The sequence below is a fragment of the Lygodium microphyllum genome, chromosome 8 (assembly GCF_053477565.2).
Source record: "Lygodium microphyllum isolate KBCC chromosome 8, Lygodium_microphyllum_v1.1.10, whole genome shotgun sequence".
NCBI classification, from domain to species: Eukaryota; Viridiplantae; Streptophyta; class Polypodiopsida; order Schizaeales; family Lygodiaceae; genus Lygodium; species Lygodium microphyllum.
The window spans coordinates 102,679,079-102,751,167 of NC_141142.1; the positions used below are offsets into that span (position 1 = coordinate 102,679,079).

The window sequence follows — 72,089 nt, forward strand, 5'->3', positions numbered from 1 at the left end:
ATTCTCAGATGTCCGATTTTCAGGAGTCCGATTATCAGAATCGGACATCCGATTTTGGGTTGGTCCGATCGGCCTAGTGGTCCGATTCTGGCAGGTCCGATTATGGATTGGTCCGAGTGTCCAAGTATCCGAGTCGGATAGGTTGGTCCGAGCGTCTGATTCTCAAAATCGGACGGGTTGGTCCAAGTGTCTGAGTTGGACGGGTTGGTCCGAGTGCCACGTGGCACGTCCGATCGGGCTAGTCCGATTCTGGGAATCGGACCAGATTGGTCCGACTCACTCTCAATCGGGCGGTCCGATTCTGAAAATCGGACGGTCCGACTCCAGAATTTGGGTGGTCCGATTTTGGGAATCAAACCACTGCGAGTTGGTGCGACTGCGTTGGCGGCGGGCGCGATTCCCGCGCGTTTGACCCCTCCTTACTATCTGCTGCACGCAATCCCCACAGACTTTCTAGATCTGACTAGAGCACTTGTTGGAAAACATCAGACTCACCTGGAGTAGCACGAATCGCCGGCACCTAGAAATCGGGGTAGCGCTCCCTCATCCTGTGAACCAGAAGTTCTCTCTCTCTCTCTCTCTCTCACAAGGCAAACTAAGGAATTGAGGTCTGTCCTGGCCTCCCAAGCCTCTTAAGGCCCTTTCCCAGCACTGCAGAACCTTACAGCTAGTTCCTTGTCCCTGTTTCACCCAGAAACTTGAATCTGGTCCCCTGTTTCCCTGTTTTTGCCAGTTATACAGCAACAGGGAACCCTACTGTTTGCTTGTTTTCTTCTTTGTTTTTTCCTATCCTAAATGCATCCAAATCACAAACTAAATACCTATACTACTCCATTCCACAACATAAATCTCAAGAAAGCAAAAAACCTACTTGCCAAGGAGATCAAATACCCTCTTCAACCCCCTCGCTTCCTACCTATCTACCCCAAGCACCGGTTCGGGGAAAACCCTACTCCAACGCTTGATTTGAAGCGTGCAAGCGCTCAAGGCTTGAATCCGTTGGTCCCGGCAATGGAACCAAAATGTGGGAGCTTTCGGTCAACCGCCAAGACCCACGGACCGCTTATTGTTTCAAGCGTTCCAAGCCGAGCACTAATGGCTACCTCTCACATAGTCGACGCGCAATGCATACCTTATGGGTGTAGTGAGCTTACCTTGATGCCGTTCGAGTTACCTCCTCTCCCGCGCACTCCGGTAGCTCCACGATCCAAGTGCAAGCTTCAAGCAAGCTCCATCCTCAAGCTCCACACTCCAAGCTCCATGTCCACGAGCAAGAGAAGAGAAGAGAAGAGAAGAGAAGAAGAGAGGAGAAGCTGGAGAGCTTCTCCTCCTCGGTCCCTCACCCTCACACACTCACTCCCTCACACTCTCACACTCCCTCTCTCAAGCACAAGCTCAAGCAAGCAAGAAGAAGGAGAAGAAGAAGAAGAGGAGAGCCACTTTTGGCCACACACAAGAATGAGCTTCTCATTCACTTTTCAACTTTATATACAAAACCCTAAATCCCTTTTGGGCGGTCATCCCATTTTCCCTTTTTTACATGGCCATAGCCTAGGCCCTTTTTCCCATTGTCCTCCTATCTTCCTAGCTTCTTGTCCACCGCCCGTCTACATTTACAAATTGCACGGGTGAGAGCCCGGCGCTCTTTTACAAGATTTCAGGGTGCGCCTTTTATTTTAAAATGCGCCTTTCCCCTTTTGCATTTGCCTTGGACTTTTAAGGTTGCCCTTGCGCTTTTGGCCTTTTCTCATTTTCTTTCTTCAGTCGGGCTACCTTTTTTCCGCCTTTGCCCTGTGTTTTTTCCACTTCCTTTTGCTTTCCTCGTGTTGGGGTTAACACCGGTCAAGACGCCGTTCTCGCTATTTCCTTTTTTCCGTTTTCCGCTCCTCTGTGCTGCGGGAAACACAGTAACACTAGTTGATTTTGCATTATCAAGGTCCATGATAGTCAACAACTAATGTTATTGTTGAGCTAGTGCATGACCCATTCTAAGTAAGAAGTTCATGAGTACATTTTGTTTATGAACCACATGGGTAATAGTTATTTGATCCTTCAAGCCAAGGCTTTGGAGAGGAGGTTATAAATCACATTTAGCATTGTAAAAGAAGACCATTCATCAAGCTTCAAAATTTTTGGAGATTTAGGGATTAGCTTAGTGAGACCTTTGTTAAAGGAATGAGAGACTTCTTTGGAGGCTTTGACATGGTTTAAAAGCTTTCATACATCCACCCCACAAATCTTTTAGAAGACTTGGAAGAAATTTACTGGAAAGTTGTCAAGGCGTCGAGAGACTTGCCCCCCTTAATGCTATCACTACTCCTTCAAGCTCTTCAATGGAGAATGGTCTAGCCAAGAGAAGGTCTTATCCACTAGCAACGTGCCATGTAGTGCCCCAAGAACAAAGTAGTTTGCTACTCCCAATCACTATCTCTAGGAGGTCTAGTTCCTACAATCATTAGTAAATATTGTACTTGTTGATTCTTCATCATAGTGAAAACGGCCATCGCATCCATAATGACTAACATGTTATCTTTTGATACTTTGCCTTGAAAGCTTTAAGATAGAAGGTTGATGATGCTTCTCAATCTACTTCTCATCTAGCCGTCAATTGTATTTTTCATAATCCCTTTGTCTCCCATGTAGCCTTCAATGGTATTTTGGCAACCTACATACAACATTTCTTGCAACAACAAAGGAAGGTTCAATTTCTTACAAGGTCCTTAGCATAAGTTCATCATGATGATAAAAAACAACATCAGACAAGATATTATTGCAATCGGCATCTTGCACTCATAGCAACATCAACCATCCTACTTGCATCTGCATTTCTCCCCAATAATCGACAACCGTCCTACTTATCTCATCATGATTATTAAGATTAGACAAGATATTATTACAATTGGTATCTTACACTCATAGCAACATCAACCTTCCTAGTTGCATTTGCATTTCTCCCTAATAATCCAATAACCTTAATGATAGAGTCAATGCAATTATTCCAATTGAGGAAGGGTTCTTACTTTCCACTAGAAGTTGAATCCCAAATTGCAATAGTCTCCCTAATAAAGCTTGAGTTAGAGTAGTCAAATTGATCCTCTTGAAAAGCCCCACGGTGATGCGATCATAATGTTCAAAGGATATAGAATTCCTTAGACTAATCCTTGATTTGAGCCCCCATCCTCCAAGTGGGATCCTTGCTAAGTTCTATCCATGTGGTGGTTATGCCTAGTAGCGGCACCATTAACATTTCCTTGTGGCAACACAACATCAACAAGGTTATGGGACTTAATGAGATCATCCTAGTCTCTTCAATCAATGATTTTACATGAGGCAACATGCAATTTGTCATGCAAGGAGATTGTCATGTTCCAATCATTAAGAATAATGGTATTCTCACTCTTAAGAGAGAAACTAAGAATCTTCCAAATGCTTTATCTTGTTGGCAAAAATGTTGGGAGTGAACATTGACATGACATCCAACACATCATTGTCTATCATGGCTCTAACAACCACGAGATGCCCAGTACCATCCACCCAAAGAAATGAGGGCCTCAAATCCCCTTTCATTTAGTAGAAGTGTACCTCCAGTCCCATGAGACAAACATCCTAGAAAATAGTGTAATCCTTAAACATGTCTTAAGAAAAATCATCAGGTCCCCCTCTTAATTACAGAAGTGTACCTCCCCTCCCACAAGAGTCTATCCTAGAAAATAGTGTAATCCTTAAAATATGTCTTGAGAAACATCATCAAGTCCCTCTCTTAATTTCTTATAAACCTTAGAAGCATTGATTACATTTATAAATTAAACTAAAGCATAATAATTTCCTTTTACGAAGTTAGATCCATGTTACATTCCATGTGACAAACTTAAGCTTTCTAGTGCTCAATACCATACTATTTTCTTCTTCCTCTTTCTCTAGAATTGCAAAAATGTTATTGTGCCAATTTCTTGAGGGAGGCTTTTTGCTTTTGCCCTTCTAACCTCGTTGTCCACCTTCTACATTAGGACGACTATGGCTTGTAAGCTATAGTAAGAGATTGATTAGTGAATTTTAAATTTATCCCTCTAATGTATCTTCTTTATAAGCAAATATTGGATACTATGGTACATCTCTTTTGGATAGCCATAAAGTTTGGCCACTTTGGAACAAGACACTTTTGTTTGGGACCTTGGGGTATTTTCCTTATGTGGAAGCTAAAAATAAGATATTTCCATATCTATGTCTATACTTCTATACTATATTATAATTTTTTAATTTGTTAAAATTGTTATATATCTTTCATACACCTATTGCACAAGTGTTTTTTCCCTCTTTTTGAGAGAAACATCTCTCTCTCCCTCTCTCCCTGTGTGCGTGTGCGTGTGTGCACGTGCGCATGCATGCGGGAAGAGTACGATGGGCACCAAGGGGTATCTTAGAATCAGTCTAGCATTACTATAGGAGTGAAATAGGAATTTCCCCACTCTCAACCACCTTGTTTGGGGTTTATATAGATGAGGTCCCAAATTATATTGATAGAGAAGAAGGGGTTGGAATTAGATTAGATGGAGCACTCGTCTCCATATTTCTTTATGCAAGTGACATATTGTGCATATATTGAACTCACTTGAGGGACTGCAAAGACATTTGGATGCATTATTGGCCTTTTGCAAAAATAGAGACCTTAAGGTGAACCTTAAGAGAACCAAGCTTATGATATTCAACATCTCAACCACTTGGGTAATGAGATGAAGAAACCTTTGTAGGAGAAAGTTGGAATTAAAAAGGAACAAATTGTAGGAAGCCCAATCATAGTATAAACATCAGACAGTTTGAAAATATATGTTGCATGAGAGCTCAAGAGGACATACATATAAGAAATCATCTGTGTACCATGCGTTTAAAGGATATTAAGAGATACCCTTTCTTTACATGTTATAAGGCCATAAAATGACCCCTTTTACTTTACTAAACTTACATTTTTTTAAATTGTAATTAAAAAATCATTTTTGTAAATGTAAATTTTATTACATAAAATATCATTTCTTTTGAAATCATGTGGTATCTTACATGTTCTATAAGGTGCACCCGCAAGACATGCGAGCTTTCTTTTTTTGATTTTTAATGTGTCACTTCAGGTCTTGCATGGGACCTTTTCATTCTCTGCTTTGCTCAGAACCAATGTCTTTTTTCAGCTTAGTGAGGACTCTTATGTCCATGCTTTGTTTCCTAACATCTCTTATGTTAACTAAAGGCATGAAGCTAAATGCTTTCAGAGTTCCATTTGCCCTAATTGAGACATATAAGGACACCAATGCACAAATGCACACTAAGGGCAAGCTCTAGAGCCATTGCCAAGAAACGGTCCAAGACAAAGGGGCCCAAAACTGCCACCAATGCACAAATGCACATTAAGGGCAAGCCCTATAGCCATTGCTAAGAAGCAGTCCAAGACAAAGGGGCCCAAAACTGCCACCAGTAAAAAGTAAAAGGATGCATGCATCACCAAGGAGTGATGTAGCAACATGGGGTTTGGAGCATCGACACATGGCATGGGTTGATCGTTAGAGATGACAAATGTTCTCTTCAATGAGACCATAGAAAAAGGCTAGGTTGTGGAGGAGGATAGATTGGCAATGAAGAAGAGGCGTAGACAATTGCATGATCAAATATAGACATTGCATGAATTTTTAGTGCTATGTAGTAACTAATTAAGTATTTATGCATTGTAAGGAATAACAAATGGATGATTATCCCATACTCAACAAATTTTTATTTATGACAAAGGAACTACACAAGGAGTATGGCCTAAGCCTTGAGGGAAAATTTATTTGAGACTTAATTGATGCTAATCTTCTTGATGATCAATGTCTCATAGTGTTCAAGCTATGGCATCAAAAGAATACCAAGATATACTTAGACCATCTATAGCCTAGATTTTTGGGGGACTGTATACTACTTTTTCACAAGGTGTGCCATGCCCCCCCCATCATGTCAAGAGATCACAACAAAGTTTGCTAGGTGCTATGCATTTGAGAGGTGTAATGCTACAAAAAAGATCCATCAATACATAAGATTGCATGGCTAAAGTTCATAATGAATATGCTAAACATATGTAAAATCAAGCATGGAGAGCTAAAAAGAAAGTTGGAAAATTGGAGGTGGGCAAATGATGTATTTCAAGGTGGCCATGCCTGGTTTGAACAAAAAGATCAACAGCATATCGGATGCAAGCAACATTTGCACTGAAGATGATAATGTTGTGAAGTTTGGACCTTCTTAAACATATTGACTTTTTGAATTGCAGGGCATTGTCAATAGGGTTTCAATAGGTCGCACGCAAAAGTTGGTGAATCTCCAGAAGACAGTGAGCAAAAAGCGGTGAACGAACGAGTGAATGACAAGCTAGGATTGTCATAGTAAACATCTTCCACACTTAAAGTTTTGTTGAGAAACCACAAAGTATGCCTAAAACATCTAACATATATACACATGTAAATGGAGGGAATGTGCAAAATTTATTGACAAATAGAGTCCAACAAATGGCATCTAAAAAAAGAGACAAAATGCTTTTTTAAACAAAAACAAAAGCATTCACAATGAGTCCATACAAATGCACCTTGTTCGATCAATCTAGGGGCCTCGATTTTTGTAAAAGCAAAAAAGAGAGTAATTACGCAGTGAATGATAGGAAGAGGTTTCATGAACTCTAGAGACAAAAAATATATTGATGACCTTTTTCAAGTTTCTTTGAACCAAAAAGAGAGCAACCAAGATGTTCATGGTCCAATGGATTGAGAGTTAAGAGGTGCATCAAAGGCATGGAGATAGCTACTTAAGAGCTTGATGTAGTTTTTGTGTGGTGAATGTAGCTAGATGTATGAACTTATTTACTCATGCATCAAGTTCGAATACCCTTGTGAATATATAGTATTGCTATTTGCATGGCGTGTACTTTTTTCCTTGCTCTAGTTGAATTTTAAAGTCCATGCAATCACTTGATGGGAACCTTGATATAACAACTCTATAGGTCTCTCCCCTTCTTTGGCTATTGAAGGGAGTTCTCTAGCTCAACCCCCGAGACCTATGGGTTGCTTATTGGTCAAGCTTTTCAAGCAAAGCGGCCATGGATACCTTTCAAATAGGCAATGCACTATCCCTACCTATGGGGTGTAGTGAGATTACCTTGATGCTCGATCAAGTACCTTTCTCTCTCTTGCACTCCGGTAGCTCCACAATCCTTGAGGCAAAGCTCAAGCAACCTCAATCCCTCTCCATCAAGCTCCATCCTCCATGATCGCATGAGACAAGAGAAGAGAAGTGAAGAGAAGAAGATGAAGAGAGGAGATGGGGAGCTTCTTCTCCTCAATCTCTCGCTCTCACACACTCACTCCCTCGCTCTCTCACACTACCTCCCTCAAGCGCTCACAAGAAGACTAGAGAAAAGAAGAAGAAGAGGAAGCTTTTTGCCACACACCCAAGAATGAGCTCTCATTCATCTTTTGAACTTCATATACAAAGCCCTCAATCCCGTTTGAGTGGTCATTCCCTTTTTACATGGCCGGAAGGCCCTTTTTTCCATTGTCCTCCTATCTTCCTAGCTTCCTTCCTACTGTCAATCTACCTTTGCAATTTGCATGGGTGGGAGCCCAACACTCTTAAAATAAATCATGGTGTGCCTTGCACATTTTTACAAAAGTATTGGCTTGCACTTTTTCTTGGCACGCCTTCGTCTTCTGTTTCACTTTTTCATTAGCCTTGTCCTTTGTTTTAGAGTTTCTCGATGTTCCACCTTGTTTGTCTGAGGGTTAACATTACCCCCCTCTGAGATGAGTGCCAGTCCCATGGGACTTGCTGGTGGTGAGAGGGATGGTGGTGCAGGGTGGTTAGGGGCGCCTTGAGGTTGTGGGCATACCGTGTTGAGGGTGTGTTGGAGGGATTTTTGGAACTAGGAGAGGCTCTTGACATTGGAATAAGCTCGGGTATTGGAGGGATTTATGGAGCTGTTGGAGAGATTTATGGAACTGAAAGGCCATGGCGTTGGGTATGATCCCTGGTGTTGGAGGGATGTTGAGGGGCGGGTCCATCTTTGAAATTCAAAATGGTGTTAGATGGGTCCGCGCTTTGAGGGTGGCGTGTGGACAGATCCTTGGTTGAAATCTAAGATGGTGTTAGATGGATATGTCATTTAACGCACCATGGCTGAGTGCCTGCGATGTTCCAAATGAGCTTCTTCATTCACTTTCAGATCGGGGCTATCGCATCCGCCCCTTGCTTGGGTGTGCTTTGCCGGATGGCATGGGGCATGGGATGGGGAGTGCATTGTATGGATGATGGGGTCTCTGGAGCCGGTGGTGGGGCCTTTGCTTGTACCTAGAAAGAAAAGAAGGTGCACCACATGGGGTGTGTTTGCCTGACCATGGAGTATGTGGAGTTGATGCTTGTGGAATTGGGAGACGGGTCTACCTTGGGCAAGCCCTTGGTGGTGTCCCATACTTGAGGACCTAGTGGGTGTAGACAGAGGGTGCAGTGTGTGTAGCTTAGGGTGACAGGTCTAACCATAAGTGAGTGGTACCTCCCCAGGTGTGTCCTGCCCTTGTTGTGCCCTAAGCATAAGTCATGGGGAGTGAGACTAGGTATGAAAACTCTAGGTGCAGTGATTTGTGGCATGCAATGAAGTTTTTTTTTTTTTTGGCCACACGGGGTGCTCTCAGACTCTACCCTAATCTTCCTCAAGTGAGGTCTTAGGGATTTAGTCATGAAGGTGTGGCTTTGCACATATTCCTTGATGTTAGCCCTCGCATTGAGAGGTGTGGTTGACAAAAAGGGGTGGTTGCACCTGGTAAAGTGGCTATCATTCATGTCTTCAAGGATCCTCATGCAAAACGAGGGAAGCAGGGTTGCCCTCATCATGAGCCCAACAGCCATAACACAACTATCTATTCCTAGGTTAATGTAAAAAAAGAGTGGGGGAAGGTGGGCTTCCTCAGCTACCAACTTTTGTTTAAGCAGAAACCTAATGATCCTAAGGTAATTACAAGTGGTTATGAAGGCTGGGTCTGGGTAGGAAAAGAAGTTCTCGAGGAAGTGATTAATAGAAGGGCGCAAGTCCCCTATTCTAAAGGTCATGCATTCCTTTGGAGTTGTTGCATTGACATTGTAGATCTTCAGAAAGTCATACCTGCCATGCACCCCCCTATCGTAATCCACTCCGCATTTGCAAGGGCAGGGCATGTAGACATGATCATTATGTTCTTCCTGTACTATGCCGCAGAAGGCCATACATGCTTCAAAATCGGTGTTCCAAATCTTCCTCCACCACTTTGGCTATGCCTTGTAGCCTTAGATGGTTTTGGGAACTTGATAGAACTTGTCCTGCCAGTAGTCTGTGGGCTTCTGCCTCCATTGCGTGATGATGATGCTCCACTCCTCGACCTATCGGTTCATTAGAGTATTGCCCAATCGAATGATTCCTTCCACTACTTCCAGGGGGTAAGACTCGGTTTAAGGCCCATGGGTAGAGGAAGGAGAACTCGAAGGGTCGGGATTGGAGCTCTTGCTGTTGCCAGATAGTCATCTCCTCTGGCCAGGTAACAGGGTGGAGATCCTCGCGTGGCAGCATAGGCTCGTCAAGAAGCTGCTATAGCCGTGCCTGCACCCTCTACTGAGCTTGCTCCACAAGTTCCTGTCTTCTTCTTCTTGTAGCAATAACGCGCTCGACAACCTAGGTACCCTCCGGCTCTTTTGGGGGTAGATTAGGTAAGGGCGGACTGGCCTCCCTGATTTGTAGTTCTTCTTCGATTGCTTGCTTGAGGTCAGGCCTTCCTCGGCATCTTGTTGCATAGAGAGTGGGGCTACTCTTGTTCCTCGAATTCAAGTTCCCTAAGCTCATTGGTGGAGAGGTTGGCTTGTCACAAGTAGCTACATTGCTGCTCCTTGGTTATGCCCGTGCCGATTGGAAGTGTGCGCTCTTATAGGCCATATCTTAAAGCTCTAGTTGTCAGTTCCATCTTCCTCCTCATTCTCTCCACTGAGTCCTCACCTTCAACTTGTGTGACATGAAGCACAATGCTCAAAAATGCTTGCCTCTGCGTGTTGGAGCATGCTTCAGCAGCCTCAGTTCTAGACTCTACAAGCACCCTCTCACATTCTGATACTGTTAGGCACTCTGCCAGTCCTTGTTCTCTTTCAAGGTTGCATTCCTCCCACTACTGTGCCTTTTCTTCCATGTCATCCTTACCCCGCTCCATCTCCTGAGATAGCATCATTACCAGATGTTGTTGCTCGCTCCAGATTTCCATCATTTGGGTCTTCTCTTTATCCCGGTGGTTCAACTGCTCTTCGGCTATCCTCCTACCTTGCTCAGTTGCATAGTATTGTTGGTAGACTTGTGCGATCCATTTTGATAGATCTTCAATGTCTTGCACACAACTTTCAAGCTTTGCTCAGTGCAACTTTCTTTTGGTCCCATGGCCATGGCCATTAGCGCCTCCACCTCCTCCCTTGGGCATTCTTCAGGTCTTCTTGTAGGCTTCTTGTGGCTTTATCAATGGCCTCGGTCCTCATTTCTGACATGGCTTCTATTTCTCTCTGTAGCCTTCCTCAATCTTCCATTGCCATGCACAGCTGGAATACCAAGGCATCCTCCTGTTCTTGGTGTTGTTCTTTTGGTGCCTGGTCTCCTTCTTGCAGGCTTCCTTGTACTTTTGCATGCATAGCTTCCACCCGTGCCATTTGTTGCTGGAGCTTAGTATATTGCTAGATGAGCCACTTGTGGCCCCGCTGCTCTGCCACCAAGTCTTGGGCTTCATCCTCTAGTCTTTGTCTTAGGCGATCTTCATTTTCTTAAGCCTTCTTTTCTTGGGCACTGAGTTGCTCTTTCAAGCTCTGAATTTCTTTCTGATGCTCAGAGGCTTGCCATGTCATCTCTAGTCGTAGGGCTGCTACAACCTCTCTTTCAGCCTCCAGCTCCACATCAGTGGCCTTCTTCTCTTCCTTGGCCCTCTCTAGTTGGGTTAGGAGTTCAGTCACATAGGCATCATAGTCTGCGACGACTGGGTGCATAATTGGCAGTGTTGTGGTGGATGCTTTCAACCTCCTTCCAGCTTTTGCCACTTTGGGTCCTACTTGGACTCAACGTCCACCGCCACAAGCAACCTTTTGGCTCTCGTCCCTAGCGCCATCTCTCGTAGTTTTGTGACTAGGAACTGCATCATGGACATGAGCTGAGTAGTGTCCATGGTAGATGCTAGCTCCAGTGTGGTGGAGGTGGTGGTGGTGGTTTGAGGTGTGAGAGTCAAAGGGAAGGGGTGCAATGGGGCCTTGCCCTTTCTCGCAACAACTGGGGCTACTTCAGTACTGCTGCTTGGTTTGCCTTCATGCCATGGGCTCTGTTGAGAATCAGCAATCACACTCAAACAGCCTCTTTGTATGGAGTCTCAGGGTCAAGGACATGCAGGGTACATTATCCCATATGCACAATGGTGCCTACTGCAGTTTCCTACTTTCCTATAAAGCATTGTACTTGCTTCCTTTCTTAATGCAATGATAGTACTCTTTTCATTTCAGTAGAGTGTCAATGTCATTGTCCACATACACAAGATTGTGTTTATGAGTCCAAGTCTCAATCTTGGAACCTAATTCACTTGTGTAACAAACAGTGTCCATTCCATCATGAGTCTACACTTCTCCTTCCATCCTCCATAGCTTCCGGTTATGTCATGCTCTAGATCCCGCATTTCTAACAGGCTCAAGGTGGCCATTCCTGTGGAACTGTAGGCCTCCTCTACAGACTTGTGCATGGCCTCCACCATGTCTTCATCTCCTTTCTTTTTTGCTCTTCTGTCTCTCTCTCGACTCTTCTCTTTCTCTCATCTTTGGTCCTCTTGGACTCTTTTTGGGCCTTTCTCAACACGGCCTATTCCTCCCTTGTCATCATTTCTTTTGCCATTCCCTTTGTCTGTACCTTTGACTCTTCTTGGCCAAACTGTGTCTCCTACTCTTCCTTATCACTTATAGTCCTTTCACTTGACTACACCTGTTCATGGTGAGGTAGTCGGTCAGGGGTTTCCCCTACTCCCTCTCCACCTTCCTCTGTGTCCTTCAAGGCCTCTTGGATGATGGCTGTTAGGATCTCACCAAACTTGATGGTGGATGCTTTGGAGGGGGACTTCTTTTGAACTGATCTTGCTGTGGAGGTCGGGGATTCTCCTCCTGCTACCATTCTACCAGTGGTCAAAGCTTTCGCTGAGCTCTCAATAGTTTTGTGCACAAAGGCATTCCAATCTATTTCCTCTAGGGATCTTGCTGCAATGTTCTCCAACAATGGCACCCCAATTCTGTTCATAAGGGCATCGTACCTTTGGCCAGAGAAGAGAGTATGGACCATCTTTGCCTACAGCTTGATCTCAAGATTTGGAATATCCGCTAAGCTTACCCCATCCATTGTGTGCACAATAGCCTTGTTCATCCCTAGAATGCTATATATGTCTCTTTTTAGGTGTCGCTTGGTCTTGCTAGTTAAGCCTGGGGCCTTCTCCACCACTTCGGGGCTCAATACCACCTCTAATTGGTGGGGTTCTTCCCCTTTCCTGATTGTCACCATGCCATAGTTCCTTTCAGAATTGAAGCTCCTCAAAACTCTGCGCATTTTTTGTAGTTGACCACTTGCCCACCAACCTTTTCTACATGCTTCTGTAGGTTGCACTAGTCCACGAGTTGCTTTATGGGTGGCTCTTCCATGACTATATCCTCTAGTTTCACAGCGTGCTTGAATGTGAACTGGCTGTAGCCCCTCATTTCTACTATCAAGCCATACCTAGCTTGCTCTTCCTCTGTGAATGGAAGCTTGATGCCTTTATCTTGCCCTGCTATTTTAGGTTCCTATCATACATCATGGTTCATCATTAGTATTCCTAAGAAATTTTCTTGTTGGAAAATAAATAGAAATTGACCATGCTTTTATGCAAAGAAGAACATGCTTTAGGCAAAAAAAAGAATTTCCCTTTGGGCAGTTCTATTCATTTCCAAGATCTTATGACACTTTTCCTTGATTTAATCTTTCTTCATGTTTACCCCCTCCCCCCTTGGGAATGAGAAGAATCCTTCCTAGGATTGGACATGGGAGAGGCAATAAATTTGGGCATTGTAGGGTGCTATCTACTTTGGCATAAGCCAATCGTAGAAATCAGGGTTGTATTCCAAGTGGGCATGATGATCGAGATTACAAGGACTAACGCATACTTGGGTAATGTAAGTTAGGACATCGGTTAGAAAATCACCTGAGTTGATGCAACTAGCCACATGTAGGTCTTCTTCCGTAAGGATACGATCAATGTAAGGATGGGCCAAGACTTGGTCATTTAAGTGTTTGGAGCGAGTTGTGGCCAAGACCCTAGACGAGGTTGGTGCTACGTAAGTCGGGTCATCCTCAATTGTTTTGATGGCATGTTGCTGCTCAACATTAGTCATTATTTGGCAACCCAGTTTCTCCCATTGGAGATGTAGGTTACACCATTTTTGTAAGAACGATGAGTCAGAGTCAGCGAGGCGAGCGAGTTCCTCCAGCTCAATGGGTGATGCAGGCCTTTGGGGCTTGCGGTATGAGGTTATTAGTCGTTTGATGAATGCGTGCTCTTTTGAGATTTCACCATTATCAATCAACTCCTTTGAGACCTTGGGGGATGTTATGGTCATGAACTCGTATTCTTCCCAAGTGCAGGATAAGGAACAAACCTTAGAGGCAAGGGGTTCATCAAGCAAGCCGAGGTCAAGTCTTTCGTAGCTCCTAGCAGATGTGGTGAAGGTGTTATCCAAGAGCTTGATGCAAGTCTCCAAGTCATCCCCCGTATTCTCAACAAGGTCCTTCACGACTGATAGATATGAATGTTGCTCATAGGAAGGCCTAAGACCTGCTTGTGGTTGGGGTGGAATTGGGCTAGACAATTGATGGTTCTAGTGGCAACGGACTTGACAATGGTGTGTCTAAGGGTAGCTCTATAGTCTGATCCGTGTGACTAGTGCTGCTTTGGTGTACTAAGGGTGGTTCTAGTGGCATGGACAGTGCATTGTTTCCCTCTTGCGCAGCCACTAGGGTGCCAAGTTCTCTAGACTTAGATGATTTTGGGATATTGAGCTGTTGTTTCGGTCGATATATTGGTTGGTTTCTTTTATTGCGGCCATCACGAGTTCTATAGGATTTGCAGCTCGGGTTTCTTGGGTGTTCCTTGCCTTAGCAGGAGTGGGGCTTCTTGGAGATGGGGTGGCAGTTGATGGTCGTGGTTGGGCTATGCTTCTAGGATCTCTTGTCTTGGTTACCCATATCGAGGTGTTGCCTTGGTAGTATCATTGGGCTTGTAATAGATCTTTGGAAATCCATCATGGCTTGATTGTGCATCTATGTCGATAGCGTCGGATCGGTTGTTTAGGTTTCAAATGATAGCTGTTGGCCCTATGGGGCCGTGTTTGCTTGATGTGCGTAGGCCATTTTTGGTGCCTTAGCACCAGTTGGATATAGTTGTACACGTGTGTGAGTTAGTGACTTAACCACAGTTAGTCTTGGTTAGTCATACATATGTGTGTAAGTCTCTCTCAGTTAGTATGATGGAAGAATAATGGAAGAATAACAACAATGAACTGAGGCTCATCTTCTACTCCACTCTGTCTCTCTTCCTCTCTTCCAACATGGTATCAGAGACTAAATGCATGAATCCTGGAGGCTTGGCAATGACCATTTGACATCACGACATCAGATCTGAAGAAAACATCAACAAAGGAGACTGTGCCTGCAACCCATTTCTTTGCAGAAGCTATAAAGTTTTGAGATATCCAAAGTTTTGCAGAAGCTATTTACTGCAATAAACAACAAGTGCAGACTGGCTGTTTACTACAATAAACAACAGGTGATAGCATCATTTCTTGACTGAGGGCTTGACTAAGAGCTCATGTACTGAAGAACTGATTATAGATCTAAAATAACAATGGCGTGTTGTATATAGACAACCTACATCATGTATGCACCTTTGACATGAGCTTGGAACTCTCAAACTTGTTCAGGAATACCATTGAAGCATAGGTATATGTTGGGAAGTCATATGGACTTGATGTCTTGCATTGGAGCTGGGATTTAATGTTGAAAAATTAATGACTGAAAGCTATCACTGAATGTAGGTAACAATCATTGTCTCTTACTGAAGTATTACATGTCATTTTGGAGCTCCTGTCATGTGTATGACTTGACATATGTATGTTGAATGCTTGGAAAACTAAAGAGAGCATTGGATGCAACTGAGGATTGAAATCTGGAGAGGAAACAAATGCCTTGACATCTTGTTAACCCCAACATGAAGGAAGCAAAAGAAAATAAAAAAGATGCAGGGCAAAGGCGGAAAAAAGGTAGCTCAACTAAAGAAAGAAGAGGAGAAAAGGCCAAAAGCGCAAGGGCAACCTTAAAGCACTACATGGCTGACCATATGTCACGCATTCCCATGGGAGAAGCCACTGGACAAGGCATCGTTGATGAATTACCCGACGCCCATCTATTCCACTTGTCCAGTGAGAGAGATTTATTTAAGGCTAATCTAACGCCATATTGGGCGGATGACACAGTCCAAGTGCTTGAGCACGGATTCCTTGAGCGACCAATAGAAAAAGCCCGACGTAGGCGCTTAATCCTTAAGATCCAGCCCTATCAGCTGATTGCAAGCCAAATCTATAGGTTAGGGCAAGACGGATTGCTATGTAGATGCATATGTGAGCATGAGATGCATGATGTGCTCTCGAAGGCACACAGTGGCATTGCGGGAGGACACTTTAGCAGAGACACGACATCACGGAAAGTGCTGCAGTCTCAACTATGGTGGCCCATGCTTTTCTGTGATGCCATGCGATTCGTCAAGCATTGTGACGAGTGCCAACGGGGACAAAAGTCCCAATTCGCAAGGATCAGATGGAGTTGACCCCAATTATTGCTCGACAACCCTTCAAAAAATGGGGAATTGACTTCATAGGACCCATCAATCCTGCGGCACAGTACTCACAAGCCAAGTGGCCATGGATTACCTCACAAAATGGGCAGAGCCAAGAGCCACACGTAAAAACGACGCTAGGAAGATGGTCAAGTTCTTATGGGAGCAAGTGATCTCGCGATTCGGCTGCCCCATCGAACTGGTCAGTGACCAAGGCACACACTTCATCAACGAAGTGATAGCACATCTCCTGTCCACCTTTCTCATTATCCATCGCAAATCATCGCCATACTACCCTTAGGCAAACGGTCAGGAAAAATCCACGAATAAGATTCTCGTCAATGTCCTGACCAAAGTAGTCTCAGCCTCACGTAGTGACTGGGACAACAAGCTTATGGTAGCTTTGTGGGCTTATCGTGCATCTTATAAAACAATTGTCGGTCAAACCCTATTCAGGCTGACCTATGGAACAGAAGCAATCCTACCCTTAGAATTCCTTGTTCCTAGCTTGAGAATAGCCCTTTAAGAACGATGGGAAGGGAAGGAGGCATGGACGCAACGCTTGGTCGAGCTTGAAGGTCTATCAGAGACCCGTCTTCTAGCCACCCATGCACTTATATGTGAGAAGGCCCGTCGCAAGAGTTGGTTTGACAAGCATGTCAAGCAGCGCGACTTTGAACAGGGCGACTTAGTGCTCCTCTACTCTGTTAGGGGACATAAACAGAAAATGAAATTTCGAGGCCTTGGACCCTTCAAAGTTCGTGCGATTAGCCTCACAGGAAATGTCGAACTCGAAACCTTAGATGGTCAGGGAATAGGCTTCTTCAATGGCAGTTGTGTCAAGAAGTACTACCTCCCACCCATCCTTGGCACGAGCCCCCGATGTTAGAACTGCCTGTCAAAGTACGAGTGGCCACAATCACTGAGATGGATGACGAGGATGAGGAAGCCGTAGAGCCCGCATACCTCCATATAATAGTCATTGCAAAACAAACCTGCGCTTTCAACGCTTTGATCGATGAGGGAGCAGACTTCAATGTCCTAACTCACAATAATTGGACCAAACTGGGCAGACCACCACTTCAGCCCATGAATGCTAAGTTAAGCCCATATGGAGCCCATTCCTACACACTCCTCAGCAAGTGCAAAGTAGCCGTTTCTATCGATTCTAAGACTGTCGCAATGATTTTTTATGTGTTGCCAAATGCTAAAGACGTAGGCACGGAGTTGCTACTAGGGCGCACTTTCAAAAAGCAGACTCACTGCAATGTTGATTATGAGTCACATCACATCTACCTCGCAATAGGCAACATTTGCATTGTCACAGCTTTTAGCAAGGGCTGCACGACTTCATCACCGTCCGCAAAGCCACCGATAGAATTCTTCATAACCAAATCTAAGGAGGGGGGTAGTGCGCGGCTGCCACCTCCCCGAATTCAGGAATCCCAGCCCACAGTAGCAAAACATAAGGCTCAACAGCCTAGATTTAAATGGAAGCCTAAGCAGCCTGCGACCGCTGCCTAGGAGTCAACACTCCTATCCTCATAAGACCAAAAGCTCTAAACCTAGGAGGCCAAGATGCAGTCACAGAAAGCGCTGCATGATCACGCAAAGATGGGTCCCTAAAGCCCTCTTACGTGCGCAAGGCTACTATGAGGGAAATAACTAGCTGTGGATCCCTAAGGCCCACACGGCCAAAGGCACCATTCATACACCGCCCTCAAGCTTGATCAAACCGCGTTCCATAAACCCTCAAAACCACAAGCCGCAGTGCTCTCCTGAACCGCAACCATCCGCCTCATCCACGCCTAGGCCCAAGAGAGTCCCACAAGCCTACCGGCCTAAACCGCACGCTTTGTCATAAGAGTCATCACCCACCAAAGTCAGTCCGTGTCCCCAACTCCAACCGGAATGCAATAGGCTGTCTGTCGTGGCTGCTTCTAATCCACTCAACATCCCAGCGGCCCAACCACAAAACTCACGAACCCTCCCAACCACCCATCTTCATTGCCAAAAGCTCTTGCTCTGTCAAACCTCAACCACCTATCGGCCTTACGCCCTCCTATGAACGAAAATCCTTTTTAGCGCTAGCCGCTGACCTCGCTAAGGACACCGAGGATGACGTGGTGGATTGTGTTAAAAGACTAGATGACACTTTTGAGTCACTCGCTCTAAGCTACGACCGCTTGGACTTAGGTCTATTAGAAGAACCCTTTGCAACTGATGTGCAAAATATGCCTTGCTCTTGGGAAACCTTTGAATTCGCGTTCACAAAAGTTTCTCGCTCCGCTACTGAGTTGCTTAGCAGCAAAATCTCCAAGGAGCAAGCCATCAAACAGTGCCTTATCACATCATACGATCCACGAACCACTTCTGCTATTGCTCACCAAGAAATCATAGAGTTATCACAACTCGCTAATGCTGGATCACCTTTCTTGAGGCAGCGGTACGCTCTTAGGTTGCAATGGGAAGTTGAAGGATGTTGCATCATGACCAACGCTGAGCAACGCTGCGCCATCAAAACAGCAGAGTATGATCCCACTTACGTCGCGCCCACCTCGTATAGAGTGTTAACCACTCTTCGAGGCCACCCCATGGAAAAACACATCAAAGGACACCCCTACCTCGATCGCTTGTTGACTGAGGAAGAGTTACACATTGCTAGCCATGTCGACTCTGGTGACTTCCTCACAGATGTTCTCACATACATCACGCACGTGGGACTTTGACCCTTTGATTTGGATCGCGAAGCTCAATTGGAATACAATCCAAATTTCTATACTTGGTTCCTTCACAAGTAACTCCTACACCAACATGCCGAAAGCCCTTGACCTTTTGACCCTCAATCCTAGGAAGGATTCTTCTCAAGATGGAAGGGGAGGGGGTGAGATGATGAATCAGATGAGAAATGAATCAAAGGGGGTAAATCAAAGCAAAATCAGTGAAAAGCATAAACATATATTATGAAAAAATGGATGGGGTAGGAAAATGGGCACAAAAACTTTGAAGTAAAGGACAAAAAGTCCAAGTCTGAAAAGGAAAACCTACATTGCTTCTTAATTCATTCATTCAAAAAGCATAGAGTTTCTCTTTTCCAGCAATCAGCGAATTAATATGTGGAAAGCACTAATAAGAATTACGATTTATGGTAGGAACGTAAAATGTCGCAACAAGACTGTGCCCCCACCGACTCCCATTCACAAATGAGGAAAGAGAGCAATACCACATCTACCTAGAGAACCGCGCCTTCAGTCAGCTAAAGTTTCAAACCATCCACAACGTAGAAGTTGTGGTGGCCAAGGAGGAAGCAACTAGGAGGGTGGTTGAACAATGCAACCTCACGAAGTATCTTGAAAAGTTCTCGCAGGAGCCGAACCACCTGAAGTGTGTGGAGTTCCTCAGAACGTACAACCCAGATCAAGAATGTGGCACTGTGACGGTGGGCAGAGGAGAAAATGCAAAGTAGGTACAGGTCCGCTTAGACCCAACCTTGGTGGAGAAGGCTTTGGGGTTGGAGCCAAAGACAGAGAGGAAACAGAAAAGAGATGTTTATGCCATGCTTAAAATGAAGAGGGAAGAGGTGCTCACAAATGACATCATAAGCATCTAGGATATCCCCGACGCAGAAGCCAGGATGCAAGCAAAGCTGATACATGTGCTCTTCTCCAGCCAACGCTACAACTCATTGATGCATCGAATTAGCGTACCTGTGCTGGAGAATGTAGCAGCCCATATCCTAGATGAAGTGGAATAGAACGGGTATGTGTGAAAAATGATCGACCAGGAACCCAAAGCATTGGCCCTAGGAAGTGTGCCGGTAGGAGGAGAATCTCCAGCCTCTAAAGCTACAGACAAAAAGAAAGCCTCCTCCAAATCCTCCTTCATTGGGTATGGAGGTGTCTTGACTGCGCTCATCCAGAAGGCAGTGAAGGAAGCACAGGATGCAAAAGAAGGAGAAGGAGAAACGCCAGAAAGGTCGCCTCCTCACCAGGACAAGGATAGGTCCACCGATAGAACTGAGACAGAGGAAGAAGGGGAAGTACAGACAAGCAAAAAGACAACCAAGAAGCCCAAAAAGAAGACAACGAAGAGAAAGAAGAAGGATGATGAAGGCAGAAAGAAGGAGAGAGAAGACTTGGAAAGGGCAAAGAAAGAGTCCCTAAAAGAGGCCAAGGAGAGAGAGAGGAAGAAGAGATACGAGGAAGAGAAGGAGAAAGAAGAATTACAGAAAGCAAAGAAGGCATCGAAACAGGAAGCAGAGGAGAAGAAAAGAAAGGAAAAAGAAGAAAAAAGAAAAAGAAGGAAGAGCAGAGAAAAGCAGAGGAGGAAAGGAGAAGAAAGGCTGCTGAGGAAAAAGAAGAACTAAGAAGGAAGGAGGAAGAGGACCTTGGCTGAAGCCACACGCTGGTCCATCGAGCAACAAAGCCGAGCTAATGAATTGGGGAACTTGAGCCCACATAGAGAAGAAGGGCCAGGGTCTAGCACACAAGTGCCGGAGATCTTGCCACCTGCAGTCACTGAGGGCAAGGGCAAGGCCCGAATTCATCCAATTCCTGCCCTCCTAGTGCCTTCCATTGAACCCACCACCATCACCCCTAGCATCCCGACCAGTGTCGACGTGTCAAAATTCGTGGCGTGGATGCAATACTTCATCAACAAAGAGATGGCCTAGGGACAGAGCACAGAAACCACGGCCATAGGACAAAAGAGGCCAGCTACTGATGCGGAATCCAAGCAAGATCCTAAACGGCAGAAGGTGGAAGCCTCAACCTCACCCATCCACACAATGATGACACCATCGACTAACTACGACGAGTACTTCACCGAGCTGCTCTCCCAATCGGAGAAAGCTAAGGAGGAATGCAGGATAGCCTGGCTGAGTTGGCAATTGAGAAGGAATCAGTAGCCACCTTCTAGCTGGATAAAATGAGGATGATAGCCATGTAGCAAAGGGAGATTGCAAATCTCAAACAAGAAACAAAGGCTAGGGATGACAGGGAGGAGCACTGGAGACATCAGCTCGAGAACGAAACACAGGAGCTAGTGAAGATGCAAAGAGCGCACAAGCTCCTGATAGTGCAATACCAGGACCTCACTACAAAATCTGCTCAGGTTGATGCACTTGTGGCTAAGATGAATGCCAGAGATGAGGAGAGAAAACAAGACATAGAGGAGCAACAAGAAGAAATTGAGCGCCTAACAGATCAACTAAACTCTGAAAAAGAAGAACAAGAGAGACTGGTCAGGGAGTTGGAGGACCAAGAGCAAGGGCTCATGATACTAACCCTGAAGCAAGGAGAGAGCATGGGGGAGATGAACAAGAGAGCAAAGTAGTGGGCTGTGCATAATGAAAAGAGGGTGAAGACACTGGCTCGGTGCCTTGCTCTGGTAGAGAAGGAGAAAATCATTGCAGAGAGCAAGGCAAAAGCAGCCCAAGTGGCCTTCGGTGCCCAACAAAAAGCCTTCCTTGACACCATCCTGGACACCACCCGCTCAGAGCAAGGAGAGTCATTGGAGGTGACACAAAGAAAGCTCAGCATCGCACGCAGAGCCTTACATGCTGGATTGCAGATGCCACCCCAACTTGCAGAGGCTAGGCTGAGCTTGGACGAGCAACGGAAATACCTATTGCTGGCCGGCCTAACCCCCCAGGAAATCGATGCCCTCGGATTCGAAGAGGAAGCACCACAGGGAGAACGGCAAGGGGAGGAAGCAGAACTTGAGATCGACATGAATCGATTCAGGGAGGATGTAGTCCCACAACCCACCTCACTGTAGTCTCAAGAGCCACCACAGGAGGACCCATCTGCGAAAAGACAAGCCGCATCTAGGGAAAGACACAGAAAGCTAGTAGAGGAAGCCAGGAAACAGCTGAGAGCCAAACCAGCCATGCTGCCGCCCGCACCCCTCCCACCTTGCCCTGATGATATCCCCGCTCAATTCCACGCAGAACTGGTGCTGTGGGAGAGACAAGAACAAGGAAATGATCCATTCACCTTTAGTTTTCTCCTACCCAATAGTTTGCGAAGGGTCTTGCCGCTCAAGGTGATGGATGAGATGATCGCGATTGGTGGCCGGTTGGGACAAAGATGGCTAGAAGAGCGAGAAAAAACCCCGACCTCTTGGGGAACAAAAGCGGCTGATTATTGGCAGAACAAAGTTTTTGAAATCCACACACTTTACAGGGCTATAAAAGCCAATCCCTGTGGAGGAGGCAAGTATGCGACATCAGTATGTTATCCTGGATGGCATTTTATAACACCCTGCCATTCGAGTGGAACAACCCCACCTACATGGCATACCCTCGAAGAGTAGGTGTGGATTTTAATGCCACCCTCCACGGGTGGTACGACTTCCCTATTATTTATAACTCTAATATAGTATCCTTCGAGCATGCCCTTCTCTTTAACTCCGAAAGCCTAGATGATTCTATGACACGCTTTCTTGTAGATTTCTCCTCATGCCCTGACACCGCCTTTGTAACAACCTGTAATTACCTTAGGTTACTTAAGCTACTCCTTAAGCAGGACCCAACTCCACAAGAGCGCGGCCTACCTCCCCTCTTCTTTGACCCTAACTCTATTGACAGCTGCACCATGGCTCGTCTTATGATGAGGGCTAGTCTCCTCCCCTCTTTTTGCCTAGCTCTCCTAGAAGATATGAATGACAGTCAATTCACTAGATGCAATCACCCTTTCCTCTCCACCACTTCTCTCCATGTCCGCATGAATCTGAAAGGATACATGCAAAGCTACCAGTTTTTTAGCAAATCCATCCGACCCCCTTCCCCTCCTCATTCAGATGAAGAAAATTAGGCTTGGCTGTCATTCCACAACTTTAAAAAAAAAAAAGAAAGGAAGAAAAGGAAAGTCAAAGCAAAGAAAAGTATAACATGAAAGGAAAAGCACACAAACACTCACTTGCAGAAGCACTTAAACACCACATAGAGCACTATCACTACACCTAGGGGTTCTCAAGTTAGGTGTGCCCGATGGCTTTAGTCGGCCGGCTCCGCTCCTAACCCCCTAGCCCTTTTGCTTCCCCACTTCATGCTTAGGGCGCATCAAGGGTAGGACATACCTAGGGAGCTAACACTCGCCTATGATTAGACTTGTCACCCTAAGCCACTTGCACCGCACCTCCCCATTCCACTTGCATCGCACCTCCCCATTCCACTAGCACGAGCACACTGCACTAACACATCAAGGTAGACACTTCCCTTAGGTAGAGCAGGCACCTTCTCCTCTCAGGTATCACACAAGCGGTAAACCACCAACTTCGAAGACCCTCGTCAACCATTTGCTATCTATCTGGCTTCCCCGACAAACATCAGCTTCCACACGCACCTAAATCTACATGTGGCACTTCCCTTTACACCATCATCGCCCAAGTGCCTACCACCCTACAACAACACAAAAGTGCCATGGGACTGGCACCCGTCTCGGAGGGGGATAATGTTAACCCCAAGTCGAGATGGCGGAAAATGACGAAAAATGAAGGAAAAAGTGAAAAATGCATGAAAGAATAGCAAAGACACGCAGGCGACCTCAAAAAAATAAGCCGAGACCAAAGGCACAATTTTAAATGAAAGGCGCCTCAAAAAACTTGGAAAACTCTTGTAAAAGAGAACCAGGCTCCCTCCTGTGCCAATTGTAAAATATTAGACGAGCATAGGCTAGAGGCATAAGGCTAGAAGAGGGAAATGGAAAAAGGACCTTGCCACAATGGCCGGTCATGTAAAAAAGGGGATGGGTGCCCATGGGATTTTAGGGCTTGTATATAAAGTTCAAAAAGTGAATGGAAGCTCATTCTTGGGTGTGTAGCTAACAAGAGCTTTCTTCTTCTTCTCCTCTTCTCTTCTTCTTCTTGCTTGTGTGTGCTCTTGAGAGAGGGAGTGTGAGAGTGTGAGGGAGTGAGTGTGTAGGAGTGAGGGATCAAGAGGGTGAAGCTCTTCACCATCTCCTCTTCTCTTCTTCTCTTCTCTTCTTGTCTCTTTTCTCGTGCGTGCGGCTATGGAGGATGGAGCTTGGAGATGGAGGAGGCTTGAGGATGCTTGAGCTAGCATCAAGAATCGTGGAGCTATCGATGTGTGCGAGGGAGGAGGCTACTCACATCAGCATCAAGGTAAGCTCACTACACTCGTAGGATCGACGGCGCGTCGGCTAGGTGAGAGATAGCCATTAGAGCTTGCTTGAAACACTTGAAGCAATAAGCGGTCCGTGAGTCTTGGCAGTTGAGCGTGAGCTCCCCCTACAAGCCATTTGGAGGCATTTTGCATGTCTACATGATAGGCTGCAAGCGAAGCCACATACATCTCTTTTTGGAGAGGAAGAAATAGTACTCCTCTATATCTATCCACAATGTCCAAGAAGTATTGATCTAATGTCCGCTCAGGAAGCTCAATCCTCTCTCTAGCAACATTTGACTCAATAACTTGCTTTAACACAATCGACAAGCCTCTTCCAAGACATGATTCATCCATGCCTCCTTTGCCAACCATGGTACAAAGAAATGATCACCTATGGGCATCCCATAGCTTTGCCTCAAATTCTCATTTACACCAAGCAATGACAAGCGTGATAATTTCTTTTGCATAGAACATGCAGCTAAAGTAATGGTATACAATTTCTTTATTGTTATCTTGAAATTTACATCTTCAAAGGGAAGTTTCCATAGTGTTTGAAACCAGTCATTGCCCAATGAAGGGTTCACCACAGCCAAAATCTACAAATACATAACATTGATTTGGTAGGACATTTGCTATGCATGAGTAGCATATCTAGAAATGAGACTCCATCATTTAAAACCTGCTACCCGTGTCATTTTCCTACTGTAAATTTGGGTGATGGCCTTTCTTACAAAATTCACATGTGCTTTAATCTCATCCTTTAGAAGATTGGAAGGGATCTTTTTGCATGCCATTTCAAAATCAACCTTCCACTTAACCCTAAAAATAAGAAAGGAGGACCAATGTCAAACTAAAATTTACTAGAGACATAAGTCACAAAACAAAAGTCTACAACTCACTGCATAAACCATATGGCCAACATTGTGGATAGCTAAGAGGATACCACACTCTTCTTCCTGTGCTTGCTTCCAAGGACCATTCTTTTTTAATAGACATTTTCTCCTCATTAGTGAATCTATCAATAAATTCTTGCTCATCACATGAACACAAGATACTTGTATTGAACAAGTAGTCCTTGAGGTTTGTGACCACAATTGCATCCCCATTCAGCCTAGAAATTTACAACCACATGTATGTACCCCAATGAGAACTTTAAACTGATCAAATCCACAACATGAGAATGGCACATCTTTGAAACCCATAGATGTGAATGTAGTTGCAAAAGTACCACACATATTGAAGCAGAAAGAAGAAACAAAAACCACAAATAACTTACAAGTTGAATCTTTGCAAAGCTGCAATCAAGAGTAGCTCATGTTTGGGCTTTGGAGAAATGAACTGTGAATGCACTCTCACATGTCTTGCATTATTATTTCTATCCAACTCATTAATACTCTGCATCCATGTTGTAGTCATCTGGTTGCCCTCCCAAATATAAAACATTTTGTTGTTGAGAATGTGCCAATCCTTATTTCCTTTCAACTGCTTTTTGAACTCCTCATTTACTAATTGCCAAATTTTTTCCCACTTAGAGACAATGTTCTCATCCACCTCTTGATGTGTTCCATCTAGCAAGGCTAGTGAGAGAATGAAAGAGCCTTTTGTGGGTTTGTTACCCTCATTCTCAAATGCAACCTTTAATATGAAGATAAATCTTGTCTAAGCTCCCTCACCCTTTGAATGCATATGCATTGACACAAAGGAATCAAGGGGGGAACCCTACCGGGATTGATTGTCAATGCTTTAAGAATTTCAGAACCATAAGGTTTTCTCACGACTTGAGGAATAATGAAATCATTATCCAAATCCTCATGCTCTTTGTTCTCCCTAGCATTGGATGTACTAGTGCCTTGATCGTCACCTATTTCATTTTCTTCTAGATTGGGAGTATCATCACCTGCTTCAATTGGAGTAATATCCATCCTCTTGTCTTGCTCAACATTTCTCTCTATATGTTTTTTTTTTCCTTCCCCAACTTGAGGTTGAGGAACCCCTTCGTTCCACCATGCCTATAATAAAACATGTTGAGCCATATAAGCACATTAAAGACACAAATACTTCAACACATATGATATAAATTCTTTTGAGCCATACAAGAACATTAAAACTTTGTATCTAGATATTGTTGCTCTCTTGGTGATGTCATTGTATCTAGACATTACAAACAACCTATTGGTGAAAAGCGAGCTTTGGAATGGTAACACTTGTTGGGGGTAAAGGCACCTCCACCTAGCCGCCCGTGTATTACTACACTGAGACTGCACTGCCACTGCACATTGCAAGTGGCGGGCGCCCATCACCATCACTTTATTCTTTATTCTTTTAGTGACAGTTTGAATAAAGGAATGCCCAGACACACATTGTGACTGTTGGGGTTCCCATTTCTTGTCTCTCTCTTTCTTGCTCTTGCTCTCCCACCATAGCTCTCAAGTGCAAGCTTTGATCCTTCTCACCTTTCAACTGGTATCAGAGCATGGTTTCCTGACTCTTGAGCTTGGCTCGTGGTATTCTCAGCTTCCCATTGACTCCCCACTCGCATTGGGTCTCCTTCCCGGCAGCCATAGCTCATTCTCTTGAGCTCCCGTCACTCCCCGGCTTCCCGAGCTTCTTCTCGGCCTATTGAGGCACCATCAAGGCATTGACATTGAGGTATTGCTTCATTATTTTAGAGTTTTACTTCAGTCCACAGGTCTAGGTAAACAGGGTTTTCACAGGTTGTGGGCAGCTATAGCTCACACCTCTTGGAGCTTCCTTCACCTGGATCTTGCTTCGAGCCTATCAAGGCTTGCTGAGGCTTGGTGTAGGCCTTCTTTGGCCCCCATTTGTGCCCCCTTTGGGCTCCATTGTTGACACGTGGGATAGCAGACCCCCCCAGCCCAGCTCACGTTTTTTTTGCACCTGTTTCAAAATCTGGCCCAAAAATCACTCTTTTTGTCATATCTCGGGCATTCGAAACTTGATTCAGGCAAGGTAAGAGTCTAAGTTGGGGTTTTGGCATGCTTCGGACGCGATGGTGATGTCGGATTTGCCAAATTTTGATGACAAAATATTCTGCAATAGATTTCAGGTCTGAGACAGCATGTACTTATATGCCTATGGCTTATGTGATGCTTCTACTAATGTCTATTGATAACGGATCACTTGTGGATGTTATGCCTCTTATGTGAGATGCATTTGGAGCTGATTTGGCTTAGCCATTGACTGTTTTGAACAATCCCAAATCTGTCCAAAATAGGGCAGCCACCTGTTACTTCAAATTTATGCTTACAGATCTTGGCATTTGATACCCGATTATGCCTGGTTGGTGCCTATACATACGGGAATGTATGCCTATGGTTTGCCTATGGATTTGAGCTTGGATTGAGCACTGATTTGCTCGTTTTATAGAGGTTATATGTTGCTAGAAACTTCAGGGCTGAAGCTATTTGTGCTACAGTTGGGTTATGCCTATTGGTCACAGGGTGCTCCCGGCTACTCGGTATGATATCATGATGTATTTGGCCTATGCCACATGTCTTTTTTATGCTTTGGAATGCATTTGAGCTGAGATTAGAGCTCGATTTGGGTTTGACTGTCACTTCTTTGCAACTGGCATTTCATCTATGACATGCCTAGGCTACCCAGTACGGGTTATGATGTCTTGGTGAATGCTTTATGCTTTCGCTGTGGATGGCAGTTGTTTGAGCTCGTCTCGACATTCATTTGAGTATTTCCTTGAGCAGTTGGACATTGACTTGGATTTTTTCATTACAACTTGGCTTTTTCCATTACGACCTTAGATGCTATTGAGGCATTGTCTTGGTTACCTGTCTTTGGTACTTTGACTTGGTTTGCTTGAGTTGTTGAGCTCGTTTATCTACCTTTTGAGCCAATGGGAGTATCTTGTATGTTTGACAGACATTGAGCAGGAGGTTTATGCTATTTTAGCATTTTGCAAATATTTGAGACTTTGGGATCTCTTACACTTACATGTTGCATGGTTCATGCACTGATATCTTGGAATTGCTTTTGACCTGAGCTTGGGCTTTGCACTCTTGTGAGCATACACCTACTGGTGTTAGGTCTTGCCCCAGTGTTATGTATACTTTGCCCTATTGTCCAAGGGATATGCCTACTCACACTGACGGATGCTTTGGGGACATGTTTGGGTATTTTCTCAGGGTCTTGATGACTGTTTGGTGCTGATTTATTCCCGTTTATGTCTGGTCATGTCTTGGTTGTCATTTCTTAACTTGGTGCAGTGATTTAGTCAGCAATTGCCTCTCATAGTACCGTACTATCATTTATTATAGCAAGCATATAACTCCGGATTGACATGGATTTTTCATGTCGAAATATTCTGAAATGATGTACTTTCACTAGTACTTGGTGGGCAGCAACTTGGGTTACACTTTTCTCGCCATTTTCTCTCGATTTTGGTGATTTTTTTGTCATTTTTTGCAGTAGAAAACAAGCAGTTTTGAATTGTCTACAGTCGTCCAGCCTGCATTATGGCGAGTTCATCCTCACTGATCATGCTATTTTCAACATCAATAAGCTTGATGGTACGGATTACTCTTATTGAAAGAGCCAGATTTGGTAGGTGTTGGTGCAGAAATCACAGATCAAACCATTGAGGTTGAGCGGGCATCCGAGCCGGACATCCGCCTGCAACTATGCCAGATGAGGAATGGCTTGAAGCTTGATGAGTTATGCAAGTGCACTATTGTATTATCTCTCACAGAACAGGTTCATTACAATGTATTTGAGAAAGAACAGAGTGCATGGAAATTGTGGGATAAAATCAAGAATCTCTATGACAAGAAAAGTCCAGCGAGTCAAATGTATTGACTGAAGCAACTTATGGCTGCGCATGAAGGAGAATGTGACTATGTTTGCTCACTTGAGCCAGTTCCATGCTATACTCAAGAACTTTACTTTGCAAGACATCACTTTTGCAGAGGATCTCACTCCTCTTTTCTTGCTTGGTACTCTTAATGAGTCATGGGATGTATTCCACACTGCATTATGTGCCTCTACTACTACCTTGAAATTATCTAATGTTAAGAGTGCTCTCCTGTAGGAAGAGGTTAACCGTAAGAATTTGGATGCCTCTCGCGTGTCGCATGCTATGACAGTTAGAGGCAGGAATGATGGATATGGAAAGCATGGCAGTGGCAGTGGCCGTAGATGGGATTCTCAAAAATCTCAGTCCAAGTCTCGTGGGAAGTCACGTAGTAAATCCTGTGGCAAGAATGCCGATGTTACTTGTCACCATATTAGGCCAAAATGCCATGAACTGCACAAAAGGCGCAAAGATAAGGGGAAAGACAAAGTGCAGGATAAGTCTTCTAATCGCAACGTAGTGCCTACAAAGTCCAATGTTAAAATTGAAGAGATCAATGTTATGCAGCCTGAGGATGTTGATGATGATTATATCCTTGCAGCTTCTTCTAGTGCTTCGCAGATGACAGAGATACACTCTATGTATGCACATTATTGGCTCTTGGACTCAGGTGCGTCCTTTCATGTGACACCTTGCTGAGAGTGGTTTCATTCATATTGTATTGTTTCGGGTTTTGTGCGCTTGGGTGATGACAGCTCTCTTGATATTGTGGGCATTGGTGATGTTAGGCTGCAGTTTCCTTCTGGCGGCAGTTTTGTTATGCAGGATGTACGTCATGTACCTACTTTGACACACAATCTCCTGTCAGCTGGACAGCTTGATGACGCAGGTTATCATGTATCTTTTGAAGACTCTGCATGGAAGATCACTCGTGGTAGACTTGTGATTGCAAGAGGTGCCAAGGTTGGCAGCCTCTATCCCTTGATTGTATCTGCTTCTTCCCTTGATCATGTTTTGTCTGTGGGTTCTATCCCACATATATCTCTTTAGCATGCCCGTTTGGGCCATATGTCTTTGAAGGAAATGAAAATGCTTTCTAGTTTTCAATACTTACCGCCCTTTGATTATGCATGTTTTGATTCATGCGAGCATTGTCTTTATGGCTGGCAGACTAGGTCTACGCATAAGAAGTCTAGTAGGCCATGCATGAGTGAGCCCTTGGCATTGGTACATTCAAATGTCTGTGGGCCCATGCCTTGTCAATTTATGGATGGTGCAAATTATTTTGTTATGTTCATAGATAATTTTTCACAGAAATTTTGGGCTTATCCTATTAAGCTGAAATCTGATGTCTTGGCTGTGTTTTAGAGATGGCTTGCATTGGTTGAGAACTAGTCTGGGTATAGGCTAAAATACCTAAGGACAGATAATGGGGGTGAGTATGTCTCACATGCTTTTGAGCAGTTATGTGATGAGAGGGGTATTAAGCGTCAGTTGACCGCCCCCTACACCCCCCCCAGAAGGTTTGGCTGAGTGGATGAATAGAACCATCCAGGAGCATGTACGCAATATGCTTAGCCATGCAGGCCTACCACAGAGCTTTTGGGCTGAGGCAGTTAGTACAATTGTACATATCATAAACAGATCACCTTCTAGTGGTTTAGATTTCTAGGTTGCAGAGGAGGTATGGATTGGAAAACCTTCCTCTTATGCGCATCTCTATGTCTTTGGATGTGAGGCATTTTGCCATGTGCCCAGGGACAAGAGAAGTAAGTTGGATCCTAAAAGTATCAAATGCATTTTCCTTGGTTATGGGGATGCAAGCGAGATGGGTTACCATCTTTGGGATCCGCAAGCGCAGAAAGTCATCTATAGTCATGATGTAGTCTTCCATGAAGACAAGATGCATCGGCAACCTGAGAGAGTTGTTGAGATCCACATAGTCATATTTTAGGAGGAGCCGAGAGCTCCCGCACAGCCAGTTGGACAGCCTACAACTGCAGCAAATGCTCATGGTCAGGGTGTTGGACAGGCAACTAGGCAAGCAGCCGAGCCTACCGTGAGACGGTCTACTAGAGACAGAAGTCCACCCAACAAATTTCAGCCCTCGATGCATTATGTCTTGGTTACAGATGTAGGAGAGCCTTTCACCTATGATGAGGCTATGCGCAGGGGTGACAGTCACTCCTCGGAGAGGGCTATGCAATCTGAGATAGACTCCTTGCATAAGAATGAGACTTGGGATTTGGTTTCCTTGCCTGAGGGCAAGAAGGCTTTGCCATGTAAGTGGGTGTACAAGCTGAAAAGTACCCCTGCATACCCCAAGTCGGCATACAAGCTAGACTGGTAGCAAAGGGTTTTAACCCGGAGCATGGTGTGGACTTTGATGAGGTCTTTTCTCCTGTGGTTAAGATGACCACCCTACACTTAGTCTTGGCTTTTGTTGCTTAGCTTGACTTGGATTTATGCCAGATGGATGTCAAGACGGCTTTCTTACATGGGGACTTGCATGATGAGATTTATATGGAGCAGCCTAAGGGCTTTGCAAAACCTGGCAAGGAGCACCTAGTGTGCAAATTGAAGAAAAGTCTTTATGGCTTGAAGCAGGCACCTAGGGAGTGGTATCATAAGTTTGATGCCTTTATGCAGTCAGGGCTATAGCAGGAGTGCTATGGATCCATATCTTTACACGAAGAAAGCCCGTGATGGTTCTTTATCGTGATTTAAGTACTCTATATGGATTATATGTTGATAGCAGGGAAAGCTCATGATGAGCTAGATGCTCTTAAGGCTCAGCTCAAGAAAAGCTTTGAGATGAAAGATCTGGGACAGGCCACTCACATACTTGGTATGCGCATTAGACGCAATAGGCATCAGGGACTCCTCTACTTGTCACAGAGGGAGTACATTTATAAAGTCCTTGAGCGCTTCCGCATGCAGAAGGTAAAACCTATTGGCTATCCATTGCCTTCTAATGTGAAGGTATCACAGGCTGATTGTCCACAAACAAATGAGCAGAGGGTCAAGATGGCCAAGATTCCCTATGCATCCGCAGTGGGGTGTCTTATGTATGCCATGATAGCCACTCATCCAGATATTGCCTTTGTAGTTGGTGTTGTGGCACGCTATATGGCTACACCTGGCAAGAAGCATTGGGATGCCGTGAAGGGTATCATGAGGTACCTGAAGGGCACTGCAGATATGTGCATATGTTATAGCAGCCAGGATACATGAGTCGTGGGGTACATTGACTATGATTATGCAGGACATGCAAATAGTAGGAAGTCCACTTCTGGCTATGTATTCACCTATGCTAGAGGTGTTTTTTCTTGGATGTCCAGGGTGTAGAAATGCACGGCCCTTTCTACTACAGAGGTTGAGTATGTTGCAGCCATTGAGGCTTGCAAGGAGGCCATTTGGTTGGGTCGTTTGGTTGCTGACCTTGGTATTGATGCTACCCCTACATTGCATTCGAATTCTATGAGTGTTATTTAGTTAGCCAAGAATCCAGTCTTCTATGCGAAGACCAAACACATTGAGGTGAGGTATTACTTCATACATGGGGTCATTTAGGACAAGTCTGTTGATCTTGTCAAGATCTCGACTGACCAGAATCCAGCAGATCTACTCACGAAAAGCCTCTCTACAGAGCATTTTGCCTTCCTCAGGAGGTTGAGGGCATCGGATGAGATGACATATTTTCTCATCCTATTGTACATGTGTACATGTTGTACTGTCTTTTTTCTTTTTCTTTTCACTCCTCTCTAAGGAAAATTCGCCTTTAAGTGGGAGGTTGTTAGGGGGTAAAGGCGCCTCCACCTAGTTGCACGTGTATTACTACACTGACAGTCACCGCCACCACTGCACACTGCAGGTGGCAGGCGCCCTCACTGTCACTTTATTCTTTATTCTTTTAATGACAGTTTAAATAGAGGAAGGCCCGATCACACATTGTGACTGTTCGAGTTCCCATTTCTTGTCTCTCTCTTTCTTTCTCTTGCTCTCCTGCCATAGCTCTGGAGTGCAAGCTTCGATCCTTCTCACCTTTCAACACTTAGTGTTCCATTATACTCCTAAGTTTGTTCGAAATTGGCCTATCTAGTTGATATCGGTGCTTCATGGTTGACACCAGATTGGTCATGTTTTTCCCTCTCAATGAGATAGGGCCTTGCAATTTGCCATGCAGTTTGTGGTGGAAGATTGAACAAACAAAATAGAAAGATCAAGAGTGTACTTGGATAACATGGAGGGACCACATTCTAGTCACAAATGAGGTCCTTTCATTTTGTTTAGGCATAATCTAAGGACCATTTAGGGATTCCCCAATAGAGTCCACACTCTAGTCACTAAGCAAGGTGCCCTCACATTGTTGGAGAACTTCTGAATGGTCTTTAGATTGTTATGAAAGAGAGCTAGGGGATGTCATTGTATGGGACAAACCCCCCCCCCCCCCCCCCCCCCCCACGTTGTTCAAGTGTATACAATGTGCAAACACCTCCATCCAAACAACAAAAACAACCACACTTCAATCACAAGAAAATGCAAGTATATGATCCCCTCATACCGTCAAGTCACTCAAGAAGGGCCTTTAGATTGTGCCCAAAAAGCACAAAGGTAGGCCATCCTACATCAAGGAAGGAAACTCCTCGTGATCTATGTTGTAATGGTTTATTCCCATGATCTATCCTCTAATGGTTTCGCTGGTGAAACATGGATCCATGTAGTATTTGAATCAACTCATAACCAAAGGGAAAATACTTGATTCTTGTTTTACAAGTAGGTGACTTCATGGTAGAAGCAAAGGCACAAAGGTTGTGGATTATCATTTTGCCAGCGAAACAATCTATGTTGGAGAGGTAAAAGGCTGCACAACCTGTACTCGAGATTAAGGCCTAAATTTGACATATCTTTAATCATCGAATGGCACAAAATTGCGTATATGTGAAACGGCATACCTTTAATCATGAAATGGCATATCTTAGAAATGATGTCTATCATTCAAAGACATACCTTAAACTACACAGCCCGTTAAATTTATGCCTTGCGAGTCAAGATTGTTTCGCCAACAAAACAGGCTGGTTTGGATGGTTGTGAATGGCTGTTATGGCGGTAGTGGAGATCGACATGAAAGGAGGGTTTCGTCGGCAAAATAGGCTTGGCAACTATAACGATGAGTTAGAATATTCGCAAGATGCGGTCGAGGTGCATGGTAGGATTTGGAATTGAAGATTGAGCACTATTGATGCAACTTCGACCTACTTGTGGAAGAAAAGTTCCTCGAGTAGCTTATCATACGCATGACCTTCCATGCCACCTTCTTCTTGATCAAGAAAGATCACCATCATAGGCTTTAAGTTTACCAACAGCATAGCAAGGTGTTCAACCTTCTAGGAACCTAAAACCTTGCAAGTACAGAGTCGATCTACTCTCGAGACGATTGCTTGGAGGGAAACTTTGGAAGATAATGCCTTGCAATGCATATGATTTAAAGACACTTGGGTAGTGCAATGCTTCCACTAGCTAGAAATTAAAGAAAGAATGAGTTTGGAGAAGTTGCCACCAGTAGTTGTGCTGCAAATGGGAGTATGCTACCCCTCTATGTCCATGCAAAGAGGAACAATTTGCAAAGCAAGATACTGAGAGGGCAATAAATGCACAATGCCATGGCCAGGGTTTATTGGCACACCACCATTTGCCAATATCCTAGTTCAACTCAAAGTGAAAATATGGGTAAAAGGTCCAATAAGTGAAAATAAGGTGACCATTGTCATTCAAGCAATTAGCTAGGAGAGAGATGCAATTCGATAGTGTATGGTCCAAAATTGACTTGTTTAACGTGCCTCAATGTCATGCATTAGGTGGCCATGTTTTACAATAATTTTTAATATGGTATCAATAATAAGAATGTTTTGCGTCATTACTCCACAAAATTTTTAAGTATTGACCTCTATAGATGAAGAATGACACAACTTTCATCTGCAACATTCTATTAGCTCTGCCCTCTTATTAGCATGAAATGTGTGTGATAATTAAATGTAGGATTAGCCACCTGTGTCATGGGAAACTGAAGAGCCACTTAAAAAGCATGCATCAAAGAATCAACTTTGGTATCTAAATTGTGGGCAATGCTAGAAATGATTAAGTGATTTACTTTAAGAAGTACCTTCTCATGGGAGATTGCATCATAATCAAGAACATGTCGTGGCTTGGTGGTAGCAAGAATAGGAGTGGCAACATGAGAGCCATCATCATGATTAGAATCCAATAGTTTATATCTAATCTTGCAAGGATATCTTGATCTCATTTCCTAGTTTCGTCGACAAATCTAGAATAATTAGTCGAGGTGTAGTTTAGCTAATAGGGCAGGGTTTCATTCATTCAGCCACTTTGTGAGAGAGAAGGTACTTGCAGGAGAGATTGACTTGGTATATGTCAACACATAGGATCAAATAGCTGACATTTTCACAAAGGCCTTGGGTGTAGAGAAGCTTTGAAAGTTCTGAAGCTTACTTGGAGTTGTAGAGATAGAATTGAGCTTGAGGGGGGAGTATTGAGATGGCAAGCTCAACACATGCAGACATTAATGATGGACCGCCTGGCTAGATGAGTTTGCACGTCTACACTTAGCACGTTGGTGGTCATTATGATACTCACATGGTCACTGACTTATCACTTATTATATTTAGTTTGTTACACCTACCTACAGCTAGCAAAGACATAGCGCCAGTCGATTAGTGTAGTCGATTATGCACTGTTTGACTTAGAAGGCCACTTTCCTTTATATTGTATCTTATCTATACTTTGTGTACATTGTATAGTGTGTGGAAGAAGAAGAAAAATCGGCAAGAAAACGTTTTGGCTTCCATCTCTCTTCTTGTGTTCTTGAGTGAGCTTCCTCTTGTGTATACAGTGTGTGTTTGGCACATCAACTCAAGCACATCCCCCCATCACGCAATTCTTGACACAAAGCATGTACCAAAGGGTCAATCATAGACCATAGGCATAATGACTGTCACAAAGCATGCCATCATAGACCAATGTCAATCAAAGGCCAGCCAAGACAGAGCTTGGTTGAATCTCAAAAGGCATTCCAGAGCAATATAAGACATGTGCAAACCTCCATATATATCCGCGTAGTCATATGAATCACCCGAAAAGCGCCCATGAGTGACCACTAGGTAGAGCATACACTAACCAAATAGGCTTCATCCCTAGTTATTATAGTAATAAATTCATTGTCAAAACTGAGTAAATAAGTCCTTAGATCAAGCTCAAAGCCACCTCAAATCATGGGCATATGATATACCAATGTACTAGCATCAATGGTACACACATGAGTAGTGCATATTGAACACGCGAATCATGGCCAGGAGCGATATGCATATTAAAACCCTGTCAAAAGAGGTTTAGCCCTACTATATACAACAATGAATACACTATTAAAAAAACTATTTCAGTACCAAAATTATGTCCAAATCCAATCCCTAACACGGGCATAGCATTCCCATACATATAGACATCACCCCAGCATAATCGGGCATCAATAAGACCAACAAAGCTGACCATAGAAGCATCAAATAGAGTGCTTCCTTGTATTTTGAGCTAGCAAACCTCATCTAAAATAGAGTAAATGAAGTGGTTAAATCAATCCAAAATCAACTCCAAGCAATGACATAGCATCCCCGAATTATAAGCATCAATCGGCCATAACCAAGCATCATCCAACCAATGGCAATGAGTGTAGACATCAAAGATGAGTGCTTCCCTATTTTATGATAGTTCATGGATTGTTATAACATTCCAAAACTAAAGCTTAGCACTCAAATCGAATGGCAAGAGTAGAAGGATCAATGCAAGCATAAAAAATAAATGTGTAAGTGCTTGTATAGCTGCCCAATGAAGAAGATATGCTGTAGGAGATGAAAAATGTGAGCTACTACTAAAAAAGGTGCATGTTTCACACAACGTGATGCTGCACCAGTAGGGTGAGGGCTATAGGGGGCTGATCCAACTTGCTCGAGAAGGCTCAAAGAGTGCCCAAGAAGAATACAACCAGTAGGAAGCTCGATGGCTATGGCTACCAACAAAGAGATGACTATTGTAGGTATTCAAATGGAAGTTGAGAGTGTGCCGGTGGACCAAGCTTGAGCTCACAAAAATGAAGGCTCTGATACCAGTTGAAGGGAGGTGAGCCCAAAAGTGGAAGCATGAGTAGGAGCAAGAGTTATGGTGGAAGGAGCAAGAGCAAGAGAGACAAAGACACACACAATGTGGGAACTCCAACAGTCATAATGTGTGACCAGCCTTCCCTTTATTCAAATGTCACTGAAAGAATAAAGAATGAAGTGATAGTGATGGGCGCTCGCCGCTTGCAGTGTGCAGGTGCAGGTATTGTTAGTATAGTAATACACGGGTAGCTAGGCAGAGGTGCCTTTACCCCAATAGTGTGCACATACAATATCATTATCATCATCAACTACCACACCAATAAATCAAAGAGCTTCCCTAATACTCTTGATCTTCAAGGCATAATCATTAATGGAAAACTTCCCTCTTTTCACTTGGTTCAACTCTAACTTGAGTTTGTAGCTTTCCTACCTTTGTATTTACTTTGAATAGCCTTGTCAATTCTTCTATGCAATAGCAGGGATTTTAGATTTCTACAGATAGCCCATCATGCTATCTATGACACTGAGATAGATATCCAATACATGACTTTAGTTTGTGCCTACTCCCAATCTTTCTTAGCCTTTAATTGTTCTACAATAGCATTTCATACAGTAACTTCAGGTGCTACAACCATGTCTCCTTCAATGTAATTCCAAATACATCTCCTCTTCAAGAAATTTATCATCCTAAACTTCTATGTCAGATAATTGTTGTTATCATGCTTATTGTTGATAATCTGGTTGAAGTTGTCAGACATTTTGACAAAATAGAAAGCCTTGCAAAAACCTACAATCTGTAAGCAAGCTAATACCAAGTGTACCACAACTAAACACACAACCTTTTTTACTGACTACACAATAATAATCGCAATCTACAATTTGTATACAAATGCCTTTTGTGTCTGCAATCTAGCAAATACATGAAATCTTACAAATTCGAAATGTGTAACTTGTGTACCTACGACAAACACAATTGAAACTATAGTGTATCCAAAAATTGTTGTTAGAAATGGCTTCGAGTTCGCGCTTTGGGTTGAGGTACTCCCCAACCTTAGCACTTCCCTTTTCACCCGTCTGTGGAGCCGATGTTTCTTCCTTTGCGTCAATGACTTTCCTTCTAACAGACTATGTTATGGCAGTGTAAGAAGCTAGGAATGAGGAATTTAGTGTGTATTGCCATGTCACACTGACATTAGTATAAAAGGAGAGGACATGTAATTTTATGTTATCTTTTTGACACATTAATACAATTATAGTCTTTCTCTCCCATCTTGCTCACAACTTCTATGGCTTCTCCCTCTTTCCTATCTTTCTCTCTGTAAATCTAGCTTTTCTCTCTCCTCGTCACTCTTCTTCTCTCTCTTCTTGTAGTCTTTCTCTCTCTTCTGCAATCTTCTCTCTCCTCTTTCTCTCTCCCTAGTTCTCTCTCTAACAAGTGGTATCAGAGCATTGGTCTTTGATCCATTCTTTTCTTCTATTTTCAATCCTATTTTCCTCTATTAAAACCAATTTCAGACAAAAATTGTACAAGACAGTGATTAGTGGAGTGCTGTAGATCATCTACAGTTAGTAAGAGACTACATTTGGAGATATCCAAGGTCAGATATGACGGAGGATGGCTTAAATGACAGGTCATCATCAAATTTTATGCAAAATTGGAGGTAATTAGGGTAAAGAAGAGTTAACCAGGCTTAGTTTGGGGTTAAACTGTGGTTACTTTTCAAAAGACGTCTTCCTTTCCTCTTTCTCCAAGCTTTTGCCAAGCTTTTATGGAGTTTGCAGCAGAGATCTTCTCCTAGCTTTCAGCAATGAGGTTTTTTACAGGCATTTCATGCTGGAAACTTTCTTTACTCTTCATTCTTAACAAGTGGAGCACCATTATTGAAGGCTTTGAAGAGGCTTTAGAAAGCAAACTTTTCTTCTTCTTCTTCTTCTTCGTCTTCTTCAAGGCTTCCTTCCAGCATCTATAATGTTTTCAATAACCTCTCCTCACAAGTATTTTGTTCTTCTTGAAACCCTAAAGACAGGCAGCATTGAAGATTTCTTCTAAAAGCTAAAGGTAAAATGGAAGAAAATCTTGGATAGCTCTTCCTCCACTTTCAAAAGGGTATTTGTGGATAAGCTGTTGAAGACACAGATATGGCTTCAGCAAAAGATCTCTACATTAGTGATCAAAAGTCTATCAGAGGATGATTCCAACCTTCAGCTTTGGCAGTAGAAAACTGATGTCTCACCATCAGAGGAAGCATTGCAGAGGGTTGTCTAAACAAACAGAGAACATATTCTCTAAATCTGATGGTGTAGACATACATATAGGCAGTTTTCTGTGTCATGAGTGAGCATTTGTATGCTCTTTTCAAGATGGGAGCCATGCCCATTATGACTGAAGCAAGTACATATTGTACATGTTGCGATGAATCAAATGCTAAATCCTTGATGCATGGAAGAATGGACTCAATAGCTAATGGAAGATTCACGATCTTGCAAAATTGGTCACTTTTCTAGCAGCAGCAATTCGAGTGATACGCACAATACCGGGCAGCTGCCGCTACTCCCAGCAGTGAACGTGGAGGAGGAAATGCATCACATCCTCGATTCTTAAGCGCTGCAAACTCCCCTTGCTCACAAGCTCAAACTACTCAAAGGTTGAATCTCTCAAAACAAGGCCTTCCAGCTTATCTGACTCCAAAAGGATACTATCAACACTCAATCCCTCAATATTCAAGGTCTTCAAAGATGCACTGCTCAGCTCAATGGTAGATTGTGCATCCAAGAATGTAATGTTTTGTTAACCAAAGATAGGTATTCCAACCTGGGACTGACATCAAGTAGTAGGTTGAGGTCCAGAGTAGATAGAACAGCTCGATCAATAAGAGTAAGTGACACAAGAGAAGGAAACTTATGAATGGATGGATCAACTGCTAGTACATGTGCAAATCCCCAAACCAAAGTTTCCAGCTTCTGTACTCCACATTTCTCCAGTATGTTCACCTTTGGCTTGATTGGATTCATAAACGTCAGAGATCTGAGCATATCCTTTGTGTGCATAAACCATGCGATCACCAAAGCTGCAGAAAACTCTTTTGACTTATCTATGCATATTGACAGCTCCTGCAAGCATTTTGTCCGCATTATTGTCTCTATCATAAGAATCTCACATTGACCCACTGTAAGGTCCCTGAAGGCAGGCCAGTCTGAATAAGCAAAAACTAATTTGTTCAAGTGGCAAAGGCTTCAAAGTCCCGATTTGCAAACATTAACTGATGCAAACATCTCTCTGCATGGGTCAAGCCAATTGAGAAATCAGTTTTGACACCTTTTCTATCATCAATTGCTTTTAGCAGCTCTTTGATGGACACCAACTTTTGTGCATCATCAATAGGACCACCAGTAACTTCGTTAGTTACATACACTACACATGCTACCCTTGCATTGTGAGTCCAAACCTCAGCAGCAACAACATTACACTTGAGGCTTGTGAGAAGAGCAGAGATATCTAGTAGCAGTCCTGGTCGATCAGTGCCAGTCAACTCTATGGATGTGTGTTCAGCAATTGATTGAACACCCACAGTACGTCCCAAACACATTCTTACCTCTGAACTTGCAATAGTTCTTTTTGCTCCCAAAGCTTTTTGCATATACAATTAAACTTTCATCTGTAAGTTTGTGTCCAAGTTGATCTGTAACATGGAAAACATCCATGAACCAACCACCATTTGAGGATATCTAGGCTTTGGATATGACAATTGGTCTGGCAGCTTGGTGTGCTACCTAATGGCAAGACTCTATGGTGATGCACTCTTGCTGACAGATTTGTTTGAGAGTGGCATCGTTTCAGACACCTAAGCTCAGGAGGATGCTGATTCACAACATGATGTACTCAAACTGATATGGAAATGGTTCATATGAAGGCATTTATTCCAGTCTTAGCAAAAGCAAATCTGTGTTTGACCGCTATAAATTCAGATCAAAAGCGAAGGGTAGTACATCTGTGGTTAGGGATATCACTCTCTAGTTTGCGGAAAGTATCTTGATGATTGTGGTCACACAGTTGCCAATTTCAAAAGATTTGGCATACCACTGGATGTATTGGTATGCAATGCTGCAAATGGTTAAATGGCATTCTTGCATTGCTCAAGCAAGGTCACAAAGCCGCCAACATTACTTTGAACATATGCAATAGGATTTTGGACTGCAGAGGTGTTTGATATGGGCTTATGAGGTATCAGAATATTGACTGAGAAATGCTGTTGCTCAGCCTTAACTAAAATTTTCCAATTAGCAGTGATGAATGCCAAGTCTCCATAGTGAAAAAATGATGTCTGCTTGTGATGTATGGACACTTTAGTCTAGATATGGCTATTTGAAACTATCGCATCAGTACATAGCAATTGGAAGATTGGTTTATCATTGACTTCTTTGATGTGCTTGTGTTGGCCAACCATATCATCATAGCCTGAAGCAATCCCTACATTAGTTATAGACACATCAATTATAGCAGCAATCCTACATAATTCGGCATCATTGAAAACCTTAGAGGTTTGGTGTTGAACCAGTTCAGTCATCAGAGAACTATGGGCTAGAAGAAGGGGGTTCTAAACATAGTCAGAGAAGCAGTAGTTTTTTATGCATATGTATGTAGCAATGGGCAAGTGAATGTAGGCTATGATTGTAGTTGGGGTTCTATACGAGAAAGGATGTGAAGAAGTGTTGATAATAGTGAATTATTTGCTTGCAACATCAAACAGTGTGTTTTGAGAGTGCTCTCAGTTCTATTTGTGAGTATTCAAGGTTTAACAAGGTCAAAGTTGGATCTACAGACCTCTTACAGACTCATTCAAAACAAGACAGGTTGTAGGCAGTTTCAGTCAGCCAACTTTGGGCTATCATAACTTTTTTTGACCTACTTTGAAATTTATTGTTAAGAGCTCTGTTCGGAGAGGAAAGTGTTAGCTTCAATTTGAATTAGAAATTTTGTCAATCGAAGATTTCAGTCAAAATTTATGGCTGATTTAGTACCTATAGGTATTGCAGGACTGCACTTTCCACAGACAAGGAAACAGAGTATTATGGGTCTAATTAGAGATGTTGCTTCTAAGAGGGTGGATATTCCTTTGGTAGACATTATGAGTACTTTGGCACATGCTTTTATGGCTTATGATGACTCTCAAATGGCATTGGAAGAGATAGATGTGAGTTTGGTTGAGCAAGTACTTATCCATCAGTTGCAACCACATACATCTCAGTTGGTTCAGCAAGGTGTAATGTGGACTCTTATCAATCTCTATGATAACAGTATCTTACAAGAATGTATATGCAATGCTGAAGCTAAACGTATGTTGTTGGGATCACTAACCATGGAGAATGTGGAGCCTCAAGCTTATTTGTGGGCATCAATGAAGTACTTTTGTAGCAGCGGTACTACTCTTTTGCAGTCTTTTCAAGGCAAGGATGTATTACATTGGTTGATATCATTGCTTAATCACTCGTCTCACCAACAGTTAGAATATGCATTGGTATTGTTTTCTACTCTCTTTGCTGAGATTGATGACAATGAGTGGGCTACAACAATTCATACACCTCCATTGGTTAGTAAGCGATCATGGAATTCATTAGAAGGACAGCTAGCATGGGAAATATTGGATGTTGGTACAAATTCATTGGTCCAAGTTCTTGGCAAATGTTCTACCAAGTTAGTGGAATATGATGCTTTCATCCTGATTCGTATCTCTATGTACCATGAAGGAATTTGTGATTGTGTAAAGATGGCTATTAACCTTTTGCTGAAAAATGCTTCATGGAAAAAGAAAATGCTTACAGCATTGCTACTTGGTGCATTAACCTCAAGGATCAGGTTCCGCCTACTCTACAACATGTGATTCTTTATTTTGAATACTTTGATGCTTCTTTTATGTCTAAATGTGCAGAAGTAAATCATGGATAGCAAGTACACTTTGTACAAAGCCAGAATGAAGAGAATTATTCCATAGATCTTGGTCAGCAAATCAATGGGAATCAACCAATTGCAGTGCTGAACTCTTTGTCTCCTCAAGGTCAACCATATGAAGAAGACTAAGCTGATCAGCAAGTTGATGATGTAGTTGAAGCCAATGTATATGAAGATCACTTGGTAAGTAATCAGCCTTTTGGACCATCTAAAGAGGAATATGCACTACTAAAAATGAAGACTTTATAGCTCTTGATCGTGCTTATGATGGATTAGTTGAGGATATGCATCAGTTCACACTCAATCAGGATCTACCTCACCTAAAAGAAGAGTTAGATGCATATGACCAAGGTTATGACAACTTGGATAATGATTTTGATGATTGGTATGCTGATAATGATGATGTACATGAGATTCATGATGGTTATAATATGACGGATGATGGATATGCGCATGGTGATGATTATGGGGATCTTTCTTCCTACCCATTTGACTCAGGTGGTCAAGATTATGAGTTTGATGACAAATCTTCTCCTCTTGATCATTATTATGATGGTATACCTTTTGATCCAGGAGGTTCTGAGCAGGATTTTGCACCTTCATTAGGCCAACGTCCATATTGGGGTTCAGAATCTTCATATTTGAGAGGTTTATTTGGCTGAAAATTAGTCTATTTATCTCTTGTTCTATTGCAGACAGTTTCTGGACAGCTTACTATTTTGATTCAGCTTCAATTCTGGTTTGATTACAAAAGAAGGATATCTATATGGGTTGTAAGTATGTCCAATCATTTTTCTTTTGACTCATCGCACACTTGATTTGGATATGCCCATCAAAAGATATCTCCATTTTACTACAGCAGGTTCTGTAGTAGACAACAAGCTGTCTATTTCTTGCAGGTGTCCTTTCTCGGAGTTATGACGGTTTAGTTTTCAGTTTTATCATTTCAAAATGGATGTTCATATGGCTTATTCACTTTTCCACTTATGATCCTATCCATTACTTAGTACAAATTAGTGCTTTTCCTATTTTTGTAGCCCTTGTATCAGAGTAGTACTCTGTTTCATCTATCCTTTTCTAGTCTTTCAGGTTTGTTTTTGAGGACAAAAACTTTTGGGAAGGGATGGATTGTAAGAAGCTGGGAATGAGGAATTTAGTGTGCATTGCCATGTCACACTGACAGTAGTATAAAAGGAGAGGACATGTAATTTTATGTTATCTTTTTGACACATTAATACAATTACAATCTTTCTCTCCCATCTTGCTCACATCTTCTATGGCTTCTCCCTCTTTCCTGTCTTTCTCTCTCCAAATCTAGTCTCTCTCTCCTCATCACTCTTCTTCTCTCTCCTCTTTCTCTCTCTTCTACAGTCTTCTCTCTCCTCTTTCTCTCTCTTCTGCAGTCTTCTCTCTCCTCTTTCTCTCTCCCTAGTTCTCTCTCTGACAGGCAGTTTCAGTTTTAAGGGTGACCTTAGCATTTGGTCTTTTCTTCCTTTGTCTTCGACTCTTCTTTCCAATTGAGGTTGCGTCAAGGTTACTAGGCCTTGGCAATGATATGCCAGCCTGCTTCGTCTGCGCATGGGTCATGACATGTAATGGGACAGGCATGGGCTCCCCATCGAGTGTCTCGACACCCCAATGGAACCGATGGCTTGTTTGCTGAACTAGAGGATGGCCTTCACCTAGGGCAATCAACAAAGAGATGAGTGATTCCATACTCATTGCATCTCAGGCCAGCCTTTGCTTACTCCCTCTCAAGGCAACATGAAGAAATGTGTCGTGGATGACCACAAGTCCAACACACTCCACCTAGGGCAATCAACAAAAAGATGAGTGATTCCACACTCATTGCATCTCAGGTGAGCCTTATCTCTATTTGCTTACTCCCTCTCAAGGCAGCATGAAGAAATGTGTTGTGGGTGGCCACAAGTCCAACACACGATTGGCTCTTGGGTCAGTGCTCCAAGGCCTCTACCTCTCCCTCTACCTAATGCCATCATCGGTACTGGTTGGTAGTCTATAAGGACTATGTTGCCTTCCTCATCTTATGATATGTATGGGTTTACATAAGGCTCATTGCTGCTAGGCTCATCCACATAGTGGACTAGAGTGTCACTCAGTGGGTGGGTCACGTGGGTCTTGGTGGTCTAGAGATACTTGTAGGATTTATTTCCATCCTAGGGATGGATGGCTTAGCGTCATTAGGAAAAGGGAGGATTGATGGGGCTTCCCTTCCCAAGAAGTTCGGTGGCTTGTTTGCAAGGTAGGGTTGACCATAAGGCTACGGGGTATGGGAGTCTCCGAGGTAGTCGACAATGCATGGTGTCATGGCCGAACCTACCACAATTAGCGCAAGGTAGTGACCTAGGGTCCTAACACTCGGTTGGTAGGTGGTTCCCTCTGCAATGCATGCATTGGACGTGTGGGCGAGTTGGTCATCTCATCATCTCCTGCAGTTTAGCTATTTACATCTTCATCTCTGCTAGCTCTTGTCCTGAGTCGATGCCCTTCCCTTTGTCTTGAGCACTTGGGGCCTGATCTCTCACTCAATGTTGAAGCCCTCTCGGAATCCCTAGCATGGACCCTTTCTGAATCAAGCTCTTAGAGCTTCTCTCTTTGAGTTGGTCGTCCACTCAAATAGCTTCTTCAAAGACCCTCACCAATGTGTCTCGCTGCAAGCTCGAGTTATCGGCCAAGGCTTTGTAGAGCTCTTCACTTTGTATTTTGTTAATAAATACCGTGGACATCACTTTTTCGATTGGTCTTTCGCCCATAGGGATTCTCTTGAAGAGGCTCCTCATATGGGTCACGTAATCCCGGATGTCCTCTTTCTCTCTTTGCTTGACGTTCATGAGTCGTACTAGCACATTATCAAAGTACCCAGGTTTGGAAAATCTCTTACTGAAGAGATTTTTCAGGCCATTGAAATTGGCTTGCTCCGCAACGTCTAGACTTGTGTACCAGGTCCGGTCCTTGTCGCCTAAGCACAGTCTGAAAGCTCGGGAGCATTGAGTAGGATTAGTGAGGCCGTTGGCCTCGCAGACCTACTCAAACTGCTCCACAAACATGTATGAATCGTTGGTTGCTTGGTATTTGTCCAGCTGCTTTGGTACCATGGGGATTTTTTATTGGCTCTTAGAGCCTTGGTTGACTCCCAACCTTGCTAGTAGCGATGTTGCTAATGCTATAGTGCTCTATTCTGGTGCCATGTTATCTACCAGTCGCTTCGTCAGAAGCTCGCTTAGTGTGAGGTCTCCTTCTAATGCTCTCTCACTCTCTAACCGTTTTCTGCCTACTAGGGCTAGCACTCTCTGGATCTATTGCGTTTCCATGCTCTGGCACAAGCTCCTAGTTTGTTGATCCTGGTTGTATGCGGCTAGGGCTTACAGAGCTTTGCGTGCCAACTTCCTCTCCTCTTCAAGGTCCGCTATGATGTCCTGTATAGATCTACCGCATCGTATTTGTTCACTAACTGTTGGATGGCCTCAGGAAAATCTCCTAGGTCAAGTTCTTCGTTGCTTCTACGGCCTGAGCTACCCTCTTCCATGTCCAAGGCTTCTTGTTATGCCAAGTTGTCAATCAAGTCAATAAGGCCGGATAGATCCACTTCCACAATAGTGACTGTCCTTGTTGCGTCCGGCTTTTTAGTTGTGTTCTTTGCTTGGTCCTACCTTTGGGGATTCTATCACCCTTCTATGTCTTTGGGTCTTCTCTTATTAGTGGGTTCCTTCAAGTTCTTATGTCTGGATGAGTTCCTTGTTAATTACAACCAGTCCTCAACTTACCCTCACTATGTGCATGTGTGTGTTCTTTTTTGTGCACTATGCAAAATCTGGCTTTCAGCTCTTCTCAAGTATGTTTTGAGGGCTGGAAATCAGAGTGAGTGAGAAAACAAAGTGTTTAGACAACTCTAGCACTCTTGTCGTGGGTTTAGCTTGATAGGCTTGTACGCTCTGATTTTTGGCAGCAGTTTCTGGCTATCCTCGCTAGTTCATAGGCTTTTCCGCTATGCCCTTCGCTTAGTCATGATTTGTTTGGACTCCACGACTTTGCTTAATGTTGCTGACGGACCGAATCACTGAATAGTAGACTAGTGTCGCCTCTATGCCTATGTCTCACTGATTCCTTTGTTCCTTATGCCAGAAAGGCATCTCAAGTGTCTGTATGGTCTTCGGATGTTCATACGGCCGGTGTCCAGGTGGTCTGGTCCAAATTTTTAAAAATTATAGGAAAATCAGACTTGGCCCAACAAGTCTGAATTGCAAGGGCCAAGTGACTGATTCGGACAGGCAGAGTGGCCAAAGTCCGAGTACCTAATCTGGCCGAGTGGATGACTCGAATAGGTCGAGTCTAGGTGGGCCAAGTGCCGAATGTTTGAATGTGCATGGGTCGAACTAAACCAGGATGGAATGGTGGGCGGTTGGAGTTGAGTGGGTCGAATGGCTGAATGCAGGAGGACTAAGTGCCGAATTTTCACGCGGCCAAGTCTGAGTGGGCCGAGTAGCTGAACAGCAGAGGGCCGAGGGTTGATTCTGGGACTCGGCCCAAAATCAGTGTCACTTAGCATGTTTTTTCTGAATCGACGAAAAAATTGTTGCACCGAGCGATTGTGGACTTCACACTAGCTAAGCACTTCTAGATCCTACCTACACATGAAGGAGAAGGTGTGGGTATACCTATAGTAGGCAACAAACTTGTCGACAATGCAATTGAAGCAAATCCACGCAATGGAGCTCACACACACACACACTCTCTCTCTCTCTCTCTCTCTCTCTCTCTCTCTCTCTCTCTCTCTCTCTCTCTCTCTCTCTCTCTCTCATAACCAGGGTTTCAAATGAGCTCCCCCTTGGTCTCCTGGCTATTACACCCCTCCCTCGCAAGGTTCTCGCCACTCCTGCCCCCTCGCTTGTTGACCTCAACCCCCTTCAGCACTCCTTCTTCCCTTTTTTTCCTAATTTGTGCCATGTTTAGCCTGTTTTACAATAGCAAACCCTACGCTTTTCCAACCGATCTCTTAACCTTAACCTACTCTAAATGCAACAAGAATCGAAAGCAAAGTATTGAACCAATTTCTCATACTCAACTAACCATCAAAAACCAAAAATACTTACTTGTAGCATAGATTAAAGACCCAAAATCTCCTATCTATCTCAAGCTCTGGTTCTGGATGAAACCCTTACTTTGATGCTCGATTTGAAGCACACAAGCGTTCAAGCTTGAATCCGTTGGTCCCAATAATGGAACCAAAATGTAGAGGCGCAACCATCGAGATCCATGGATCGCTTATTGTTCAAGCACTTCAAGGGAGAACTAATGGCTACCTCTCACATAGCCGACACACTTTCCCTCTCTATGAGTGTAGTGAGCTTACCTTGATGCCCGATTGAGTTGCTTCCTCTCTGAAGCATCCCCAAACCTCTTCCTCCAAGATCCATCCTTCATAGCCCCGTGAGAGACGAGAAAAGAGAAGAGAAGATGAAGAAGAGAGGAGATGGTGGAGGGCTTCACCTTCAAGATCCCTCACCCTGACACACTCACTCCCTCACTCGCTCACACTCCCTCCCTCAAGCACTCACAAGAAAGCAAGAGAAGAGAAGAAGAAGAGTCTAGTTTTCCACAGACCAAAGAATGAGCTTTCATTCACTTTTTGAACTTTATATACATGCCCTAAAATTCCATGGACATCCATCCCCTTTTTACATGGCTGGCCTAGGCCCCTTTTTCCATTGTCCTCCTATCTTCCTAACTTCCTTCCTACTGCCCATTTACCTTTACAATTTGCACAGGTGAGAGCCTGACGCTCTTAAAATAAATCATGATGCACCTTGCGCTCTTTTACAAAAGTATTGACTTGCGCTTTTTCTTGTGCGCCTTTCTCCTTGATTTAGGACTTTTCTGCGCTTCTTATGTATCCATATTTTTCTTGGCTCGCCTTCATCTTCTTCTTTAGGTTTTTCAGATTTTCCACCTTGTTCGTTTGAGGGTTAACACGGATGCTTCTTGACAAGGTTAAGATGACTCAAGAATCCACCCATTAGTGCTTCAAGTAAGTATATACAATCAACAATCACAAAATTGGATCTTTTAGACAAGATTCAATAGCATTGATCAATCCATAGATCCCATACAATTTATCAAGGTGATGCTCTTTTCCTCATGACTGCTTTGGATTGATGTAGGTAGTGATTTTAAGGAATAGAGAGCCATAGAGATGATTCAAGAAGATAGTAGGAGTGTCTCTGATGCAATCTTGATGATTTGAGAGTGAGTAGGTATGCACATAAACCAACCCACACGCATATGAATGCTCTGAATAAGCATAATAATCAATTTAAACACTTGTTTTCTACCATTTTAATTTGAATTCACTAATTATGGTGTAGTTGATGAGAGAAGAGACTATATACAATATTTGGGGTGTAAAAATATGGTAGATAGATTGCTTGTGTCCTTTGTCTTGAATGTATCTTGATCATCCACTTCCTTTGATGTAGTCATGGTATCATGTAGTGTATAAGGGCTTCCATGGCAAGTATAAGATGAAAAGAATGGCTTTGTAGAAAGCAACAAATGATTTTTGATTGATTTCCTTTTTTATCAAATTTGAAACTAGTCATGAGGTCATGATGAGGCAATCAAAGTGATCCCGCACTAGCTTTTGGAGGTTTTAAAGCGTCCCTCTGCAAGTGATGTCAACCCCTTTTATGATGTGGTGTTCAACCAGTATCCTAAGTCACACGCGATCTATCAATTTGAGCATACCATAGTTGATTTTTATGTCCAATGACAATAAAATTTGTAGACTAGCATAAATAAATATGTAGATTAAGGAAACTCCACGTGCACCCTAGCCACAAAGGAGCATGCACAAAGACTTCTAATACATGTAGACACTAGTATTAGTGATATTTATATTATGAGTCACCTTCTTTTGAAATCATGCATGCACACACAATGAGTCTCATGCCTAAAAAGGATGGAGGTTTCCATCAATTCTTTGCATCAAAGGCAAGAACCATCAAGGGCCATCATCCCTTTGTTTGAGAACTCAAGCTAAGAGTGAATGCTCCACCATCTACTTGCCTCTTATTTTACATAATTTGATTGCCAATATGTGAATATGCATAATGTGTTAAGCATGCCTTAGATGTTACCAAGCTAATTGTAGCATTTACATATGTACAAATGAGGTCAATTATAAGATGTCTCAACCAAGAGGGGACGTTCCACCATCTACATGCCTCTTATTTTGTATGATCTAATTCTTAAGTATGAAATGATGTGTCAAGGATGTCTTAGATTTTCACTAGTATAATTATAGCATGTAGATTTATATCAACAAGACCTATTCTAAGATGTCCATATAAATGTCAACTCAAATTTTGTAAGTTCCACACTTTACAAGAACTTTTCATTAAAAAATGGATCAAAAACCAAGATTGAAACAAATCTCATCAATCTTTAGATTTGAAAGTCTTGAAGCATTTACTAGTGATAGACTATTAACAATTGGCTTGCATGTGTAAACAATCCATAGTTGACATGCATACTATCTAGGTGGGATGCATATGCTTGTTGAAATGTTTTGACCATGGACATTTGACACCCAAAAATTAGAATTCTAGGCTTATGCTCAAGATACTCCAAATTTGTGTTCTCACCTGCATTTGTGTTCTCACCCACATTTTGTCTACTAGTGAAAACAATATCCTCCAATACTTAAAAATTCTTTACCTAAGAAAATTTTTTGACATTCATGAACTTGTTGTTCTCTTTTCAAGGTGAGACACACTCACTTGAATGCCCATGGAGGGGGCAACCCCTTTCAAGTATTAGCTAAGAAAGTGGGCAACTAATACACTAGCATTTTCCTACACGGAAATAGGATGGCTTGCAAGCCAAATGAATAGGCTTGAATGCACAACCTCATGATTATGAGTCCTGGATGCTAAGCATCCCTTTTGGGACAACTTGTTGCTCATCATAACATAACAATATCTCTTGATTCTAGTGTGCAACCTATAGCTTGTCCCCCCCCACCCCAAAAAAAAGATTTAAGAAACTAATAGTTCATGATCAAGAAAAGACTATTATGTACCCAAACAAGGCAACATTTGCAAATCTTTTTGAGTGTATCTAGTTTTTTGTAGCAATGATTCTTTATCCTTTGTGTTCAATTGTCATCAACACATTTGTAAATCTTTGTGCACATTTGTATCATCTATGATCTGCACACTTAGAGTCCATCATTATGAAGAACTAGTGAACATGACTTTTCATAGGGAAAATAGAAACATAATACCGTCTCTATGATTTTAGATAGGCTACAAACTCTTTCATGTAGTTGAGAGCATGCTAGTTTTTTCTAGTACAACTTTCCCAACAACTACTTTCTTTACTTAGTGAACCATTCCATATCAAATGTCTTCCTAAGTTATGAAGTAAGAGAGCAACTACTATGTCAATTATTATCCAAAAATTTACAACAACATAACTATTGCATATTCTAGAGAACAATATACTACACATGTTTCCCATATTGTACGTTCATGGGTGCAATACAACATCAATGTTTTCAAAGTTCAATTTGGTGACTTAGCCATATGAGCATGACTATAATGGGGAAAGAGAACACATCCTAATGCACAAAAAATGCTATGAAATCTTTTCTCTAGTGTGTAACTATGATAAGTGGACGAGAGAAAGACATCTCTATCCAAACTATGAGGAGTAAAGAGAAGAGATGAGCACTATCCTTGATGAAAGAAGTTACATTATGTTCTTTACTGTCCACTACGATTAGGGGAAGAGAAGTGACATAGAGTTGCCAAAACTAAGACATTTAAAGAAAAGAAGCAAGCACTACCTTCAAATCTTAGAAGTGAAAATATCTATAAAAAATAAGATAAAGAATCATTGAAAGAAAAAGCACTTATGTTAAAGTCTCATTACAAAGTTGTCATTCCCCAAATTATTTGGCTCAAATACTTGCAATAGCAACATTTCCATGAATTAAAATAATAACAATATCTTAATTTGATAATAGTAATACAATAGTTGATCATTATTATAAAAAGCATAGTATAGTCAAATAACCACATCATAATGGAATTCAGATAACATCTTCAAGGTACACTCACACCAAATAAAGGGGACACACATCCAAAACATGACCGACAAAAGCAAATCTATTTGCTACAATTTGTAGAGAGAGAGAGAGAGAGAGAGAGAGAGAGAGAGAGAGAGAGAGAGAGAGAGAGAGAGAGAGAGAGAGAGAGAGAGAGAGAGAGAGAGAGAGAGAGAGAGAGAGAGAGAGAGAGAGAGAGAGAGAGAGAGAGAGAGAGATTTACATGGTAGGAATAATCCCAAGATTCCTTATTGCATATCCCACATTTTAGGGCTCTAACCCTTGTGGATTCAAGCTTGAAATCGGAAACAATTGCACCAAGCATTCCACCACTATAAGGCAATCAAAATAGTTACTCCTAAGTATCATTCTCTTTAAACTATTTTTTGTCTTCTCTCCTATTTGAAACACCTTCCCTCTACTCTACATACCAATGATAAAAAAGTAAATTTGAAAAAAAAAGGTTTAGCTAAATAGCCTTAGATCCCTCGACTGATCAAATGCTTAAGTTATGGGAGAAGGGAATGAAATAAGAAATAGCATCTACTAATTTTTTGAGCAATGAGAAGTAACAATTAATTTTGACTCTCAAGAAACTGATTCTTTTGGGGAAGTATGGGAGCATAATGTATGCTCACCACATAGTGGTATTTTAGTGTGATCACCTTTAGGTCATGCACTTTCTCCATTTTACATTTCTCCATGATGGCCTTTTAGTGTCCTAAAGCCCAAGCTTGGACTATGCAACTTTAGAAGGATCCGTTATGGTCCAAATTCCAAAAAGCATCAACATTTTTTTGTGAACCTTCTCACATTGGGTCAAATTGGCCTACATGCATCCATGATCTTTTCCTAGTTTGTATTGTAAATTGTAAGACAAAAATGTAGAAAGACAATGATAATGCTTTCCATCAAAGTTTTTCTAACATACTTTAATTCTTGAGGAAGATGATGGTGATTAACAACTTGTTACTTCATACAATAATGGTGCTTAACAATGGTGAAGACAAGCATAAGCTTTTATTGAAGTGAGTTTTGTCTTGAAACCTTTGTTCAACACATACCATCACCACCTTTGCCAAGATGTCACACATGCTACACATATGAACTTATGGACTACATACACCTTGTGAATGTTTTTCATGTAGTCCATTTTGCCATTATCTATTAAAATGCTTTGTTGGGTTTCCAATAAGGTGCAGGTCCACCATGAAGCTAATTTACTAATAACGGGTTCCTCAACATTCCCTTGTTTGTGGAAGAAACTCACTTCTCAAAAGTGTGTGGTGGTTTTACTTTCCATCCTATATATCATTCGTTCATTATAGCCAACTATAATTAGTGAGATACATCCCATAATTCTTTGTGTCACGCATCAATCATAGTCAATAGCATAAGAGAATACATTGTAGTCCACCTAGATCCCTCAAAAGCCCTAAATATGTCTTCACATGTAGATAACAACATGACCGTTTTTGAAGGCACTAGTAACAATCATGTTTGCCATTTGCACGTCAAAGTGAAGATAATTAATTTAGGACCATGGAAAGGCAATGACCCATCAATGAAGTGTCATTGATTATGGTTGAAGGATTATTAATGCTTTTAAAAAAAATGCAAACTTGCACACCTCTCATAGCATACAAACACAACCATAGAAAGAACCTACTTTGAAAGGGCTCAACTATAATAGAGTTCAAGGTTTGATGAGAGAAGACAATCCCAAAGGTTTGAGCTACACCATCGAATACTCAAGAGGCCACAATATGGTGTGGCCTCACACTAAAATATCAACATACTTGATTTACATATTATACACATGGTCTACCGACATCAGCCTAGTTGATCCACACAATCTTATTCTTACCAATTGTTTATGACTTAATGATATTGCTTACATGTCAGTGCATAGTTGCATGCACACTAATGCATGGTATATTGGAGGAATCAATGCACACACACACTTACAAAGGATTAGGAAATGATCCTTGTCACAATCCAACTCATCCAAGAAAGCACCTGCTATGTAAAAAACTTGAAGGAAAAAACTATGCTATGGCATGTAGAGTTGGGTTGCACCTACTTACTTTGTACATCTCAAGCCTACATCCTTTTTAACAAAAGTATGTAAAAAACTTGAAGGAAAAAACTATCCTATGGCATGTAGAGTTGGGTTGCACCTACTTACTTTGTACATCTCAAGCCTACATCCTTTTTAACAAAAGTATACAGTACATCTTAAAAATATTTTGTTTTAAGTGTCACACTATTTATGAAGTGGGTGCTCATCATAACAAGAGGTCCACCTTATGGATATAACTACTCTAGGTTTTAAAACAATCATGTCATTGGCATGCCTTGAGAATGCCTAATAAAATTTGAAATGTAGAACAATAATGGGCTATTTATATGGCATAAGGCTAATCAATTCACATCTGAATTGAGTTTTTAAGACCGAATACAATAGCTTTTGCCATTAGAGACACCCTTACAATATTTATATGATACAAGATGTCCTTTTCTTGTGTATTGAAAGCAAGGGCTATATGAAATGCAAAACAAGTGACATACATGGGGTTTGGCCTTAGTATATATGCTGTGAACATTTGATTTCCAATGTGCTTCCTTATTGATGTCACGCTAATACTGAAGAGTGTGCTCATCATGACAAGAGATCCATTTGACTGATTTGGCTACTTAGGAACTTGAAAAAGTATTCATGTCATTGGCATGGCTTGTATTGGCCTTGTAGGACACAGACCTAAATGAATTTTAAGAAAAAAAGTGTTATATTGCCTCACCGAGGAATTTTATTAATAGGCCGAGCACCTTGAGTGATCCAACTACTATTGAGTGATGCAACTACTATTGTTGAGACCTAATGTCAGAGAATTATTGGAGGGGGTGCTCATTAGAGCAAGAGGTTTGTGGTTCGATACCCGCGTAGGCAGCTTGGGGGGTTTTGCGGCGATGATGTAATGGAACTTGGAAGGCAAGGCAACCAATGGGCTTGTAAGTTGTGCGTTTGAAGGTGTCTGACTCACTCAAGGGCCTTACCAAAGGATTTGAAGTTTTTAACGTCTTCTTTGTGCACCTTAAAGAAAGGGGTAATAAATGATGATGATTAATAATAAGGAAATGATGGTGTTCGATGAGATACTAAGGTGTTGAGGGACTTTAAAGAAATGATGATGGGCTTATTACTACTCTCACGAACTCTTTCGTGTTACAGAATCGAAGCGCGCCCTTTTGCGATGCGCCAACGGTAAGTACGTCACCCCACACACTCTCTCATCAGAGACATAAGCTGGCTCTCTCACAAAACATGTCATCTCACTCCCTCGCTCACTCACACTCTCTGTCTCACACACACACACACACACCCTCTCTCTCTCTCTCTCTCTGCCCCCCCTGCCCTAACACCATCATGACAGTAACTGCAACAGCAAGCTCAATGTGAGGACGACCAACAAGAACCCATGTCGCTCCCTGCTCCATAGCTCCCCTTATCGATCTCCCCCTTCCCCTCCTCACACACCCGGCCCTCCTCTCCCCTCCTTTCGACCCCCACATGGCCCTCACGCCGCCCCCCTTCCCATGGCACCTCCTCCTCTCCTCCTCCCTCGCTCCATTGCTCCTCCTAGCCCTCCTATCACCTTGCTCTGCAAACCCACATTCCTCCGTCGTCACCGACATTGCGGCTCTGATCCAGTTCAAATCCTCTGCAGACCGTGGAGGTCAGCTCTATAGCTGGACTGGGCAAAACCCCTGCTCCGGCCGCTGGTATGGAGTTGGATGTCAGAAAGGCAGGGTCAACCGCTTGGTCCTAGAAGGGCTGCAGCTGCGCGGCTCCATCGACCCACTACTCGGCCTCGACCGCCTGCGCATCCTGAGCTTGACCGGCAATTCTCTCAATGGCTCCCTGCCCAACTTCACCAGCTGGGCTTCCTTAAGATCCCTTTACTTGTCAGACAACAAGTTTAGTGGCCCCCTGCCAGACACCATCTCCCTCCTGGTGCATCTATGGAGGCTAGACCTGTCTAGCAACATGCTGTCTGGGCGTATACCGCCTTCTCTTGCACAGCTGACGAAGATTCTCACTATCAGATTGCAGAACAACATGTTCTCTGGGCCTATTCCTGCACTAAACCTGCACAGTTTACAGGATTTCAATGTGTCACACAATCAGTTGACAGGCTCAATTCCTAACTCTTTGTCAAACTTCTCCATTTCATGTTTTCTAGGGAATCAGCATCTCTGTGGAGCTCCTCTTTTAGTCTGTGATGCAAGCCCTCCCCTTGCTTCTAGCCACTCCAACCCTGATGTGATTGCGTCATCTCCGCGCTCGAGACCCTCTGAGCCCGCAACAAAGAAGACTGGAGCAAGAATTGGAACCAAAGCCCTTGTAGCTATTGTTGTTGGGGATGTGGCAGTTGTGGCGCTCATTACTTGCTGTTTCATTTTGTACTACTGGAAGAAGTATGCCTATCCTTCCGTTCCCACGAGGCCAAAGAAGACGAAGAAGAAGATGGAACCGGAGCGACTCATGTTCTCTGCCATGGATTATTCTGTGCACAAAGTGGAGGCTGACAAAGGGAGGCTTGTTTTCATGGATGGCACAAAACCATTTGAATTAGAGGATCTCCTAAGGGCCTCTGCCGAGATGCTGGGAAAGGGCAGCTTTGGAACTGCTTATAAGGCTGTGTTGGAAGACGGTTCTGTGGTTGCAGTAAAGCGGCTGAAGGATGCTAATGCGGCTGGCCGAAAGGAATTTGAGCAGTACATGGACCTTGTTGGAAGATTGAGGCACCCAAATTTGGTTTGCCTGAGGGCCTACTACTATGCCAAAGAGGAGAAGCTTATAATCTATGACTATTTACCCTCAGGGAACCTCTACTCTCTCCTGCATGGTAATGTTATTTTATCTACTGCTTTGCTTGTGAAGAAAGTGTCTTAATAAACTCTTGATGCGATCAGCACAATGCCTTTGGGTATCACATGGATGTGTCTTGTGATAGCTGTGTGTGTCATATGCTTTTCATCGGGTAATTTATTTTCTCATGTAACAATGGGACGCTTTGCAGGCAACAGGGGACCTGGACGAACGCCACTCGATTGGACAACACGAGTGAAGATAGCTCTTGGTGCAGCCAAAGGTCTTGCTTTTATTCACCATGAATGCAGGTCCCAGAAGCTACCTCATGGGAACATAAAGTCATCCAATGTGTTGCTGGACAAAAATGGGAATGCATGCATATCTGATTTTGGGCTGGTCTTAATGGTGAGTTCTTCCGTAGTGGCATCAAGACTGGTTGGGTACAGAGCACCAGAGCACATGGAGACCAAGAAGGTCTCGCAAAGGGGAGATGTGTACAGCTTTGGGGTTCTCTTACTGGAGATCTTGACTGGCAAGGCCCCCAGCCAATCATATGCAAGGGAGGATGACATAGACTTGCCCAAGTGGGTGAAGTCAGTTGTGCAGGAGGAGTGGACAGCTGAGGTGTTTGATGTTGAGCTCCTGAGGTATAAGAACATTGAGGAGGAGATGGTGGCCATGCTGCAGATTGCAATGTCATGTGTCTCGCCGACCCCGGAGCAGCGGCCGAAGATGGGGCATGTGGTGAAGATGCTGGAGGACATCATAGGAGACCAGCAGTCTCCATTAAGAGATGACTCATTTGACTCTCTGTCTAGGTCAGCCTCTATGTCTGAGGATACGGGAACCAGCCATTGAGAAGAAACCTGATAAAAGGGACACACTTGTGCTTCTCTGTCCAAGGATACCAGCCATTGAGAAGAAACCTGATAAAAGGGACACACTTGTGCTTCTCTGTCCAAGGATACAGGAACCAGCCAATGAGAACAAACATGGGAAACGGCCTAAAGACGGTGTTTTTCAAGCCAAAAGACCATCTAGATCATGTAGTTATTATGTATAAGGTAATGATGCTAATTGGGACAAATTCATTTATATTTGTACATATATATAGGAGAAGCATGGCCAGATGAGTAGAGATGATAGTACTTTCGGGGTGATTATGCAGCTGCTAACCATTGTTTCAATTGAATGAAATAAAAACATGATTCCGGATTGACCAAAAGCCTCTGAAGAATTTTGATGAAATCACAAGGGTTGGTGGAATGTTCTGAGTAGGGTTGGTGGTTGCAATTGCAGGCTAAGTGTTGCAATAACGATACATGGAGAGTAGCTGGGTTTGGTGGGTTGTAACTGTGCAGGCTAAGTGTTGCAATGCAGGATACCAACCCGCCCACATACATACATACATTGATCCAAGTCATCTAAAATCTTGATGTGTGTCTTTATCCCACATATATGCCTTGGTGAGGATTGCCATTTGGCAAATTGGCATACGGTTTGAGTGGGTTGTAATCGCAGGCTAAGTGGAGCAGAGGAGACACATGAAAGTTTTTTTAAAGAAAAAATAATGTGGTGGATTGTATATTAAGTAACAAAAATATTTACATCAAAATGCAGAAAAAAATAGGCAATAAGACCTTCATAGCAAAGGAATTGTTAAGACTATAGGGTTTCTTTTTATAGTATTCATAGTTGCTAACAAACTAGGCACCTTACAAATTCTAGTTCTATGCAATCTTGATTAAATTAGTTTCATAATGAAAATATATGAATAAAGCTCATCTAAGTCACTTAATCCTTTATATGGAACTCTAGATCTTAACACAAATTGGCTTTGATTCAAGTATATGTTATTCACAGCCCTAATGACCAATGTGCTTGAATCACAAAACTTGTCCGTTTGGAGCACACAACACTCCAAGTTACAATAAATCCATGTCGTACAAGTTCATCTTGTGATGAATATGGCCTTGTCATTATGCATATTGGATTTTATGAGCTAAAGTTGCTTCAATTGTAAGAGATTATATTCTAAATTGGAAAGATTTGTTTACTACATCTTTTTTTGCAAATATACTATCGCATTTTTGTAGAAGAATCCAAAATTTTGTGTGATGGTTAATACTAAAAATACAGTGACTACTACTATTACTACACACACACACAATTTAGAGGTTTGGCTTGGTAATCCCAACTTAAAATATCTATTCACAAGAGCTCATTGAATAGATATTTTAATAATCAAAACTATCACATTTTTGTAGAAGAATCCAAAATTTTGTGTGATGGTTAATACTAAAAATACAGTGACTACTACTATTACTACACACACACACAATTTAGAGGTTTGGCTTGGTAATCCCAACTTAAAATATCTATTCACAAGAGCTCATTGAATAGATATTTTAATAATCAAAACTATCTCCATGCATAATGCATATATTGTGTTGAACAAGGCATGTTGCCACCATCTTTGGGATATTCTATAGAAGCGTGTCACATCTCTTTAATAATATGCAAAATCATGCTTTTAGGATTCCAAAGGCTCTTTTAGTTGGCATATGATTGCTTGATTGTATGTAGTTCCAATAATAACATTCTGGTGATAGTCTGTCCTTGCTACCCTTGAAAGGAGGTAGTATGCAAAAGCATGCAGGATAAGCACAATCAGCTAGTAGACAATATTGACCCAAAGCTCTATTTGTGCATCATTTTCCTAAATCAAAACATTGACAAACATTCCAATCATGCATAGAAGTTGCCCAACCAATGTTAGAGTCCCAAACAACACAATTGGCTTCCATAATGGTTTGAAGATCACTAAGTGGAAACCCTTCCTATTAAAATAATCTCCTTGGTTTTCTCTTGGGGTAATGATCAATATGTAACTGCTATCTAATGCACTAACAACAAATGGCATACCTCAAATGCCTTGAAACACGTCTGTAAATTTTTGCATTTGTTGTGCTATTGCCCACTTTATGTACATACCGTACAATCCATACATGACCAATATGTAATTGCCATCTAATGCACTAACAACAAATGGCATACCTCAAATGCCTTGAAACACGTTTGCAAATTTTTGCATTTGTTGTGCTATTGCCCACTTTATGTACATAACGTACAATCCATATATGACCAATGCATCACAAATGTCCAAAACAACCAATTGTATAAATGATGTTGAGTCAGTGTACAAATTTGCTTTTAATTCTAAATTTGAGCTACTTGCAAGCCGACGTAGGGCCACACAAACTTGCTTCTCAACAAGTACTGCTATGTGATAATTCGTATTCTTCCATTGCATTTACAATACTAGCTTCACAATGAGATATTCAAATGTGCTCTTGCTAACTTGTAACTTACTTTTAAACATTCTATTTGAAAAGCTCCCAAAAAGCCCTTGCTCCATAAAAGTCTACAATCTAGGATAAGGCCAACATGATCAAGAAGCATGATGTCTTCTGTGAGCTATCCAAGCTCAACGAGTAATGTAACCTTGGGCCATACACTCCATCAATATATGCAAATTCATATGTCCTCATTAGCATTGTCCACATCACTTAATAGTAACTCAAACATTTTTTAAAAAAATGCGAGGTTGCTATTAATGTAAAGTAAATACAACACTGAGAAGTGTAATAGGTCTCAGGACCATTGGAGCAGCTGATTACAAAAAAGATTACAGGGCCATGTTGTCCAGCTTCCTAGCAAAAAGTCTGAATATCCAATGAGACCTCCTAAGAGGGTCTAACACAGAAAACATTTCTTCCTTTAGCATTCGAATAGCATCCATAGGCACAAAAAGCTACTTGCTCTTGAAAGCAACAAAGTTTCTTCTATCCCAAATAAACTTCAAGGTGACCACTGTCAATAAGCTTAGGAGTTTCCAAGAAGCCTCATCCAAGAGGCCTTGATCTGCAAAGAGGGCCGAGGTAAGGGTAAAATCTGCTCTGAGATTCGCCTCCCGTAGCCACTTCCTATCCTTAGCTCAGACTGGGGTAATGTACCTACAGTCCCAGATTGCATGCTTTTCACCTTCTTCCACTTGCTTACAATGGGGACACATTGGAAAAATCACTATCTTCTTGGCCAGCCGAGCTCTTAAGGGGAGCTTCTTAGTGACAACCCTCCATCTAAAGAAGTTAAGCTTGTAGACAGGGGTAGCTTTCCACACTTGCTTGATTCTTCTTTTCCATGAACTGACTCTAGCCATTGGGCAAGAGCATCTCCATTTGTCCCCCAAAAGGAGAGGTATAGCCAGAGAGGGGGCAGATAAATCAGACCTCGTGTGACATTTGATCAGTTGTACACCCGCAAGGCTCATCAAAGAGTGAACAAGCTTATTGGGCACAACCACATTGGCAGTTGGCCAATCCGGGCGCTTGTATCTAAGGATACTCTCTAGCCAAATACTTTCCAACTGACTTAGCCCAAAGCGCTCATTGATTAGCCCAATATCGACCACCCGAGATAGGTCGAGGTCCCAAACTTATATCCATAGCTTCAGGCCTTTGTCAGAGATATTCTTTGCCATTCTGTAGTTGCTAGCCATCGGGCTCATAGGAGGATCATAGGCAAAGGGGTTTGCCCATAAACTGGTCCTTAGAGAGGAATCACCATTTTTGTAGGCCATAGCTGACCAATGAGCTTGTGATATAACTGATTGCCAGCCCTTTACCAGAGCTTGGGCTAAATCAGACTGAGGAATTCTGATTGCAACTTGGTAATTGCAGATTGCATCCTACTCCCAAACCAAGCTCGAGCCATGATCTACCCTTGTGGGCTTCCTTTGTTATCCAGCTCTGGAGGATGATTGGCTAGGGCTGTTGTTCTCCCATCCTGAGTAGCACTTGAAAGCAAAGCCATTTAGCTTTAAGCGCCAGGGGTTCAATGCCTAGACCCCCTTCCTCCTTGTCCAAAGTGATCAGATCCCAACCAAATTGGGGTATTTTGCTTGAGCCCTCCCTGCTCCATGGGAATTCCCTGAGAGACTTTTCTATAGTAGACCAAGAAGCTTGACTGAACACAAAGATTGAAGCCATGTATACCGTCAGAGACACAAGGAAGGTTTTGATCACCGTGATCTTGCCGGCTAGGGAGAGGGGCACATTGTGCCACTTGTTAATCTTAGCTCTGATCTTTTCCCAAAACCACGGAAATCTCTGTCTTGCCGTTAGGCCAATGCCGACAGGAGCCCCTAGATAATGAATGGTCTCACAAGGCTGGACAATCTTGAAGCCATAGCTATACATCCAAGACATTGGTTCCCCCCACATGAGAGGCAACATCTCAGTCTTGGAGCAATTAATGACAGAGGAGGAGACTTTAGCAAAATAATTGAAAGTTACCATGAGGGCATCCACAAAAGCTTTTTCAGCAGCAACAATGGATGCACTGTCATCCGCGAAGAACTGGGAAGGAGCCATAGAACCATCTAGTAGAGGAAGCCCGCATATAATTCCATCTTGAACCCGCTTATCAATCTTGCGCAACATAGGGTCAGTAATCAGGGCAAATAACAATGGAGCCAACGGATAGCCCTGCCTAATAGACCTTTTAAGGGGGAAGGCACCACTGATATTGCCATTTATGCTAATGGACGCAGTAGCATTAGAAAAGAGGGAACTCACCAGTTTCCTGAAGATTGTGCCAAAGCCAAAGGCTTGAAGCACACCTTCTATGAATTGCCAATTAATTCTATCATAAGCTTTGTCAAAATCGACATTTACAAAGACAATGTCATGCTTGTGAGTCATAGCAAGGTCCATTGAGAATACAAGATTAAGTATGGCATCTTGTATCTTCCTCCCATTAACAAACCCGTATTGTCTACGGTGAATAACCCTACCCAGGAGGTACTTGATCCTTATGGCCAGTGTCTTAGCAATCACCTTATAGGTGAAGTTAAGCATTGTGAGAGGCCTCCAGTGAGAGGCCTTAATGGCCAAGGGGGTCTTTGGAACCAACTTGATTAGACCCTGATTGAACTTAGCTTCCAAGGTGCCAGACACCCTGATAGAGTTCATGAAAGCAACTAGGTCTGCACCACACGCATCCTAGATTGACTGAAATGATTCTGCAGGGAGACCATCAGGTCCAGGAGCTTTACCCTTCTTGATCTGCATGGCAGCAAAGTGTACCTCCTCAAGGGTAAAGGGCCACTCAAGGAGAAATGCATCTTGCATGCAAATCGGAGCTGAGACATCCTGCAGGAAGGCTTCCAGTTTGTCCTGGTAGTCCAGGGGGGTAGTTGGTTCAGATCCAACAATTGAGGAGAGATGATTCTCAAGAATTCTGGAAATAGTGACTTCATCAGTGTGCAGTTGGCCGTGCTCGTCCTCCAATGCTGCAATAGTCTCTTTTTTCTGTTTCAGTTTAAGGGAGCTAAGGAAAAAGGAATTCGAAGCATCTCCCAAAATACTCCACTTAACATGACCTTGGCCGTCTTAATAGAGTCCTCCTCACACCTTATGAGAAACTGCTCAACGTTAAGCAGAAGAGATTGTAGCACGTTATCTTCTGGGTGTTGAGATATCGAGCTCCACTCGTGATACGCCAGGGTGACCATTGTGTATTTATGTCACCGACTTGTCAGTTGCAGACGCGATTGGTACACCGCCCATGAATAATAGCTACATGATAGCTATCCTTATCTACTCTAGTTCGTGGCTCAGTTAGTATGCCACCTTAGTTAGTTGAGTTTGGTTTGAGACCCATATATAGGGTTCTTCTATTTCTTTGTAAGAGAGTTCTTTTGGCTTACACAAACTAAGAAGAGGAAAACTGTTTTCAGCCTCCACCCTTGTGTGTATTCCCCCATTGTGCAAGCAAGAAAGCTACAAGTGAGACTCCTTCCTTCTCTCCCACAATCTTGACATGGTATCAGAGCCTTGTTCGTGGTAAGGAGCTCAAGAAAGCAAGCCAAGCTCGCGGTGTTCTGGTAAGAGGAGCAGTGTTGCTTTCATTTTCTGTTTTGGGAGCAGATCTCTGCAGGTAGCACAGCCGGAAAGTGCAGGAGTGCATTGTCTCAGGTTGAGACGCCCTTCGCGGTGAAGCAAGAGGGCAGTATATGCTGCAGGGAAGGCCTTTAGCCCTTGGCGACCTTGTTTTTTTGATTTGAGGCCATTTCGGGGCCTGTTTTGGAGGCGGAAGTTTTCTGCACGCACTCAGGAAAAGGCCTAGTTTTACGCTGTGCGACCACTATTCTACAGGTCGGTGAAAAGTTACTGTAGAAATTGCATTGTATGCCTGTGCGCAGAGACATTGGGAGTTACAGAATCATCCCTGTTGCCTGTTGATGCAAAATCGTCACTAGGAAGTGACTGTGTGGTCAAATACCACTTTCGTCAGTTTTGCAGATTTGCCCTTGTGAGGCTGAAGCTGTGTTCTTTGCAGTGACAGAATTTTTTGCAGTGTTCTGTAATGGCGTCTGATTCTCTTTCACAGATTGTCACTGAAAAGCTTGACAAGAACAACTTCCAAGCATGGAAGTTTAGAATGACAAATTTCCTTATGGGAAAAGGATATTGGGAATTTGTTGCAGGAAATGAAGAAGAACTAGTTCTTCCTGATGTTCCCAATCAACAGCAAATGCAGGCATTCAAAACATGGCATGAGAGAGCCAGGAAAGTTATGTATTGGCTGTCTATCAGTATTTCAGACTCTATGATTGTGCATATTCAGGATGCAAGTACGCCAAAGGAGGCATGGGATACTTTGTCAAAAATGTATAGCACAAATACGCAAGTCAGGAAAATGTAGCTCAAGCAAGAGTTGCATAATGTGCAAAGAGAAAGTATGAGCATCAACGACTACCACATGAAGGTGAAAAAGATTGCAGATGCACTTGCTTCCATTGGGTCGCCAGTGGAAGATGATGATTTAGTTTCCGTGACCTTGAAAGGTCTAGGAAAGGATTATGCACAGTTCCGAACATCCATTTCCGTCCGTGAAAGATTTCCTGATTTTGAGGAGTTGATTGCTCTTCTAATTTTTGAGGAGCAGAGAAATGGTGGTGCATCTTCTTCAGGAGGAACTTCAAAAGAAGCTGTCTTCTACTCAAATGCTGGAAGAGGTAGAGGCAGAGATAGAGGAGGCCGATTTGGAGGCCGTAGCAGAAATCAGAATATGCAGCAAACTCAAGAAAACTAGTCCTATGGAGGAGGACGTGGTAACTCTAGAGGCAGGGGGAGCCAAAGAGGTCGTGGTGGATGGCAAAGAGGCCAAAATGCAAACAGTAATGTTGAATGCTACTACTGTGGTAAAATGGGTCATATGGCTAAAGACTGCTATAAAAAGCAGAATGACATCATGAATGGAAAACTGCAACAAGGAAATTATGCATCTTCTAGTAGACAGGGTGATGACAGAAATGAGCATTTGTTTATGGTGCAGCACATGAACAATTCTCTGACAAGTGCAGAAGAAAGCAATGATGTATGGTATGTTGACTCAGGTGCATCAAACCACATGACAGGTCATGCAGAATGGATGGAGGATGCAAGGAAAATGGAAAAACCAGGATTTGTAGAGACTGGTGATGATACTGCACATCCTATTATGCAGATTGGAAAAATTCCTTTGTCTATGCAGGATGGGAAAAAGAAATACCTGTCGGATATATTTCATGTTCCGAATATCACCAAGAATCTGGTTTCTGTTGGTCAAATGGTTAAGCAGGGCTTGCAGGTCACATTTAATCCTCATGGATGCTTTGTTGAGGATATGAAAAATAAAGGTCGCTTGATAGCAAAAGGAAAGAAGAAGGGCAGAATGTTTACATTGGATGCAGACATGCCTGAATTGAGTGCAGCAATGTTTGCACATGGGACCGGTGTAGTTGCAGATATTGATATCTGGCATAAACGCATTGGTCATGTTAATGTACAACGACTTAAATCAATGCAGGCCCAAAATATTGTTGCAGGATTGCCAAAATTCAAGGTTGCAGAAATGCATAAGGTATGTGAAGCCTGTCAGTTTGGAAAACAGGCAAGGAAACCATTTCCTAGACATGTTCAAGAGAGTGAGAAGCCATTGGAACTAATCCACTCTGATGTGTGGACTACTAAAGCTGCATCTCTTGGAGGCTGTCATTATTTTGTCAGTTTTATTGATGACTATAGCAGAAAAGTTTGGGTGTATTTTATGAAAAAGAAAAGTGAAGTTTTTGGGCATTTTAAAACCCTTAAAGCTATGGTTGAAAAAGAAACAGGCCTGCAGATAAAATGCCTAAGGTCAGATGGAGGGGGAGAGTACCTCTCAAATGAGTTTGCAAGGTTCTTGCAGGAGCATGGCATAAAGCAGCAATATTCATGCAGTCATACCCCACAACAAAATGGAATTGCAGAAAGGAAAAACAGGCATATTGGAGAGGTATCTCGTGCCATGCTCAATGAAAAAGACTTGCCAGATTTTTATTGGGCTGAAGCAGTTGCTACAGCAGTCTACATAATGAACAGGACTCCCACTGCAGCAATACATGGAATGACTCCAGAGGAGAGGTATACTGGTAGGAAACCAGATATTTCTCATTTGAAAATTTTTGGTTGCATTGCCTATGTACATGTGCCAGATGAGTTGAGATCCAAGTTGGATCCAAAAGCTGAAAAGTGCATCTTTATTGGTTACTCTCTGCAGCAAAAAGGGTATAGATGCTATAACCCTTCTACTCGTAAGTTTACAGCGAGCAGAGATGTTGTTTTTGATGAGATGAGTAGCTGGTATAAACCAGTAAATGTGATTGATGATGTAGATGCACAAAATGGTAATGCTGCACAGAATTCACAGCAGCAGTCACAAAATATTAGTGGACCTGGAGCGTCCTCTAGCAGTGGTTCACATTCTTCGCCATGGACAGGCAGATTGAGATCAGGAGAATCTTCTCAAAGCAATGCAGATAGTGGTATGCAGGTATCACGAAAAGGAAAAGAGAAGGTTGATCAGCCCATGTTGGATGTGAATGTAGGTCACTCTTATGTGGATGGTGAATCCAATGGCTCAGAACAGAGCATTGATGATGAGTTGGGTATTCCTTCTATTGTTACACTTGGAGTAAGGAAGACCAAGGATGTTTTGAGAGCACCTGGGAGTGAACCTACTTTGCGCACGTCTACGAGAGCTAGGTATCCTGTGGATAGGTTGAAATATGATGGATTTACAACCATTCACTATGCATATATGGTTAAAGTGATACAGGAACCAGAACCCACTTCTTTTGAGGAAGCCATGGGAAAAGAAAAATGGGAGAAAGCCATGGATGAAGAAATGGATGCCTTGGAAGCAAATGCTACATGGGAATTGGTACCTTTGCCTAAAGGTAAAAATGCAATTGGCTGTAAGTGGGTTTATAAGGTGAAGCACAATGCAGATGGTTCTGTGAATAGATACAAGGCAAGATTAGTAGTCAAGGGGTATGCACAAACATATGGCATTGACTATGAATAAACATTCAGTCCGGTTGCAAGGATGGCAACCGTAAGAGCAGTCATTGCTATGGCTGCATCAAAGGGATAGTCTTTACATCAGATGGATGTAAAGAATGCCTTCTTGCATGGTGATTTGCAAGAAGAGGTCTATATGGAGCAGCCATCAGGTTATGTGCATGTTGTTTATCCTGAGTTTGTTTGCAGGTTGAAGAAAGCCTTGTATGGCTTGAAGCAAGCACCTAGAGCATGGTCTGACAAGATAGGACAGTATCTTGTCACTATTGGCTTTCAGATTTCCAAGGCAGATTTCTCACTTTATGTGAGAAAAACAGAGAAAGGTATTATGCTACTTGTCATTTATGTTGATGATTTGATTATGACAGGTGACAGTGATGAAGATATTCTTCATGTGAAAATGCTATTGAAGCAGAAGTTTGAGATGAAGGATTTGGGAGAGCTGCGTTATTTCTTGGGCATTGAGGTGATCAGATCACCAAGTGGGATACAGCTCTTGCAGAGGCAGTATGGATTGGACATGCTGTCCAAATATGGGATGACAGGCTGTAAGCCTATTTCAGTTCCTTTGGAGCAGAATGTGAAGCTGAGCACAGATACAGGTGAGCTTCTAGAAGACCCTACTATGTACAGACGCATAGTAGGAAGTTTGATTTATATGACTATTACCAGGCCAGATTTGAGCTATGCTGTTGGATTGGTAAGTCAGTTTATGCAGGCTCCAAGGAAACCACATTTGGATGCGGCTAGACGCATACTCAGGTATGTGAAGTCCACATTGCAGTATGGACTATTTTATGAGACTAGGGTTCAGATACAGTTGCATGGATACACTGATGCTGATTGGGTTGGTAGTATTTCTGATAGACGATCTACCAGTGGATATGTCTTCTATTTTGGGAGTGCTGCAGTCACTTGGAGCAGCAAGAAATAGCCTATAGTTGCCTTGTCCAGCACAGAGGCTGAGTACAGGGGTGCAGCAATGGCTGCATGTGAGGTAGCTTGGTTGCATAAGCTACTTTATGATATGCATCAGCCTACAGATGGGCCAGTTGTCATTTATTGTGACAACATGAGTAGTATACACTTGGCAAATAACCCATTCTATCATGCTAGAACAAAGCACATTGAGGTGCATTATCACTATGTGCGAGAGAGGGTTTTACTAGGTCTTATTGATCTAGTTTATATCAGCACAGAGGATCAGGTAGCTGACATATTCACGAAGGCATTGGGCGCAGAGAAGCTGCGCAAGTTCAGAGACCTACTTGGTGTGCAGGAATTGGGATTGAGCTCGAGGGGGAGTGTTGAGATATCGAGCTCCACTCGTGATACGCCAGGGTGACCGTTGTGTATTTATGTCACCGACTTGTCAGTTGCAGACGCGGTTGGTACACCGCCCATGAATAATAGCTACATGATAGCTATCCTTATCTACTCTAGTTCGTGGCTCAGTTAGTATGCCACCTTAGTTAGTTGAGTTTGGTTTGAGACCGATATATAGGGTTCTTCTATTTCTTTGTAAGAGAGTTCTTTTGGCTTACACAAACTAAGAAGAGGAAAACTGTTTTCAGCCTCCACCCTTGTGTGTATTCCCCCATTGTGCAAGAAAGAAAGCTACAAGTGAGACTCCTTCCTTCTCTCCCACAATCTTGACACTGGGTTGAGGGCCAAAGCTTCCGTTAGATAGGTCCTCACATCTGGAGCAGCTCAGTATTTGCATCTTTTTGCTTCAGCAAGCTTCCTCCCGTGAGATTTGGACAAGTCGGAGATTGCATGCCGGGAGTTCAGCCACCTAGAAGCGACCGTTCCTGCTTCCTCACTTACAGACCTCCACTTAGCCTTGAGAGCTCTGACAAATGCTTCATCCTCCAGAAATGAGTAGTTAAAGCAAAATGGAGGGGGACCACTAAGGGAAGCACTTATGACAGCCAATCTAAAGGTAATTAGAATAGGAATGTGATCAGAAATAACAGTTTCACCAAGCAAAAGGTATGTAGTGTGGCCACTTAGCCACCAAGCTCCCAGGGAGGTGTAGAAGCAATTCAACTAGCATGCACGCCATGTTGGGCCAGAATGCCTGTTGTGCCAAGTGTAGGGTACATTTGAATGCCCCAAGACCAGCACTGCTACGTCATGGGAGGTCACACACAGCTTCCAGCTGGTTCCGGGCCTCCAGCTCCTCCAACACCATGCATCGCATTCCATGAGACCGGTCACTAGGGAGAACTGTCATGTTCCAATCCCCAGCTAGCATAGTCGGCTGGTCTTGGAGAAGTCATCCTATTGCCTCCCATTGTCTGGCTCTGAGGGCGGATGTGTTGCTGGCATAGACAAAGACCATCAAGAATTGTTCCCCCCACATCTCAACTTTAGCTGCAACATCACCTCCATCTCCAAGACTCCATGCAAACTCAGGCTTCAGAGAGTCTTTAATGATGAGTAAGGTGCCGCCACGTCCCCGTCCTCTAAGGTCATGATAGATAGAGTATCCTGGAATGTTAAGCGTGTTGCAAGTTGCCTCATCAATTTTAACCTCCTGTAGAGCAATTGCATGCGGGCGATACCTACGGAGGATCCCATACACTATTTGTTTCTTGAGATCTGAGCCCATTCCCTTGATGTTCCAGGAGAACATTTTGATTTTTGGTGAGCTCTTGCTATGTTCAACAGAGCATATCTGGTGCATCCATGAACTCATGCTCATCAATCGAGGCATAGTAGTTACGATCAAAAAGAGGCTGGCGAGCAAGGCGTTTAAGAGAGGCCTAGTTCGACTTCATCTTACCACCATTCTTCTTGTTGGAAGCTTTGGGTTGTGCATTCTCCTTATTAGCATCTGACAGAAGCTGCTTGTGTTTGAGTCGATTCTCCTTGCTTGTGCTTTCTCCAGTCTTGGGGGGGACCTGTGGGGTTGAGGTAGATGCCTCACGCAGCTTTGGATCTAGGACCTTGGCTTTATCCTTCACACTGTGATCAGAAGGCGTCAGCACATCAGACTATGAAGGGGGGGGTTTGCATGAGGAGAACCTTTGTTAGTATCAGTTTCACCACGGGCTTCCTCCACCTTCTCTTTTGCCTGCTTCTGGGGGCAATTACATGCGAAATGACCATTGCTGCAGCAATGGTAGCACACATCAAGAAAGGGGGAGAATTTAAGATTGAGTAGGATCTCCATCCCTGAGGAATCTTGCAGTTGCAAGTATTCGGGGGGTTCATTATGACGGTCCCAGAGGATGCAAATCCGGTGCTCTCCTCTGAGTAAGCCCCATACATTTGTGACCCTAGGAGCATACAAAAATTTGCCCAGTGTCGCAGCAATGGTTGGTGCCTCTCCATCCAGCCATGGAGGCAAATTAGGAAGGGATATCCTAATAGGACATTATGTTGGAGGACAAACCAAGTTGCCTCTATAGCCAACATAGGATGCCAAGACCCAGTCTCTCTCAGTTTTCAAGGCCAACACCACCAAGAAAAAACCCTTCCTGACAAACCTGAACTGGTGGAGGGTAGCCTTGCCCTGATAGGTTCCTTCAAACCAGTGTGCAAACTCCTCCTCCAAGGGAGGCTGCCCCAGAAAGTACAGATACACACCAATAGACCAAAGAGTAGCATACCTCTGTTTGACACTCTCAAGTGACAACGCCATAGGGGCTTGGTGAACCCATGCTCCCTCTGCAGCTTTTTCCCTACACTCGTTGCAACGTACCTGGTCCTCACGCAGGGTACGCTCGATCTCCGCCATGTCCACATGGGGATTGCTCAACGTGTGCTTGTAACTTCCATTCGCAGACGAAGGTTCTGCAGGCATCTCAGTTCTCTGATGCTTCACCGAGCCCTTTTGCATGCAAGCATGTGTGTCATTAAGGTGGCATGATGGTACTGCCACCACGTTAGCAAGAGTAGGATGGTACTACCGCCACGTTAGCCTTCCAGAGAGTTCAACAATGTGCCAGGTAGCCTTGAGTTAATAAGCAATTACAGTAACTCAAACATTGCCATGACAACAATTACAATTCCAATGACAAATTATAAATAGACTTTCGTTGTCCATTTACATGTGAAAGGATATAATCAAACATTATTAGATAGTTTGAGGAGAGATGTATAACTATATTCAAACACATTTTTCAAAATTTTTCGAAAGTAACTCTTCAATCAATCTTATTTGAGTCTTTTGATTACATTTAATATACCAAATATAGACGAACAAGTGTATCCATTGATAATGAGCCTACACTCCTCAAATGCTTTCTTTTCCTCTAAGTTTACCTTTTGGTTGGCTAACATTAACTGAGCGGTGCTAGCCATGTCATTGAGAGACTCCTCTATCTTTCTATCCTTCTTTTGGTGTGCTCCTTGGGAGGTCACTTGATCTAGCCCTATCTTTGGAGGCTCATTGGATATAATGTCTTCATGAGTCCTTGCACATGGATCATTGGAGACAATTGTAGTATTGCCTTTAGATAAAGACACAAACCACTCAGCTGATGCATGTGCATCATTGACAACATTGACATGATTCCACATATATTCTTCCACAAGATTATACTTTGGCAAGTGATCTTACAATCATCGCTTGATATAGAATTGTGGGCCTTGTTCTGTCTATATTACTCA

At 42.9% G+C, this 72,089-nt stretch overlaps 1 protein-coding gene and 1 pseudogene across 5 annotated transcripts; one reads left to right on the plus strand and one right to left on the minus strand.

The window, feature by feature from the left end:
- Positions 1–39,616: 39,616 nt before the first annotated feature.
- Positions 39,617–40,770, minus strand: LOC148032681 (F-box/LRR-repeat protein At1g67190-like; annotated as a pseudogene).
- Positions 40,771–54,592: 13,822 nt separating this feature from the next.
- LOC148032682 (putative leucine-rich repeat receptor-like protein kinase At1g68400) lies at positions 54,593–58,589 on the plus strand. 5 transcript variants are annotated; one of them, XM_087683310.1, is made up of 3 exons: positions 54,593–55,249; positions 55,375–57,052; positions 57,227–58,589. In XM_087683310.1, exons 2-3 carry the CDS (start codon positions 55,714–55,716, stop codon positions 57,874–57,876), a joined length of 1,989 nt encoding a protein of 662 aa, XP_087539436.1. In that variant the 5' UTR covers positions 54,593–55,249; positions 55,375–55,713; the 3' UTR covers positions 57,877–58,589. The 5 variants fall into 5 exon arrangements, with proteins under 5 accessions (XP_087539436.1, XP_087539437.1, XP_087539438.1 ...); XM_087683311.1 differs by having other exon boundaries at positions 54,593–55,173; XM_087683312.1 differs by having other exon boundaries at positions 54,593–55,161.
- Positions 58,590–72,089: the final 13,500 nt, after the last annotated feature.

Bases quoted from the DNA above. Each gene is read 5' to 3' on its own strand.
- LOC148032682 (XM_087683307.1), top strand. From the start codon at position 55,714: ATGGCCCTCACGCCGCCCCCCTTCCCATGGCACCTCCTCCTCTCCTCC. The intron at 57,053-57,226 runs GTAATGTTATTT...GACGCTTTGCAG, and splicing joins CCTCTACTCTCTCCTGCATG to GCAACAGGGGACCTGGACGA.